The 72089-nt window shown below is 43.5% G+C and overlaps 3 protein-coding genes across 5 annotated transcripts in view; all 3 read left to right on the top strand.

Moving 5' to 3' along the window:
• Positions 1 to 20899, top strand: part of dner (delta/notch-like EGF repeat containing) — a 55198-nt gene extending 34299 nt beyond the window's left edge. For both annotated transcript variants that reach the window (XM_086215648.1, XM_086215649.1), the window contains exons 5-13: positions 157 to 305; positions 2426 to 2579; positions 3609 to 3722; positions 11656 to 11889; positions 16789 to 16911; positions 17046 to 17159; positions 17781 to 17912; positions 18062 to 18308; positions 19549 to 20899. In XM_086215648.1, the coding sequence (XP_086071774.1) occupies positions 157 to 305; positions 2426 to 2579; positions 3609 to 3722; positions 11656 to 11889; positions 16789 to 16911; positions 17046 to 17159; positions 17781 to 17912; positions 18062 to 18308; positions 19549 to 19660 (1379 nt within the window). In that variant the 3' untranslated portion in view covers positions 19661 to 20899. The remainder of the gene's footprint in view (positions 1 to 156; positions 306 to 2425; positions 2580 to 3608; positions 3723 to 11655; positions 11890 to 16788; positions 16912 to 17045; positions 17160 to 17780; positions 17913 to 18061; positions 18309 to 19548) is intronic.
• Positions 20900 to 24636: 3737 nt separating this feature from the next.
• pid1 (phosphotyrosine interaction domain containing 1) lies at positions 24637 to 54861 on the top strand. Its single transcript, XM_086215647.1, has 3 exons — positions 24637 to 24815; positions 35772 to 35918; positions 52060 to 54861. Exons 1-3 carry the CDS (start codon positions 24786 to 24788, stop codon positions 52558 to 52560), a joined length of 678 nt encoding a protein of 225 aa, XP_086071773.1. The 5' UTR covers positions 24637 to 24785; the 3' UTR covers positions 52561 to 54861.
• Positions 54862 to 62724: 7863 nt separating this feature from the next.
• sphkap (SPHK1 interactor, AKAP domain containing) overlaps positions 62725 to 72089 on the top strand; it is a 123349-nt gene continuing 113984 nt past the window's right edge. The window contains exon 1 of one of the 2 annotated variants that reach the window (XM_086215629.1): positions 62725 to 63123. Coding sequence is in view for 1 of the 2 variants with exons in the window: in XM_086215633.1 (XP_086071759.1) it covers positions 63032 to 63123 (92 nt within the window). In the remaining variant the exon portion in view is untranslated. The remainder of the gene's footprint in view (positions 63124 to 72089) is intronic. The other variant, XM_086215633.1, reaches the window with a different exon arrangement.

Below are 72089 nucleotides of genomic sequence, written 5' to 3'. Positions count from 1 at the left end.
TGTAAATCGGACACATTTTTTGGCAAAAGATTGTCATAAGCCTTTTAAAACCCCAAATGTATCTTCCCTTCATCAAGTTTCCATAATGCCTCTTGTAGTACCTGCCAGTGCCATCAATGCATGTAATAGTAATCATTTATAACTCCTCTGTGGTAGGTGTGATGCACGTTGGCGCCCCCACAGCCCCGGAGGTCACCCTGCGTCTCAACCTGACAGTGAAAGCCAGCAGCTGTGTGGAGCCGGGCAGCAGCTTCAGTGACCCTCAGTGCTCCGGCAAAGGAAAATGCATCACACAGCCCTCTGAGGTAAGAGATCCAGGATTTTAAACCATCAAAAATCAAGGTGTTTTCTCGTATCTTGATGACATTTCAGATTTATTTTTATGAATAAAGCCGCAATATCAGTTTACGCCTAAAAAAGAAACAGGCCAAACAAAGTAGTAAGGAAACATATCTGATCCAGATAACTCGGATTACGGATTTCCAAATAGTTTTTAAATTGCCTGAAGTTTGAAAAAGTATATTAACAATACATTACAACTTCTTACCATAATAAGAATGTTGCAAAATAAGCAAAAACAAAGGTTCCACATTGTTACAATCTAACATTGTTGTTGGAGCTGCAGAAGTGCATCCAGTGGGGCAAATGTCCTTTCATAATTAACAGGAAAAACAAACTTGGCAGAGCTGCAGACAAAACAACACTACAAAGAGCTGCCACTAATTACAAGAGAGCAACACTTTCACTTATGCCATATTTCACATGAATTAAAACGTGAAATGTCGGTTCACTGATTTGTGAAGCTCATGGGTCAGCTTGAAAATGAGTTAATTTGTATTTCTGGAGACAGAAAAGACAGTACAGAGGGATTTGTTTGACACCCATCAACCCCCTCTTCACCGCACTGCGCAGTCGAGGAATAGTGACTCTAATTGGAAGAGGTGGTAGACGAGGAGGCGTCGCAGACCCATTCACAGTTCGTTTCTTAATATCTCATTTTCATTTTCTTCACTAGATCAGAAAATCAAGCTGTGCCTCTGCTGCTTTTTATTGCGTTGCAATGTTGCTGAATAATTTTACACTCTGTACGCTCATTAGTTCTGTTTCACAAGTTTGTTTTTTTTATTAATTTTTCACACCCACCTCCCATTGTTTCACCTTGTCACTTTGACTGGCAGTGAGGCATGAGACTGAGGTGATATGCAAATCCACAAACATGGTCTTTATTAACATCCATGTAAACATCACGTGACCAACCACCCAACCCCTCTGAGAGCAACTTGCTGCCTTTTAATATTCTCTCTGCAGCAGGTAATTAGCTAGGAGAACCTGCATGTGGCTGCACATGAGATAACTATTTACACTTAGCAACACCATATAAATACAACTCCAAGGATACATACAAAGATAGATTCTTTACACACGTCAATGCTGCCCCTTGTTACGATGCTGAGGAGAGGAAATGGTCATTGAAGGTTTAAATCCCCCCCCCCCCCCCCCCCAATTTTTTGATGAGTTTTGATTGCAGGAACCAAAAATCTAAATTTAGTTCTGGGGAATTCAATCTCCCCCCAGAAAAGTCCCTCCTCTGAGGTAGCTCACCATTTCTCATCTGGCTTTGTGACTGTTTTTTCTGCAGTTTTGCGTTGCGTTGGATAATCATGAACTTCTACGGTGGAAACCCAGATAAAAGTGGGCCACAGGAACATTTTTGTTCCCTAAGAGGAGAAACTTTTGGTCGAAATGCACCTTAAGTACAAGACAGATATTTCACACTCATCCTTCTTGTACTCCGACCATCAAGTCTAAATAGTCTTTGTAGTAATTCCTTTATTATCCAGGAAAATAAATGCTCTGATGAATTCACTCCCTCCGAGAATGTTGCTTCTGAAAGAAAAAAGACCTTAGTGACAAAAACAAGCACTTTTAGTGGACAGACTTGGACAGTTGCCCAATATGGCAGCTGTTTGACTGTTTTTGTCTTCTTACTGACTGTTGGTTAATTTAAATTGATTTTAATCCCAATCCATCATTTGCACACATTGGAAAATATGTACAGGTTGAAAAATACTGGAATTCCCTTGAAGCCTTCCACACTGCTGAGGAGGAAAGGAGGAAGAGATGAGTGCGTCATTATCCTCTCATATAGCAGGGCATAATTATAATTGCTTCCAGAATTACAGTAAATAGACACTTGAATTGGGAACTGACAGTCCTGATTAAGATTTCTTTGTTATGCAGGAAGGACGGCCAGTCAGCCTCCTCATCTGCAATTTACAACAAAAATCCCTCAATTGTGCAAATACTCAACCGTCTTCACAATTGTAGTTTTAACTATGCAGTTCCGAACGTGAAATTGCTACTAACTGCATAACCCTGGTCACCTTTTCTTGTTCATTAATTTTGATGTGTAATTTCTCTGCAGAGTACTTTCTTTTGCGAATGTGAGGACGGTTACACCGGAATCTTCTGCGAGGAATTCGATGCCTGCCACCACCGTCCCTGTCGCAACAACGGCACCTGCGCTGATGTCAGACAGGGGGGCGAAGGACGCAACTTCACATGCACCTGCCTGACAGGTGAGTGCTTCCATTAGCACATCATGCCTTTCTGTGCGGTTTTATTCTAGGCTGTTTGTGATTCTCTGTTTCTCTGCATATGTGTGTGAGCTCTTGAGGACGAGATTAAGAGCCCCCGTTTTTGTCCGACAAAATGACAAGATCCAGACAAAAGACCAGAGTGTATTGAACCTTTTAGCTTTCCACATTTATTCTGGGACAGAGACTCAAAGCAAGGGTCTCTCAGGAAGAAATATGCCCATCACTTCTCATCAAAAAAAATTGTAGTAAGAAGCTATTATGTGTAAGTGGTTCGGGAAAAATGTGAGAGGAGAAAACAAACTGTGGATCTTCTTCATGCTTCCCCAGGCTACTTTTTTACAAGATATCTCAAAACTAATGGATGGAGTTTGATGAAATTTGGTGTGAAAACTGGTAATGTGACAAGCGATTAAGGATTAGAGGTTTTCTGGAACAAATTGTAGATCCTGGATTCATATTAGTGGTGTGTTTCTGCTGGGTGAAGTTGTGTTTTCTCTGATGCTGTCTAGCTGATTATCTTCTCTGTAGTTGGGTGTCCGTCAGCGTTCATGATGCACCTTCACAAAGTATTGTTATAAAAAGAGAAACTGCAAAATAAAAAAAAATTTAAAAAAAATCCCCTGATTTCAGAAAACACTTTTATAATTTTTTCAAAAAAAGTAGACACATGAAACAGGACATACATTTTGAAATAAGCTATGACTTAGCAAATCTTTAACTCACCTGATTGACCATTTGTTTCTGCTGCCATTGTTTTCTTGGCTGTATAAACCGCCATCACTTTTTTTTATCTTGTGCTGGGAATCCCTGGTTTCAGTCATGAAGCTTCAAGTACATTTATGGAGAATAACATTGCTGATGTGTTTATTCTATCACCTGTCTCAGGTCTGATGAGTCAAGCAGGGCAGGAAGTAGAGGGTTTTTTTTCTGGGACTTTAAACATGTAGTTTTCATCTGCCTGTAGATGTAATAAAACAAGTTATGAAGACTGTGTGTGCGTGTGTTCAGGTTATGAAGGGGAACGCTGCCAGTTGCTGGTGGACCACTGCCTCTCCCAGCCCTGCAAGAATGGAGCCACCTGCTTCAGCAGCCTGGCTGGGCCCAGGTGCTACTGTCCCGAAGGTATGAGATGCCAGTCACTGTATGTTGGAAGTGTTTCTGAGTGACATGCCGTGTGTGCCACACATCCTGTGTTCCTGCTTAGGATAAAGCAGTGCATTCAGTGTTTTGTCAAGAAAATTCTGGCTTTTGTTTTGAATCAAGAGGGTAGTTCAGCATGCATGAGGACATGAATGAAAAGGAGCGTCTAGTAAGTCTGCATAACAGTGTTCCAGACATGCTGTTTCAAGTTATTATTCACTCTGTCTGTGTGTGTGCGTGCGTGCTGCGTTTTTAAAAGTATCTGTGCCACAGAGATGCTTAATTTAAACCTTCCTCCTCAATTCTAATTAGTCCTCATAGCCTCAGCGACCTGCATCAGCCTCTCAGAGGAAATCTGTGACCGCGAAACTTCTGCCGAAACAGCGTTTCTCAGTCAGAGCGGATAATGTGCACCATGTATAAACAGCAGGGTAAATGGTGTGTATTCACACACAGGCACATCTAGGAAATACGGAAGAGAGGGCTTTGCCGCCTAAATAAACAATAATAAACAATATCAATGAAAAGCTGGCAGGACATTTGTGTCATTGTTCTGGTTCCTCAATCACACTCCAACACCTGCCTGTAGTGTTAATCTGCAGCTGTCAAAAAAGAAGGTCTCCAGCAAGGAAAGGAATTCATAATTCACTGCTTGTTGGCCTTTTTTTCTCCATCATAGAAACAGCAATGGGAGACAACCGTGGAGGCACCTGGGTGTTAATGGAGCGCCTTGAAAATTTCAAAGGCTTAATTCTGAGTCTGACCGAGTTTTGGACTTTTAGACAAGCATGTTTAAATTTAGTTATGAGTGTAACTGCAGGTTAAATCAGCATCCAACAGCATATAAAACACACATCAAGCTGGTAACCGTGTACTTCCCAATGTTACGTCAGTTATTGTTAGTTTCTAGAAAGTGTGTGCACATTAATGCATATATACAGACTGTGTATACACAGTGTGTATACGTGCAGTGTATATATGCAGTTTACAGATACCATTTGTAACTAACTAAGCATGAAACTGCCAAATGGCACCAAGTAGTCTTGTTTTCTGCTGTAAAATGAGCAGCTGCAATGAGACATCCGGAGCAAAGAGGATCAGATGAAGTAGATCAGGATGGTGTTAAGACAAACGCACAGAACAAACTCAAGAAAGAGAAATGTACTAAACTACAAAAGCAAGTTTTTGTGGGTGTTCCACAGTGAACCACAAAGAGGAGGCAAGGTGTGCTCACAGATGTCTCACCGTGGTCGGGTCTTTGAATAAACAGCTGCTGGAAAAAAATAAATACTGAATAAAACGGCAGTGTAGCAAGTGTTTAAATCATAATAATACTTCAAAGATTCATTCTGTGGGCTCAAAGAGTGCATTATTCCCCAGTTGCGCCCCTCAATGTGTTTATCAGCACACATTTCTTCTCTGCCAAGATAATCCGTTTCCTGTGCAGGTCCTGAATATTAAGATGTTGATTACGGCATGATCTCAACACAGATGGTCCTGATGATGGCGTCAGCGAAAAGATTTGTGTCACAAATGTCATGAGTCGGCAGGGAAAGGGTGAGTCACATGCTCCAAGCAGGATTTTAAACTGGGCAAATTGCTGCAGTGGTAAATGATAATTTTTCAACAATAAGCCGCCTCAGAAGTCTGTTGAAAGTTTGGCACCCCAGGTAAGGGGTCTGAGCACAGGAAGATGTTTTTTTCCCCCTTACTCATCAGTTCTTCATGACTCCAGAATTCAGAGTGCTGATATTGAGCATCTGTGGGATGTTGTGGGCCATTCGGTGCGTTGGCGTGTTCGTTTCTCTGGGAACATCCAAGAAACCTACACAGCTCTTTGGAGAAGTGGAACGACATTTGTTGTCGTGTGAGACAAAGGACTAGAAGCCTTTGCTTTGTAGAACTTTTCAGGATGTAGAGCAGGAAGTGGTAGCGCCAGGAGGGGAAAGTAGAATGAAGAGTGTAGGAAATTACATCTGGTGTTCTGGCACTCTGCATCCTTTCCCTTTTGCTTCGACCGCAGGAGAATTGATGGTTTATTTTCCGTCTGCTGCTTGATCGTGGAATGACTGGAATACATTGGGATGCAGCATTGATGATAGAGACAAAGAGCTCCACAAGGAGGACTCCGTCATGTGCTGTACAAGCACCTTCACCCCTCTTAATGTCACCTTGGATCTTTGTTGCAGTTCATGCACGCTTGTCACGTCATGTCTCTTTCTTCACAGGAAGACATGACAACTGTCTTGTCTCATCATTAAATCAAACGCTCCCAGAAGTGTGCTAAATTTGTCTTTTCAATGAGTTGCTCCTGACCTTCCGCGCTCAAACGCTGGATAAGTAGGGAGTGTTTTCTTACATCCAGCAGATCAGACTCAGACATCATTAGTCGATCACGCTTGATTAATTGGTTAGCTTGCTGCAGCGATGGCCTAAAGGTTAGAGAAGCAAGTTTGTGGCAGGTTTGTGATGGGTGGGAAGGGTTTCCTGTTGTTCCTCAAGACTTCAGAAATCATTAGGACAGCGAAGCAGCAGTCCGCCCTCTTTATTGTAACATGTACTGTGCTGATGTCCAGCCAAACGTCAGCCCGCCATCTTGTCATATCTCGTTGGCACTGTTGTTTCTGTCCAATGAGTCTGGGTGTTGTTGCATCGAAATGATGAGCTTCTCATTGTCCAGATCAAACATGTTTCCTCTGAGGAGGGTCTGGACCTATGTAAAATCTGGTTATGAGACCATGGGGGAGGATAGCAAAAGTTTAAGGCAGTCTAACTTTGGATGGCAGCACTGTCCTGTTACCACCGCCGATATTCTTGGCCGGCCTAATTTAGCTGTATCATCCTGCTCTTGTCCGTTTGAAAGACATCCATTTTGTTGTCTACTGTCTGTCTGATTTCAACTGATTGATTCAATATTTTATTCCCATTTCTTTTTTCTGTCAGGCAGCATTATTCAGAAACTGACAGATTTTGATCAGAAATTTTGGCCAATAATTAAGAACTGACATGGAGGGTTGGGTGAAGAATCTTTTCAATGCTTGTTACAGACAGCTAAGCCCACGCAACGCCCCTCCAATGAAAATCTGTTTTTAAGCAAATAAGTAAATTTCCAAATTATCAGAAATTATCAGAAAGAGAGGTTGCATCATTTGTCTCAACTACAACACAAGTGTCTCACATATGTAATACTCCATATAGACTGTATTATTGACATTTTATCTTGTGGGGTCAAAGTCAACTTTAATGATTCTTTCTTCTTCTCTTGTGCTTGATAATGTATCACTTAAAAGAGAACTGAAATAAAAGCCAGCATCACTCTTCATCGTCGCACATTAGTATTTACTAGCCAATAGCTTTGCTTAAACAAAAAAAAAAAGTACACTCTCAGGGTCTCTTAAATGCCAAATGAAGACTCCTTTATGTAGATGTGGAGTTTTACACTGTCTTGACTTCTAGTGAAACCTGCGTTTATAAAAAATGTATGAGAGTGCTCTCTGACCCCTCAACAGAGACGAGCATATTAACTTTCTTTCGCTTACGCATGTACTTTACTCCCCTCACACACACACACACACACACACACACACACACACTGAAAGAAGAGAGTGTGAGTGTCAGTAGTGTGATGACTGCCTCCAGTCAGAACTAGCGAGCGGGGGGGTAGGGGGGAGAGAGTGGGCCAGCTATATTTAAACTCTTAACTCCCTTTAATGTTGGCAGGTTGGAATGCCAGCAGCAGGAATGAACAGACTCGTCTGTCAGCTTGCTCTCATGTCACAATGTGTGTGTTTGGTCCTTTTTTCCCCCCCTGTCATGTGATGTACACACAAACTGAAAAATAAATAGACAGAAAAACTTCAAGGTGTGGAGATTCTTTTACACAAAAAAAATCTCTGCATAAATTCAATTTGACGCTGAAAGTGGTTTAATCGCTTCCATGTTTGGTCTCTATGTGCAAACGCTTGTGTGAGGCTGTGTTTGCAAGTGAAACCGTGGTCAGAGAAACAAGAGCTTTAGGGGAGATTTCGTCTGACTGCTGCAGATTGCTCCTGTCTCTCTGCTACTGAATGATAAATGTCCTCCTCACACAGTGTAAAGTCATGTAGATCAATAGACGCAGGAGAGAGATGTCTCTTCATTAGCTCAATGGAGTATGGCCCGTGGAGCAGCCAGCGCAGGGCTTTACTTTGATGTCACCATAAATCAGAGAGCCCCCACAAACAGTATTGCATGTTCTTGTATAGTTAGAACACAGTGGTGTCTCATGGGAGTTGAAGACAGAGGAGGAGGGTGTGGAGGAGCAGGAGCAGGTTATTTTTAGAGGAGGAGGATAGGTGAAAGTGACAAAGGCTGCTACAAGACGAGGCTTTAACACGCGTCAGTGCACCAGCAAATAATACACTCACGCACATGGACGGACTTTAGAGGTAGAAACCCAATCATCATTTGTCCTCTACACAGGATCAACAAGGAACCTGCAGGATGAAGTAAAAGAGAGAGAGAGAGAATCTCTAGCTGGTAGCGGTTATCAAATTGTCTTTTGATAACTTCTGTCACTTGTCTTTTCTGTTTCTGTCCCTCTGTTTTCTGCTCTCCTTCACACCAACTGGAAGAGGCAGATGGCCGCCCACATAGAGCTTGATTCTTCACAGCTTGCTCACGGGGATACATTGGGATTTTCTGAATTAGACTGATTTACAGTGTGGTTCTAGACCTGCTATATTTGTAAGGTGGTGTTGTGATTTGGTGCTGTGTAACTGATATATAACTTCCTTTTTTGAACATTAAAGCTGGTAGTGGGTATAAACTAGCATGGCTCAGTCAACAGTTCATTCATCAGTTAGCATGCTAACATCATGAAGACTTGCATGCTGTACAGTATGTTGACCGTGGATGCAATAGACAGCTAGATGGAGCAGGTGTCACATCTCTGCAGATCCGCAATTTGATTGATCGTCTGATTTAAAGGTAACAACGTTTCAAAAATTAAAGGGACTGGGTTATGCTTAAGTTTCAGCTCAGTGAGAGTGAGACATTTACATTCGAAAGCCATTCTCCCCTGCACACGGAGCAGAGGTGAAGAGAAGATGAAGTGAATCAATTAGCCAGCTCGATATGTTACTGTAAGAGCAATCAATGTTGGACAGAGGTCGACCCCAAACATCCAAAAGTCAGCACAAAATGTCTGCCAACAAAAATTACCGAGGATGCTACAAACTCTGCAGCTAATGACTCCTAATGTGGAAGTTACATCCGTATCCAAACTTGTGTGGACAGCAGCATCCTGTCTGTGCTGTCTCATTAATTTCATCTTACTCATTAGCAGCTTTGTCTTTATAATTTATTTATTTTTGTCCCCTGGAGAGATGCAGGTGGGTTGAGAGAGAATAAAATTACAGAAAAATTACAGATCCACTCATGATGGTAAACAGTGAAAAGTATTTTTTTTTTTAAGTCAATTTTCGACTTAGAATCGTAACTGTGACACTCTTCAGGGTAAGCGTGATGACATCATGGCCCCACCCGTACACGCCGCCTCAGAGTGGCAGAACATGCAGTGACATAGTCTGGACAGCTGTCATACAAGAAGTAAAACAAATTATAGGAGTAAAATTATGGGCAGGAATTTGAACTTTGATAGTGATCCATACACCAAAGAACCAGTGGAACCACCGGTCCCTCACATTAAAGCATCAGATCCTGAGGACAGGAAAACACAAAGCAAAGCCTGGATGTTATGTTACTTGATGTAAGTGCAAATAATTCAAATTGCCTGTAGAAACTGAGCCTGAAGGTCTGGGGGGAAAAAAGATTATATTTGCTCATTTACATCAGGAGGTGATCCGAGTTGGCAGAGAAGTTAGTGCTGTTTCGTTCCAAGATTTCACAAATCGCACTGCAGCACCTCATTTACATAAACACAACTCCTGGGGCCAGATGTATAAACAAGGTGTTCACACAACAACCACACGGATGCTTTTCCCCACACGAACTGGCATTGATAAAGGAAGAATGGGTGCTGAGGATGTGTGTTCCTCACGCTTGCTTCGGGCCATGCCTACACATTTCTTTTGTTTTTCGTGAGCAAGTTGCTCCGATGGAATGGAAATGGAAAATAAGATGACAAGAAAGAGACTATTTCAGAGAGCATGCATTCCCTGTTATATTTTTCCCTGTTAACACACAAATGTTAATGTTAATATATATAATGTGCATTCACACAACTCAATGTTACGATCTTTAATGCTAACGTGGTTAATATGAATAGCTGCAGCTGTATTATTCATGTAGTCTCATTTGTTGACAAACCTCTTGCAGGCTCATTTGCTCTTAACTTTGAATGTTTCTTTTTCCATTCATTAGTTTTTGTTCTTTTTATGACTGAGACAATATCAAAATACATATTTCCTTTTCTACGCTTCTTGGATTTCACATTTGTTGTTTTCACCATCATGTCTGTGGTGCAAGCAGGATCTTTATAAGTAAATGAACAAGGGAGTGGCACCATGGCTGAGGAGGAATGGAAATCATGCAGGCTGTACCTAATAAGACTCAGGAGGACAATTCCTACGCACGTTTATAAAAATAGGAAGAATGCATTTGCACATTTCTGCCTTTGGGTTTTATGAGGTTTTTTTTTTTTAAGTTTTATGCCTCTTGGTCTTGCAGAGTCACTTTGTCGTAAGCGCAGACAGCATGAAAGAAGCTGACGATGTGAAGCCATCAATCCATTTTCTATACCGCTTATCTGCTGGGGGTCGGGGGGGCTGGAGCCTATTCCAGCTGACATTGGGCAAGTGGCGAGGTTCATCCTGGACAGGTCGCCAGTCCATTGCAGGGCCATCAGGAGCAATTAGGGGTTCAGTATCTTGCTCAAGGACACTTGGACATGGTCACCGGGGGAAGTGAGGATTGAACCAGCGACCCTTCAGTTGCTAAATGGCCACTCTACCTCTGAGCCATGCCACCCACCCTCTCAATGTGAAGCCAATGTTTAAATGTCTGCAATGGCCAGCATGGGGCAGCACAATGTTCATTTTGTTCATAAGGTTCCAATGCAGGGGGCGTCACGGGGGTGCAGTGGTCAGCACTGTTGCCTCACAGCAAGAAGGTTCTGGGTTCAAGCCCTGGCTGGAGCACGGGGTCTTTCTGGGTGAGTCTCCATGTTCTCCCTGTTCCTGCTGGGTTCTCTCTGGTACTCCAGCTTCCTCCCACAGTCCAAAGACATCAAGAGGGGACCAGGTTAATCCAGACTCTAAATTGACCATAGGCGTGGCTGTGAGAGCCAATGGTTGTCTGTCTGTATGTTTTGGCCCTGTCATGGACTGGGATAGGCTCCACCCCCCCACAACCCTGAACAGGATAAGAGGTAGAAAATGGGTGGATGGATGGATGGATGGATGGATGGAAGTTAAAGCTAAAGCCTGTTTGGAAAAATGTAAGGAAAATACAGAATGAAAAATGTGGTGAAAAATGAGTTCGGTTCAGTGATCACAGGTTTGGAATCGGGAAACAGGAACAGAATGATATAAGAAAAAAAATGAGTGAGCAAAATAATGAATCAACAATGGAGGCTCTCAAATCTGTAAGTTCTGCTCTCTGAGGCCCAAAGTGATTTTCTTATCTTGAGCCAGAGAATCAGAGCAGTGTGTTCTTGTCTTGTAGTCGCATCAGTACCAACAACAACAGCAGCAGTGCAGCTAGAGTTGTAGTACAACTTCCAAATGCCAAAATAATTAGTAAGAGTACATATAAATGTAGGTATTTGTGTGTCAACAGAAAAACTTGCACTGACCATTCTGCAGGTCATTGGAAGAGTTTCTCCCTAAACCGTCTGTGTTCCTCCTGGTATTTATTTCTCTTGGTTTCATTTTCTTTCTCTCCTCTTCTCTGTCCTGCTGTTTCCCTCCTGCAGGATATCAAGGCGCTGCTTGTGAACAGAAGGTGGATCCATGTGCCTCCAGCCCCTGTCACAACAACGGAACGTGCTACGCTCAGGGCCCCGGTCCCCTGGGGTTCGGTTGCAGCTGCACAGCTGGCTTCACTGGTCCTACATGTGCCCAGTTGGTGGACTTTTGTGCTCTGAACCCTTGCGCCCACGGTGTCTGCCGTAGTGTGGGCAACAGCTACAGGTGCCTGTGTGTCCCAGGTGAGACGTGGTTTGTGTTTCCAGTAAAGGCTGCTGCCTGCTATGGCGTCATGGTGCTGTGGGCATCAAGAGATAAATTTAGCCAAAGTTAGATAGAGGTGAGACAGCTTGGCTCATAGAGCATGAGAGCACAGATGAATATAAATGAATCTATGAATCACTGGAACTTAAAGCTATAGTGCATCATCTATTTACATAACAGAGTATTACTTACATTCAAGCCCTCATCAATGTCACTCAGTGCTCAATATGCTCATCGAGCATCTCCCTACATTTCACTGTAAATGACGTTTGTGTTGTACTGAGCATGCTCAGTGCAGAGGTGGCAATTTCTTTTTAGCCCTCCGCTAACTTGAATTATCTGACCTGATGGATCAAATTATGATTGTGAGTCATTAGGTGGAGGTTTATTGTGTGACACGTAAAACAATGTTTCAACCATTTTACAGCCGAAACGGTAGCGATGGCGCAGGCTATGGTGATGAGCATGTTGACATTTTTCTGTATTATCTGCTACTGCCACCAGATGGAGACAAAGTGCCGAATCAAATCTTTAACTGCAGTTTTTTGTTTTCCTCAAGATGCTGCAGGTGAGAGTCTTGCTTCCCCGTTCTTTTTCTTCTATTTTTCCTTTTCTCAAGGAAAGTGATTTGTAGCTGTGGTTCAGTCCTCTGAGTAGCAGTAAATATTGTCTGGCTGAATGATGAGTTATTTTTAGTCCAGAGGATAGTGACGCCGATGCTGGTGCTTCTGTGATGAAACCATTTGAATGAATGATTACTTGCCATTATCACTGTCTTGTAATTACCTTGCTGGAATGGTGAGATAGATGATTTTTCCAGTGGTGCATAAATGAAATTGACACTGTGCTCATGGTTAATACCATCTGTCAGTCAAACGCAGAGGCCAGTCACCATCTTGATCTCTTATTTCATCTCATTTTTCCTCCTGCCCTTGCTTGCTTTAATAGATGGATGCAAGAAAGGAAATATTCAAATACTTGAATCATTTTTTTTAATCTTGAAGACAGTTTGGGAATCATATTTTTTGATGCAAAATTATGCCAGGATATAAGAATTTCTACACGGCTGCTCTTTCCATTTCTGATTATGGAAAGATGTCTGAGCCATGAAATGTAGGAGAAACATTTGGGGGAACTGGTTTATGAATATTTGAACTTCTATTTATGGACTCTAAGCTTGCATTTGTATGTTTTCTTTTTACATTTTTGGTCATCTGAATTTTGTCCTCTGCTCGTCCTTTTGCCCTTCCTCATTTTTATCTTCTTGGCGTTTACCTCACCTCATTTTCGTGTCACTCTCAATTGTCTGGTTGCCATGGAGAAGCAGGTGCCGTGTGTGTGTGTGTGTGTGTGTGTGTGTGTGTGTGTGTGTGTGTGTGTGTGTGTGTGTTTGTGCGTGCGCACGGGCATCCATTGCCCGTGTCGGTGACTATATGCTGGTTGAGCAGATGCTGCCATCCAATCAAACAGCTCTGTCTAATGGGATGGTGAAATGGGTGATTTGTAATTGGCATCCTGGACAGCACAGCGTGAACACACACACACCCTCAGACACACACATACTCTGTGCCTCAGACACCAGCTGGCATTTTGATGAGGCCGGGAAAAGTTCATTTTTTGGCGCTTTGGTTCAACTTGTGTTTGTGACTCTGTATGTGTGTGTGTGTGTGTGTGTGTGTGTGTGTGTGTGTGGGCAGGAATACAGTAGTTGGTAGTACACAAGTGTGTAGGGGTTGTGTATATGCTTGAAAGAAGGCTGGTGGGGAGCTAATATGTAGAAGGATTCATCCTCCAGCTTCCTGTAATCCATGAGAGACTGCCAGAAGCAGAACGAGTCTTGGAAAGGCAATTGACATTTCACTGGCATTTCACAGAAAGAACCCAAGAGACTCTGACTGGGCTCCTCATTAATTCTCCCTCTCCCCCAAACATGTTAGCCATGACCCAGGGAGGGATTGATAAAACTAGAAGTCACAGTAGTTGTGTGCACATCCACCAAAACCTCAGAGGGATGGCGATGCATACAACAATCATTAAAACAGCAACACAAGGAGCAGCTGCACTCAAAATTAGAGCTCCCACTTTATTTTGTGTGTGATGTATCTTCCAGTGACAGGACTGACTCAGGCAACTGACCACAGGAAGATAAATCAATCGTATGTGTCAACACTTTCTCATCAGCTGGGAATTAAAACACAGATATTAAATGACACTGTTCTGGCTTTCAATCTGGAGATGAACTTGTTTTCCAAACGCTTAATCCACAGTGTATTATTTCACGCACTTGCAATGACGTGATGAAGATCTGTGGGGCAGGTCTGAGCCGGGTGAGTGTGTATTTACATACATGCAGTGCGTGTGATGAGATGGTTATCAAAAGGTTGGATGCATGCAATTGAAAAACAAAACCAAAAAACAAAAAGCAGATCTGATGAAGAAAAAAATTGCAGAAAATGTTATTGCCAAATTTCAAGCAATTCCCTTGAGGTGTCCAATTATGTGAGGTTGCAGTGACTTTGACCTTTGACACTGAAATCTTCTTGGTTCATTCTTGAGTCTCAACAGACATTTGTACAAAAGTCCAAGAATTTCCACGGACAACTTGAAAACAATCTGAGCTCTGACTCACGACTGTTGCCAGAACTCAGGCATAAAAACACTTTTGGTTATAATGAGGATTGAAGCTCTCCAGGGTGTTTTTCTTAATCGGAGTGTCACTGGGTCGGCTCGCAGCTGAGTGCAGATTGGCTGCAATGAGGATCAGCAACTTGGAATCGGAGGCCATGGTTCACAGCTGGAAAACCTGAAGTAGGGAATGAGTCCTTACCCCGTGAAGGAGTTCAAGTATCTCCGTGTCCTGATCTCGTATGAGGGGACTATGGAGTGTGAGACAAAAAGAGCTCTGAGTCAGCAGGCAATGGGACTTAAGAGAGCTGTGGGTACTTCTTATTGAACTTAACCAATTCAGGTGGTTCAGCATTTAGTTCTGGAGCCACCTGGGCGTCCAGCTGGGAGGAAGCCTCAGGGCAGACCCAGGTTTAGGTGAAAGGATTATATCTCCACGCTGACCTGAGAATGCCTCGGGATCCCCCTGTCAGAGCTGGTGGATGTGGGCAGGGAAAAGGAAGTTTTGGGATTCCCTGCGTGAGCTGCTACCTCCACGATCTGAATTCACATGGACAGGCAGGCAGGCAGAGAGATGGACTGACAGATGCACAGATGGCTGCCCTCATGGGTACCATGCCAGCAGTAGTGGTGCATTAGGAGATGCCACCATATCCTTCGACCAGTGTGAGCGGATGGGATGCACACACGCACTTGTCGTTCCTTTCCAGCGCTGCAGACAGACAGTTGGTTCTTGTGCTGGAAAAGTTATATGTTATCACAATACCTTAAATCTAAAAATGGTAGATCTAATGTTTGAAAGTTTGTTTGGAAGTGTGATAAGTGTCAAAGTGATCAGTGCCAGTGTTTCAGTGTAACTGATCTGAACTGTCAGGCTAATGGGGAGTATCTGCTGAAGCCCACAGGGGTCTGCTGGTGTGCGTTGCTCCCTCTCGTTACAGACTGATCTGCTCTTTTGTACGATTATTATATTACAATTTAGGTGAAACTTGTACACGACTGGGACCCACTTGAGAATTGCAGTCATGACTCCCATTAAGCTAATGAAAACAGATATGCAGTGCATAGATATACACATCATTTTCAGTGTAATTTAGATGGTTAATAGAGCCACATTTCATTACAGGGCACAACTTCCTTCAACAAACAAAAAAAACCTGTGTTTTATTGGTGCTGCCTCCTGGTACTGAATTTCCCTCTGGGATCATTAAAGTATCTATCATCTAGCTGTCATCTATCTGATCTTTCAATCTCCCGCTGTGTTCATAACAATACTTGTGCACATTTAGACCACGCAGTGGTGCAGAGCAGGTCAAACAGTTGCAATTAACTACAGAAATATTACTTAGCACATTGTACGCTTCCTGTTGCATTTGACCTTTAAGTTGGTGGCAAGTGAACAAACTGTTCATGTTTGCAGATGTTGGGTGGCTCATTCTGCCTCACAGCTGCCACCTCATGGAAAACACTGTGTACTGCATATTGTATGACCACTTGTCCAGTCTCAATGGAATCCCACTGTATTTACATTTGTATCAAAGCAGCAGTGAATCAAAACGCATGCTGCTTTATCCAACTCTGATTTTAACAGTTCTTTGAAGTGGATTAGAGGGGTAAAGGTACATCAAAGTAGACAGGGGGCTTCATGATGAGTGCGTATCAGTTCATACATGCTACTGAATAATTCCTTTTTAAAATGCAACACAAGATCAGGAACCACAAGAGAGTTGGACTTCCGCAGTGCAGTAGAACAAGTTGGTTCAATGGTTTAGAAATGCAAAGCAGCTATAGAGCAAGACAGTGAATGAAGAGGTGGGATGCTGGAGGTGAATTATGACGCATTTGAATATTACATGCAATATTCTGGTAATGTTTTTGGTATCAAGTTTTTAATTTGATCCCATCATGTTCTTCCGAGAGGTAAGATAACATTCTTTACATTAACATTCTGAGAAGACCTGACAACATCCCAAAGGCAATCTCAGAATGTTGCACTTAAAACATTCCGTCTTAGTAACCGTTTAACCTCAGAGAAACATTATTTAGAATTGCTTCACATCCTTAAAAATGTACTTTAGACATTAGAATAAAACAGCTTTTTTTTTTGGCATCATGAGAAATTGAGACTAATGTCAGTTAAAATACCCTGTTACTAGGTAAAAAATATAGGTGAAACATCCTGTGGCGGTACATCATCAGCGCTCTGCAATGGCTTTGACGTGTATATTACTGTGTTTCTGTGTCTCTCCAAGGCTACCACGGCTTGTACTGTGAGGAGGAGTACAACGAGTGTCTGTCTGCACCCTGCCAAAACTACGCCACCTGCAGGGATCTCATCAATGCCTACGAGTGTGTCTGCACACCACAGTTTGAAGGTTTGTGTTGATCATCTCTGAATAAATTTGTTTCAAAGATGAATACACCTCCTGTTTTTTGTTTGTTTTTGTTTCAGAGGACAAAGAGTGTGCCATGATACATTGATACAAATTCTGTGTTTGTCTCTACGCAGGCAGACACTGTGAGATCTACAAGGACCCATGCCTGAAGGTGCACTGCCAAAATGGAGGCCACTGTGAGAGTTCAGGACTCAACGCTTCCTGCGTCTGCCCACCTGGATACCTGGGTCAGTACTGCTACCATTTACTGGCATGAACATCTGCAGGCAAGGTTCCATTTAGCAGGATTTTAGTGGCAAGAAGGACATGTTGAAACCAGGGGAAGAGGAAGTCTGTACTTCAGTGATAATACAGTTTCCTTTTTACAGAGTAACTTCAATGAAAGTTCTCAGCATAGAAGTTACTGGAATCAAAGTTGTAAAGAATGACATGTTAAAGTACCACTAAATTCCTCTTTAAATATTGAAAATGCAATTTGATATGATGAAAGCACAATGAAAATCAGGAATCATCTCGTAATTTCTCATTTTTTAAGCTTTTTTTTCCCCAGAAGTTTAAGTTTCTCCCTTTTTAGTGTAGAAACTGAGTGAAGGATTTCAGTTTCAGACTTAAACTTTGTGATGTGACAGTCCTTCACTGCAATTGTAATGAAATAAAAGTAAAAAATAGAGAAACTATATATTTTTTTAGTAATACTCAAAACTGATACTTGAGAAACGTAACTTACTATTTCTCATCATTTGTTGTCTGCCATTGCAACTGTAATGAAAAGCCCCTCCCCCCAACAGTAAGTAGCTCCTGCCCCTTGTTGTAGTTGTTACTGAGCACCGTCATAACTGTCCCCCTAGGAGAGAAGTGTGAGGTCGACATTAACGAGTGTGAGAGCAGCCCTTGTCACCATGGAGGCACCTGTATTGACCAATCAAACGGTTTCACCTGTCACTGCCCACCTGGCTGGGTGGGGCCCAGCTGTGAGATCCGTAAGTCAACCTGTGTGTGTGTGTGTGAGAGAGAGAGAGAGAGAGAGAGAGAGGGGGGAAGAGGGTGAAGGGTGAAGGTTAGGGGTTATAAAGTGTGTGTGTGTGTGTGTGTGTGTGTGTGTGTGTGCGCGCGCGCGTGCGTGTGTCAGACTTGCAGTGGAAGCCAGCACGCTCTGAGGACACTCTGACCAACATGCCCCGCCACTCTCTCTACATCATAATTGGAGCGCTGTGTGTGGCCTTCGTCCTCATGCTCATCATCCTCATTGTGGGCATCTGTCGCATCAGCCGCATTGAGTACCAGGGCTCGTCACGCCACGCCTACCAAGAGTTCTACAACTGCCGTAGCATCGACAGCGAGTTCAGCAACGCCATTGCCTCCATCCGCCATGCCAGGTCAGTGGAGGGATTTCTCCGTCAACCTTTTCTAATTTGAGTCACACCTCTGATCTCGCAGCTGTCACTCGAGCAGCTGAGTGTGAAACAATTCACTAAACAGCTGCTCGTTGAGTGACATTTTCACCACATTAAATAAAGGTCAGTTTACTTGTCACAGGGAGTAAAAGTGTAAAATTTCTTCTGTGATTGTGGAACTCTGTTAATACAAAAATAACCCTGAGGATGTCAAAGTGATGTTATTGCGGTAATCTCACGTTTGTGTGGAAGACAGATTTGACTCCATTTTTAAATTTCCGCCCTAAGTGACACCACTCCAAGCCATTTATCAAACTGCTCAGCTCTCGCTGGAGACTCTGAAGGCTTGATACAACCTTAATCACATATGCAGCAGCAGACGATGGGCCTCAGGCATGGATGTTTTCTTATTTGTCTCATATATTTGTTCTTACACAAAGCAATAAGAGAAAATAAGGAAAATCCTACTTTGGATTCAGGAAGCGTGCACTGACAGCTGAATCTGTTCTCTCCCTCCTGCAGATTTGATGAATTGCGTGTGATCTTGTATAGGAATCCATATTTATCACCACGGTCTCCTGAGTTTTTTCTCCTGTATTTTTCCCATGAAATAAATGTCGTCATTATCAATATTCCACAGCGTAAAACACAATCAAGAGCTCTTCTACATTTTGGTATCACTGAAGGGAGGTGAGAAAATCGAGGGTGTCGTAGCAGTGAGAAAAGTGGGAGTGACTATCCAGGGCCCCAGTGGCAGAGAGCTCACAAAAATCCTGAAATACATGTTTGTTTGCTGTCTAGAGAGTTTGATGTGTCCTAAAAATGACATTTGCTGATGAGCTGCTAACAAGTCTACAAACGTCATCACACCAAAAATCTGAATAAGCACAAGGCGACGTTTGTGTTACTGAAGTCCTGCGTCTCAGTCCATGATGAAAAATGTGTGTAAGTCTCCTAAACTTTTGTTCGTCATGGGAGGGTTTTTTGTTATTGTTGTTTTTTGTTTTTTTTTGGCGCTAATTAAAAGTCCCATTGGCTTTGGGGACGTGTAAAGTCACTGGACTTCCCCTGTACTCCAGTCCAGTACAGTTCTCCAGTTTGTGTTTGGGACTGGGATCATATGACTTGTATTTTTAGTGCAAATAAAGATTTGGTTCCCCTGGAAATCTGTATTTGATGATGCAATACTGATGCATGGTTGATGTTTCTGCTTTATTATTAGGTTTGGAAAGAAGTCCCGGCCTGCCATGTATGACGCCACCCCCATCGCCTATGAAGATTACAGTCACGACGACAAGCCTTTGGTCACCCTCATCAAAACGAAGGATTTGTAAAACTCCCAACACATTAAGTATAACAAAGTCAGTATACATCTTTACGCATTTCTTAAGAAAAACAGCGAAACAAAATTATGAATGTAAAAAAAAAACAAACAAACCACAACAGAAAATTCAACACATTCTGTAGTTTAAATCTGGAATTTGATACATCTATTTTCCTGTTGAAGTCCATGTTAAGGCTTTATTGTAGCATAAGAGCATACGTCGCATTAGCCGAGTAATTGATGATGACCACTAGCAGTAACCTCTGCTTACGATAGAGTGATGTCTTTAGTCTGCACCAGACTGTCTGCAGGTGGGGCCTGCAACTCCGGAGCCCCGTCTCCATGCGTGAACTCAGCAGACAGTGCTGACAACAGTATTTACAGGTGTAGTAGACATAGCTGCACTCCTCCAGGTGCGCACACTGTATTCTTTTCTATATTCAAAAAATAAACAATCCTGCATTAGGTTGCCTTACTTCATGCATGATTAGATTCGATGTTCTCTCTCTCTCTCTCTCTCTCTCTCTCTCTCTCTCTCTCTCTCTCTCTCTCTCTCTCACTCTCTTATCTTTGTTCTTTTGAGATCTTTTGTTGTTGGTTGTTATTTTTTCATTGCAATTGTATTTCTCTGTCAACTGTGCCAAAAAAAAAAAAAAAAGTTTCATTGGGTAATTTTTTTGTGGTTGGTAGCTGAAAATACAGACACATATAAAATATTAGTCACGCAGGAGCTGAGGGAGGCTTATTATTTCCTCTTTTAAAAATACATATCGTCCTGTTTTTTACATGCAAGATTCTCAGTGGTGTATGAGTAGTAAAGAACGTGCATTTGCTGGAGTACTGTGATCTCACCATCTTACTGTATGTATTTCAGTGATATTTAGGGTAATAGGTATATTTCTCAATGCACAGACACATAGTCGGTTTACTCGGTGTACCTGTTTATGCCAGTGTCCAGACTCACCTCTAGTATCGACATTGCTGAATAGTTTGTCTGCTGGAAGGCCTCTAGAGTGAGAATAAAGAGGAGAAAGACCGTGATCGTTCGACTGCTCCAGCATATATGTGCTTCTGTATCTCGCCAATGGAAAAACTCTGTCTGTGCAGCTGTGATGTTCCTCTCTATAAGCAAACGTTTTTTGCCAGTAGGCTCAGCTTATCCTCAGATTTATTTTCTCTCATTTTAAACCAAGCAGTTACCTATTATCTATGTTGAATGATGTAAACAATAAAGATTGAAGTGAACTTACCCGGCGCAGTCATGCTCGTTGTTTGATCTTTATAGTTTCTCAAGCTGGGCCACAGTCCACAGGTGGACCGTGAGCGCCCTCAAACGGGCTGCAAAGTGCTTTCAAGTTGACCATCAGTTTTTGAAAGGGAAATATTGATCCAAACACTTGATGCAATGTTCAAGTTCAATAAAAGAGCAGGCAAACACACACCAACGCCCTTTGAGGTGCTAGTAACAAAAAGGAAAGGGGCTGCACACTCCGCTCCGTATCAGTTATTTTACTAACCAACGCTCCATCGGTTTGTTTCCCCCACAAACACTGACACTGATTAGCAACACATTACACATGATGCACATACCTGAACATGTGACCTGAACATGGTCACCTGCGTGGACCAATGCTCTTTGAACATCAGCGTGAATGTTTGAGCGACAACCTCAAAATTTTGGCACTTGAATGAACTGATATGGAGCTGAGCGTTCAAACCACAGAAAGTTAAAATGATTATTTGTTCCATAAAAATCCATCTTCAAATACACATCGTTGATTTGAGGTAAGCTGACCGCTAACGTCAGACTTTGGTGTGGCAAATAATGGAGCAGATCTTGAAGTGCACTCCCGTGATATTTTAAAGAACCTGGCTACTTGCTGTGAGGCGACAGGGCTGACCACTGCACCATCGTGCCTTATGTTGGCCCGATGGACTGGCAACCCTTCCAGGGTGAATCCCACCTCTCGTCCGTAGCCGCTTGGATAGGCTCCAGCCCCCCCGCGACCCTTTACAGGAATAAGCGGAAGAAAATGGATGGATGGATGGATGGATGGAATCTGCGCGTATGACAGGAAACGTCATTGTTGGATTTCAGTTGACTTAAAGTTTTATACATGTTGCACATGCAGTATAAACTATATTTTTAATGACATTTTATGAAATGTATACAAAGTTCATCATCCAGTGTTTTATAATAAAATAAATATTGACTATCAGAGTAATTACAGTAGATTATTATCGTACTGAGGTGGGCTCAGTGCGTGTTGGTGTATCTCCAGGGACCTGTGTCATGACGCCACTGAATTTAGATTTCCTTGCTTGTCACACAGACAACACACACCTGACAGGTACTCTGCTGAACGAAGGCCAATAAAAGGCTAAAAAAAACAAAACAATGAATCAATCACATGACCTTGTCTGACTTACTATTTAAATTTGAACAGAGAAACGATAAGGATTTATGACACTGGCCAGACCGTCACTGTTCGTCCTAGGCACTGTCACATTGTCATCTGTAACAAAAACAGAGTATAAAATCACTTTTTTGTTGATTCAGTTGAGCATCTGTTGGATTTTTAAAACGGTATCAAAAGACGGACACACTAAAATTTGTTTAATTTAATCAGATTGTGAGTTCTAATTAAAAATAACTGTACTAATTAATTGAAGGGAAATGTTGCCTCTCAGTTCTGAGGTCGTACCCACCGAGACGGAGCCGCTGGCCGTGGGAAAGGCCTTTCATGGAGTGTTGGTAATGTGAACACCCTCGGTGACCTCGGGGCTCGTCCAGATGTTCCTCGTGTAAACATCTCTAAATACAGACTGGAACGGAGGAGTCACGTCGCTCACAACACCTCAGTATATTGTGTGTGTATACTCACACACACACACACACACACACACACACACACGTTCACAGCATGATGTTGACGGCTCTCACCTTAGCTTATAGCCAAAGTCAAAGGCTTTGTTCATGACCTTTGACCTCTATATTCCCTGTGAGAGAGAGAGTTTGTGTGTGTGTGTGTGTGTGTTTTGCCTGACACATGTCTCCCTACTAATAAAGCCTTTCCCACTGAACAATAACACTTCAGTGGATTCTCAGACTTCATTTGTGGAACAACAAGGTCATTAACAGATCAATCTCAGTCAGGCCAGCTGCTTGTTTTTGTCACAGCTTGTTTTTGAGAAAATAAAGACGATTGACACGTGTGAGCGCAGCGGCCGCAATTCATGCAACTCTTTGTCCTTAGCTGCCGTTTTTCCACAGAAGATATGCGATTTCTTTTACTACGAAAGGGCTGGGTAAGTAATCGCGGTGAAATCCATCTCAGCAGAGATTACTGTACTTGAGATGGGACTGAATTTCATTGACATTTTTCTGATTTCCCAGCTTTTCCTCTACTAGAGGCAGAGTGTGTGTGTCAAAAAGTATTCAGGTGCTGCGGAGAACTCCCAACTAACCTCCTTAGAAAACGTCTCCGTCCGGGAGACACTGTTATCATTTCAGTACAGTTTCCAATCAAAATGTGAGTAATGACACCAGGATCAGGGTTCTGTTTAATACTGTGAATTGTTGTGCTCTTGTAATATCAGTCAGTTACCCAGAATTTATGATTACAAATGTGTCAAAACCAAACATTCAGAGCCTCACTGACTCTTGCTCATAATCTACAATAATAATAACTTTCCTTTTAATTGTTCAGTAGAACTGAATTTACATGAGAAATATTAGGACAGTGTAAAACAAAAGAAAAAGAAAAAAGAAAGGCGTATAAAATCATCAATAAAAGTTTGAAACAATCGTGATACTGGTTTGAAGTGATGTCCCTCAAGCCTGTACTATCACAGGATCCTTTTAAGGCATTCAACTGAACAATGATTCATTTTTTTTTTCCCAAGCTGAAATATTCATTCCAGACAGATTTTACATTATCAGCAGATTTATTAAAAAAAAAAAAAAAAAAAGTTTTCAATTTCCCAAAGATTAGAGGTCAGTTCTTAACTTCCAGACATCTACTTCCCCTCCCAAGGCATGTAAACAAGTAACCGCTGCGAGACGTCTCCTGCTTTACTAAAAACTCCAATGTTTGTGCACTCCAGACTTCAAGTTTCCTCGTCATTCTGGGAAAGGATTAGCCCAATTCCACACTTATTGTGAGTCCACAAATCCCGCTCATGCTCTTGGTACACAGCTTAAATTCAGATTTAAGGTTTCTACAGGGGAACTTTTTATTGAAGTAAATCAACAGTTTTGAACAGAACGGTTGTTTAAGTGTGAAAACGGTGTCATTGTTTGGGAATTTATCAGTTTGCCAGTCGGATTTTCTGCCTCGAACGATATCTTAATTCTTTCTTAATCTCACTTTCAAAACTTCATGAGGTCAAATGAACTTATTCAATATTTCACCTTTTCGTGGTAAAATATCAAAAACAACTGTGTTTTTGCTGAAGTGTTCACCGTGAACACAAAGTCGAGGTATAGTTACTTATTTTAGGGGACTTAGTACTTTTACTCAAAGCAAATATTGTGCTTTTTATTCCACTCCGCCTGAATCCAACTTTGAAGAATCATTGTGTACCTACAAAACTTGACTAAAACTAATGAAAATGAAATTCTTTCAGATTTCAGATTTGATGCTACAGGATGACGTAACCAGAGCTGAACAACTGGAGCACACAGCAACTTTAACATGACATTAAAGGTCAAAGGTTGAAGGACTGAATGCTGACACAGAAATACAGAAATAACATGTGCAGTAACTTTTACTTAAAACCAGTATCAAATACCTCTCTACTCTGAGTTTAGACCTTAACTTTTACCACCGAATCCACTCAAAACAACAAACACCGGCCCCTCAATCACAGCTGTCCAGTCTTTCGAACGATCAGATGTCCGACTGCCCCTGAAAGCATCAGCAGCAAACCCTCTACGGGAGTAGGAGCGCGGCGAACTCCACCTGCTGGCCGACGTAGCAAGCGCAGCCAGGCGGAGCAACACATCCTTCATTACCGAGCAGTCCAGATAGAAGAAGGAGGACAGAGCGGCGAGCTGGAAAAGCGAACAGATGTGAACCGGACTACGACAGAAGAAGCTGCAGCAAAGACGGAGACCCAGTGATTCTGCGAATATGTGGCAACCCGCGTCGGAGCGACTGCAGGTAGGGGACACGACGGCGGGAGAGCCGCGTCTTATCGACAGGGAGCGGTGAATAAACGGCTGGGGTCGTGTTTACAGTGAAAGCCTCAGTCCTGTGCGTGGCTCCTGTTTTGAGGGGGGGGGGGGGGGGGGACTTGCAACGCGTTTGTTAGGAGCCGTAAATGAACTGCAGCTGGTGCAACTCTCACTTCTGCTCTCCTCTCCATATCTTTTGTGTTTGGTGTTACGTTTAAATGCACCTTTTTTCTTTTCTTTTTCCCCCCGCTTCTCATTCCACGTTACGCAAGCTGAACGCCACACTGTGTAAGTTACCTCTGGCTGTGCTAGCTAAACCACCGCTGGAGATTTTCTCAGCATGTCAAAGACAAGTTTTTTAAAAGGCCTTATTGGCTAACGGGCCCGTTTCATCCGATGCCAATCTTAACACTAACCTAGTGAGAGCAAATATAGGCCTTCGGCTGCTGTCACTCTGTTTTTCTCACCACATCAGGATGCTGGATCTCCTCCACATTCCTGTGTGAAATAGCAGAAAAGCTGCCGTCTGTTACCTGTTTCCAAACGGGGGAAAGAAAAAAAACAACAAAAAAAAACAACCCTCGTTAATGACACGTAGTTTGATATCCAGGGGCAAGCCGTGCACCGAGCCTGGCTTCACGTCTCCTGCAGACATAATGCTCTCCAGATGTCGGCCTCTGGACTGCCTGCCAAGTGAACTTGCACAATCCCCTCTTCTGCCCAGACGTCAAGAAGATAGAAAGACGAATTATTAACAGTTCCGGTGTTTGTCCTCCAGTGTGATCTGGGAGATTTTTTTTATTTTATTTTATTTTACCCTGTAAATGACACCTTAAACGCATCATTTCCCTGACGCTTCACTTATTAATCCAAGCTGGACGACCACTAGGTGAGACTAGTGTCGCCTAGCAACCGTGTTCCTGAGCTGTCAATGGACAGCACCAATCAACTGTATCGATTATCGAACAGTTCTTGGGGATTTCCACGTGTCGAACTGGTTTTTGAGCACCGGTCTGCTGCTCAGACCATCTCACATGTTCGAGGTTTTAGTACATTTTGGCTGTGCATGTGTGCGGGAGAATTGTTGCTGTCAAACATTTGGCTATATACTACTTGCCACAAAAAACCAACAAAACAAAAGCCATATTGTGTAATTTTATTTGTGGTTAGGGTTTGAATCGTTTTCGGCGATGTTTTATTTTATTTTATTTCATTTTGTTATTGAAAAATGATTCTGCAACATCTGATTCTTTTCAGAATGCATTTAGGTTTTATAGCTGGAGGTCGGATTCATCATTATTTATGAATATGGGCTGAATGATGATAATAATAATAATAATAATAATAATAATGATGATGACTTTGGACATCATTGGTCGCTGGAGTCGAGAGGCAGATGTGGACGGACCCACAGGAAGTTTGTGCGAAGGTAAAATCCACCAGTTTTCATGCCCCGCTTGGTAGAGGAGGAATATTGGCTCGGGATTATCGGAACCTCGCAGATGTCGGAATAATGATGCTGATACACATTTTAATCCAGATTCCATTTCATAGATTAAGACGGACCATAAAAGAGACACATCACCGATTCGTACGGTTCAGATTAATTTCCCTGGAATACACACATTTTAATGTATTTGTGTATACTTTTATACTCCTTCTGAGAAGAAGGAGTATAAAAGTATACACAAATAGAAGAAGAGGTGCTGTGTGGTTTACTGCAGCTTCATGATGTGCCTTTTCAAACCCGGTGCCAAAAATTAATAATAATAATAATAATAATAATAATCAGATCGGTTGTGGTCGCCAGCAGCATCACGTGTGGGATTTCTTTCGCCTCCAATGGTTTCTGTGGAAAGTTACAAAACTTTGCTTCCTGTGCAGTCGAGTCTATTTACAGCTTCTTTTTTTTTTTTCCCAGTTTGAACTCAGCTGAAGCAGCGTTTGTCACGATGCTGAACACAGCGCTCGCTCGATTACTGATTCTGATTGTTTCCCTCAAAGTTACGGTTCCCTCTTTCTTTGACGTGACAATGACTAAAGGCGATTAATCACATGAAGACTGTGCCAATCACTGTGTTTTCGAGATGGTTCTGCTTCTTCTTCCTATTTATTTGCAGCTTGAAAAAAAAGCCTAGAGTTGATTTACCGCCCCCAAGTGGACTGGAGTCACTACACTGACGTTAAGCCTCATTATGTTTCACCTGTGAGTAGGGAGGGGAACCAAGAACCGGTCACTAATCCAGCCATCAGTATGTACGTCTCTGAACTTACTGGTTCCTCTAATCCATTCCGGGCTCACAGAAAAGGCTGCATTAAAAAAAAACCCACCAAAAAACCTGATCAGAAATCGGTAAGAGAATCAATATGGAATGGGGTCAATAATCTAAACTCTCTTGGAGTTGTGAGCAGCTGCAGCGAGACACCTGCATCGACCTGCCTAGATTCTCCCACGTTGTTTTTCTCGTCTGTGTGATGAAACATTACTCACTGTAGCGTCTGCACGTTTCCAGGTGGTGTCAAACCTGAGGAAAAGTTAACTGACACGGAGAGAAACCCCCCCCCCCCCCCCGTGACGATGTCATCAGGTTGTCTTGAGCTGGGCTCGGCGAAGAGCGTTTTTAGCAGAAAAGTTGGCTTCACTTGTTGGAGCGTGAGTGCAGGCAACAGTAAGCGATCAGGTTTGGCCTCAAGACTGTGAACTTGCGCTATGGGAAGTTTAAGAAGCTTTTTTTTCCCCCCCCAGAGCTTAAACGAAACAAGGAATCCAAATTCACAGTGTTTTGACCTCTGCTGCATTCACTCTTGCTTTAATCGGCTCATGTGACTCACAGGGAGCTCACGGGCAGAAAATGTGATCTATAATCTTGAATTTAGTGATGACTCATGCCTGTGGACAGAACTCAGCAATGAGGTGCTTTCAGACGTGTCAGTAGAAGGTTGTATTGGAAAGTAACAGCAAAAAAATAACCCTTACTGTTGACAATAGCTATAGAATGGTAACAATACCTGGCGGTTGGCTGCCGTGTATCCATGGCGACGGCCATCTTTTAGACCGTATCCTTCACCTCCTTTGAGTCAGGATTGATGGGGTTTTCTGGAGCCAAAGCTGTCAGGTAGCTGGCTGAGGTAGATTGTGCTTATTATCTTGTGTTTTGTTGTTTTCATTCATTATGGCATCCGTCGTCCATATTATTCGCACTAGTGCCGTCGTCTGTTGCCATAGCAACACCTGATGTCTTGCTGCTTTTGTGTCTCCAGCTCAGGCACGAAAAGGAGGCATAGATTTGTGAGAGTTTCGCAGTACTCGTTTTACAGTATATTGAAGTATTCTTGAAGGAAAGTGTGTGTTTCGGTGCTGTGTGTGTTGTTGCTTCTCTGTTCTCTCTCCCTCCTTTCGTTTTTCTTCTATTTCTCTGTCCCTCCTACCTCCCGCTCACCACATCCCTCTGTCAGTTCGGGGCTCTTCCTCCCAGGCACAGGCCACGTTAGTTCAGTGACGGATTGCACAATGGGCTCTGCGGTCTGGGCACTAATGCACAAACTCGCATATACACTCAACCAGCAGGTTAAGCATTCACACGCAGCATGCATCCATTCTGAATATCCCTGTGGCGCCTAAACCTGTTTTTTTCCTCCGTCAGCAGCTCTTTATTTAGCCTTGGTTTCCACGTTTGACACTGAAATGTGTGCGACAGTGCACAAACACAAGTGCACAGATGAAAAGATGTGGAGCAGAAATAGCTGACTGAGGTCGAACGCCGCCAGGAGCAGCCGCTGTGTTCGCATCTTGACTGCCGTCTTATCCGCTCGCATTTATTTGTTGTACGTCTGCCTCCTTGTCTGTCTGAGGTCTCTTCATGGTAACCGTTATGTTTTAAGACTTTGGCCTTGATGGGAAATGGAACTCACAAGCAGACTGGCACAAAAAACATTCATTGTACAAAAGTGCAATAATGACTTTAAAAAAAAAAAAAAATTACTGACTTCAAGTAGAGCAGGAAATGAGGTTTCTTTCCCACAACCAACTCTAAACACAATGAAACGCTTAAAATGAGTTCAAAATAAGTAACTCTTCTTCAGTTACAGTCAACTATTGCTGGAGTTGGCACAAATGCTGAGAGTCCAAAATAACTTTGTCTAACAGCGCCTCTGTGTGCATGTTTACATCCTTGTTGCTTGTGGACTTGAACTCGATGAAGTCGAGCAGCATTTGATCACATAGTCAATTAAATGCGAGCGCAAAAGCAAAGGAACTTTCATCCCAAACAGCAAAATAAACATTCGGAATGGTGTCTGCACTCTGTATGACTTCACTGCTCTGACTCATAATACAGGCCAGCAACCATCTAATTAATAGTTTCCATACAGCATCAAACATGCATCACACACGCCTGTTTGTCACGGATGTTTGTGTAACAGGTAGGTGTGTAACAGGCTGCTGCTGTGTACCCAGAGTCTCCGCCAAATGTCTTTGTTGTTCTGGCAGATGAGACATGGTTTCATTCATTTCTGCCTCCCTCTGGTGCAGTTGGGTCTTCATCCAACAGCGTGGATTTGGGCCGCGGTGCTCTGAGTGGTAGAGCGAAGTCATACCGCTGCACTTCCTACACCGCGTATCCTCCGGACCAAACCACAACTATCATGTATCATCATGTGTCATTTGTTTTTTTTTCCCCTGCGAAGTAACTGCCGTTCATTCACTCTTCTACCGACGGTGTTCAGCGTCTACATTAATTTGTTGATCTGATTGGTTGAGCTTTGCCTGATGAATAGAGGGTTCATCCAATCACCTGCCGAGTAGGTGTTGAGGAAGTGTCCACGGAGGACTTCCAGAGGATTTGGTGCTACAGACTATCTTGCATGTCAAGCTGTCAGCGCGATGCATTTGATGTCTACCTGGCAAGTCGGAAAAGCTCCACTGTGCTGCTTTGGTTTTTTCCAATCACATTCTGCCACTTTTTTTTTTTTCTCCTGGTTTTCAATCTGTTAATCAAAGGCAGAGCAGAGTAGCGTGGGTCTGTGCAAATTGCAGATCAGTAAAAAAACAACAACAACAAAACAAAGCTTCACATCTGAATCAGTGGACTGTGCAGGTCTGCTTGTCTCACCAGCAGCTAGCGAAGATTAGACGGGAATTCATCTAAAATGGAGTGTTCAGTACAAAACAATCAAATGAAAAGTCGACATTTCAGAGAGGAATGGACAGAAAAATATGCATTCATCCTCCTACGCACTCAGAGAGGTTTCTGCTGCCTTGATTCACAACTGCGCAGCTCCTCCAATGTCACTGTCAGAGATAAAACACAGACAAAACAACAACTAGAAGAGCTCTCGGAGAGCACAGCCCTCGCCAAGGTCACCAGCCCACTCCCCCTCTTACATTCAAATCTGCAATCCATCAAATGTCTGGTCATGTTCCCCAAACTTGTAGAATATTTGGCTAATTATAGCAATTTTCCATAAAGATCTATGTCATAGTTAAAAAAAAACAACACACATTTCATGAAGCAATTAAACTCTCACTTTTAGAATTGTAAACACGACTTTTTATTTTTGCTCATTTGTTGCGTTGTTGTTGTTGTTGTTGTTGTTGTTGTTGTTTTTGTCCAGATGTAAAAAAGATGGCTCCTCTGAATGTGTGCAGGACAGCCCGGGGAACGTAGGGAACGCAGTCCATTGATTCCACAAAATGAAGGTCTGATGCTTCATTTCACGTCATGATTTTGAAAAAATGTCACCCTGAAACAAGCTGCTGACCGCTCCAGGGTGAACCCCGCCTCTCACCCAATGTCAGCTGAGATAGGCTCCAGCCCCCCCCCCGGTGACCCTTGAACTGATAAGCGGTATAGAACCTGGATGGGTGGAAGGATGGATGGGATTTTGGGGGTTTCCTACTGTCAAACCCTCCGACTTCCTCATTCATCCCGAGCAGAGGTTTTCTCCTTTCGGTTGAACCTGTTTTCTGTTTCCTCTAGTAAACTGTCCCAGGATCAGAGGGCGAGCCTGTAAACACAGACGCAGCCTGGTCTTCTGCCACCTGGTGCAGGATCGCCGTTGTCCTCCCCTACCTGTGTATTCCTTCAGGAGGGCAGGATGGAGCTTGCTGGCGGTCCTAAAAGTCTCTGGTTGTTACCAGAGACGCCCCGAGTCAATCCCAAAGATTTGACCTGGAAATTGAACTTGACTTCATCAGATTCGGATGCTCGCTGGTAGCTGCTGTCTGTGTACGTCACAGGTACCACGGTGCAAACAGAAGTGCGTCTGAAGTTCTCACAGAATGATACTTCAGCCCTTGAGCACCTTTCCTTGTCAATTTAAGGGGGTGGATTTTGCGCTTTAAACTTCATACAAATCATTTCAGTCGTGTTAATCGTAATTAGTGGTCTTGGAACAGAAAATAATTCAGCCTGCCTAAAAATGATCGTACTAGAAGATTCGGATTGACTCACATTTGAAATTTAAGCACTGATACTTGGAATTTTGTCGCAGACTGTTTTTTTTTTCCCCCCTCTAATAACAAAAAATTCATTTCACTTGTAAAAAGTTGCATCTCCTCAGGTTGGATGTGGTGCCATCATCAACTTTGTAGATAGCCAGGCAAATGTTGCAGACCGCGCTATTTGCATAAAAGTTTTGACAAGGATTACCCAACTTTTGGCTCTGTTACCCTGAATGAGGGCAGTAACACTCAATCACTCTCCCTCCCATTTGTGTTTTCTTTAGTTTGAAAAAGTACTCGGTCAGTACCCTCACAAGTACAGAGTTAAGTAACCAGCCCTGATGAACATAGTTACCGGTGTTTATTTCTTTCTAATAGCAGCTGGTTATTTGACCTTTTTCGCGATCGTTGATTGTGACCCTGTAGTGTTTCTGAATCTGAAGGTAAAGCTGCAGGTCCAGTAACGGCGCCGTGGCGTCCTGCTCTCTGGCTGTCTGGCAGCACCACCGACAGACCTCCAACATCTGGTTCAGAGCTCTGCGAGCTCTTTCATCTGCGGGCCTACACGCTTGTTGCTGGATGTTTCTGAGACGGACTAATGTTGTTGACAAACTGGGTTGGTTTTGAGGTCTGGGTTTGGTGTGCATCTAGAATACAGGGGTGGGATTTGAGGATAAACCAGAAGCCTTTTAAGAGACTTAAGCTTTTTCTTAGACATGAAACCTCCATGCCGCCACACATTATTTACTGCTGCTGTGTCATCATGATCACTGTAATGCTTACATTGTATGCCAGAGTGGGCGTGTCAGAACCCTGTTTTTACCCTTTTTATATGCAGTTCCTTTACCATGAGGTCGACCCGGGAACCCCTTTCCTGTATAAACGCTCCCTCAGGGGGGCAAAAGTTAAACGTAGCATCTGTTACCTGTTAGACTCATCACTGCGGGGGGGGGGCAAGCGGCACAAGACCGGCGGATGTGATTAATTAAGATTCTCCTGGAATAAACAAGCAGTTTCCAGTTATTCAGTAGTTGAGAAGAGGAATAATCAGATGTGATGGCTTCGTAGTGGAGAATCAGCTGGAGGCTGTGTAGTGCTGGGATCCAGATTTGACCTTAGTCACTTGCTAAACTTTGTTATATCAGTTCCCTCAGGAAAGAAACCAAAAAATCACAACTAAATTTTGCTGAATAAAGTTCGTTGGCTGTACTGATGTTAAGCACAAATCTGTACAAGGATGGAGATTTATGAAATATGAACAACTGAATCACTGTTGAAGCCCCACTGAACTTGTTTTGGCTTGGTGAAGCTGACATCTTTTGTTTTTCCTTATTTGCACTATAAGTACATATTAAATTCTTATAAACAACACACCAAAACTCTTGTTTCTGTCCTTGCCAGTAATCGTCAGAATGGTTGGATTTTCTTGCGAGTGTGTGATTGCTTCACTGTGGCGGCTCTAATTTTTTCATGAAATGTGTGAATTTATTTGAATCTGGTGGCTTGGAATGGATTTCGTGTGCTTTGCATCGACAGTGATGAAAATCAATAACTGATATTCTTCAGACTGCTGCTTTACTGACTGATTGCTTTAAAATGTGCTCTTGTATCTGTCGATTTAAGAATCTGAAACACGTCACAGTCCAGCTGAGATTTATTTAAGGGGGTCAGCGAGTTTACCGGAGAGTTAGTAAAAGCTGCGGGCACGAATTTCTCGACAGTGTTGTGAAATATTTTTTAAAGACTGTTCCAGTAGACGTGTTTACTTTAGTGACCCTTCATCTCCTCGGTGAAAGCTTGCTGTGTTTGTTAGTCCAGGGACTTTAAAATGAGTTTGAGAGCGACAATCAGGTAAATAGTCACAAGGTTTTCTCTCGAGACAGATACGGTCGGATCAGAGATTGCACTTGAACATAAATCTCCAAACAAGGCTTTTGTGTTTTGAAACCCTGGCGGAGGTTTTTGAGGTTTTTCTCATAATGGCAGGCATTGTTTATTATAGAGTGCTGACAAGCCCCTGGTGTTGTAAGCAGCCCCACCAAGCCCACGCTGGCCTGAGTCAGAAATAGAATCAATAACTGCAGTAACTCGATGAGCAGACTTGTAAATGTAGTGAAAATATTATGAATAGAATTCCAGCGTCACGCCACAAGTGGCCCTCCGCTCAGGCCTTTTACTCCTGGTTGGAGGTGGAGGAGTCAGAGTCCCCCCCCCCCCTCCGTAGCGAGTCCAGCCGCAGGAATGCGAGCTGCTGTCAGGAAGCTGTAAAGTGCTGACGCGGAGGTCAGCAAGCGTTTACACACATGTGGCTTTACTTTCACAACTCCAGCTCGCTTTTTCTCTCTTTCTCCTTCATCTGCTCCTTGAGTTTCTCTTTCGTGCCTTATCTTCCTCTTTCCTGACAATGAATGTGACTCTTGGCCCCCGCGGTTCCTGCTCCACCGGGATGGAAGTTCTAGGGGCTCATCATTGGATTGGGCGTCTCACTCGGAGGCTCAGAATTGGCCTCCAGTTGTAAAGGAACATGCCCGAACATTCTTTTTGGTTTTATTGGCTGTGTTTTTTTTGAAATGCAAAAACTAGTCATCATCCTATCATATCAGTCACAATTACATGTCAAACCCACATGAATTCTGCTGCGTTTAAGGACGGTAGCGACGAGACATTGTGCAGGTGTAATGAGGAAAACGGTTCTGCAGCTATTTTGAGAAAAAGTTGATGAGGGGAACACGATCTTGACTTCAAGAGGATCCCAGCATGGAATAATTTGCACTGCTGGTCAGAGGTCAGAAGGTCACTCCTGTGGCCCCTTTGCAACCATGATGAGATAGCCAGGCCTCTGAGACATATTTAGATGATGGGGATGGTGATGATGATGTGAATACAGTGGTCTTACAAGCCATAACCAAAGCCATTCCTAGACATGTCGTCTTTGCCCGTCCCCGATGTGACTGGAAGTATATCCTGCTGACTTATGGTTCAAAAAAGTGTGTTGTGGCACCTGAAATGTCGTCCAAAGAAGCTGCAAAGAAACAGATAAGATAAAAAAAACTGCTGAGGAAAAAATCTGATCCACAACCCACCGGCGAATCGGACCCATCAAATGTTCAAAGCCCTGAATTTCTTTTTCACTTTGATGTATTCACTTTGATATATGGCCAGAGCTGTATGATGTTCATTAACTCAGGTTAGGCAGCGGACACGGCTCAGCAGAAATATTAGATGTCGTCCTTTTCCGTCATAGTCGTGAAAGCCCTGATTTCATTAGCTGCTCGGTTTTGTCTCAAGCATTTCGAGGAAACCCAGAAATTCCACAGGGTGCACGCCCGGGGCCACAGTGACCATGTGGCTCTGCTCGGCTTCAGCGAACACCGGCTGCAGTGGGATGAGAGGAGGCAGCTCGTCTGTCCTGTTTTGATGGAGGTCGCGAGGGCAGAGCTGCCTTCATCGCTCCTCACATTCCACTCTCAGCAGCAACAAGCCTCCTTTGCCATCACCCTGCTTTCTTCTTCTGACAAATACGAGCTCTCTGGTGTTGTTGGTTTTTTGGGGTTTTCCATCCCTCGTAGCACCATCACTGTTTTATGGAACGGCAGTTCTTCCTCCCCACGACGGTGGTGACAGCTGGAGACATGGGAGGGGGGTCGGGGCGCGTAGGGAGAGTTGAAGGAGCAGCTTGGTTTGATTAGCAGACCTTAGCATGGTTAGGAACTGACAGTGCAACAGTGTGCGAGGGGCACTGGTCCTCTTGCTAGCAGATGGTGGCATCAGTCTCCTCTTGTTGTTGTTGTTGTTGTTGTAAAATAAGATTTGGAGATTATTTTTTTTAAATTACAAACGTTATCATTATGACGCTGTGCAGTGAGCGTCAGTTTCCTGAGGCAAGAAAAAGCCACGTTGGGCCAGTAATAGAAGCTTTGCCCTGACACACAGTTGATGTTTGGGTTCATTAATTTATTTAAGATATTAAGCTTAAAATCCTCTGTTGTCATTTGATACAACGAACAAAGAATTTGCGCTGGTGCAACTTAAATTTGATTATTTCAAAATTTTACCTGCGTTCTGATTATTGCGGTCCCAAAAGTTCTCTGACAAGCTCCGTATTGTTTATACACTGAACTATTAAGAGGAAGTTATTGCCTGAATGAACCTGCATGAGCATGAGGCCATAACCATTTTCACTTTCTTATTCAGTGGTGAAAATATTGTTTTGATTTAAGGCTGAGAGTTTGTGGTGTTTTCAATAAAACTTCAGATTAATTATCATCCCTATTTTAGTGATGATATCCTATTAATCTCAGTTTTGATTCGTGTACATCTGAACCACTTGCTCAGCTGGATTAGTTGAAAACAAACAACAACAAAAAACGTTTATGTCGAACTAGGATGACAAAAACACGAACATGATGCTGTCGACATGAGGAAACCGTAAATGTTGCTGTGCAGGCTTGCACCCCTCTGGTAGGAGAGTGAGACTGAAGCATCCTCTCTGTGTTTCAGCACTTTCAGAGTATGCTGAAGACCAAGCTGAATGTGCTGACGCTGAGGAAGGAGCCGTTGCCCACGGTGATCTTTCACGAGCCCGAGGCCATCGAGCTGTGCTCCACCACACCTCTGACAAAGAGCAGGACCCATGCTGGATACAAGGTAAAATCACATGAAACTCATAATCCCTAAATCCTGAGGTCTTATTCTGTAATAGCATTACTACATAATCTAACTGTTTTCCCTTGTCTTATGGACACACTAGTTTTATTCATTTCCAGTGTGTGCACACCCTCACTAACCCCTGCAGTTTTTGAATTTTTCTGTCTGCCTCCCATTCTTGAATATTTGTATTGAATGTGTATATGTGGGCATGTGTGTGTGTGTTCTGGCATGGATGTGTTTGTTTTCCTCCTCTTCCTGGCTCTGCGAAGTGTCAAGATGTTGAGTTTGTTCCAGCGAGCTGTTTGTCTTTCTGCCTATTCTTGTTTTTCTATTCCCGAAACAGAAAACAAACACAACAGCAGATTAAAATAGCAGTTGTGTTCTATTATTGTACACAACACTTCCAACTAAGTAACTGAGTGTGTCTTTGTGTATCAGCCTGTCTTTGCCAGGTCTTTGTGTGTGTGTGTGTACATTACTGTTATTTTATTTGTGTGTTAAATGATGTTTTAGTCATTATTACTATTAACAAGCACGCCTCATGCTTTTCCAATTTTACCTAATTATGTGTCGCAACAAGAATAAACATTTCAAAGCTGCAGATGCTGAAAATGTTGAGGAAAATATTTCCCTCTTGAAGTGATTGCCAAAAAACACAGACGCTGAACACACAGGCCACATGGCTGATACTTGTCTGTTTGTTGGGTCACTGAAACGCACTCCAAAGTACACACGCCCTCCCATACGTGCAACGCACACATACACGTGACACAAAAACTTGTAATAACTTTCTGAGTTTAAAGGCCAAAAGTGCAGCCACCGCGGCAGCTTTTCTCAAAAGTTCCTGGAGTTCAAACATGAAGTGAAAGTCAGCATGACTGGTGGAGCAGACTGGTTTGGTCTGGCTTAGACACACACACACACACACACACACACACTCACACACACACACACATGGTGAGAGTGTGAAAAGGCATAGGCACAGATGAATAGAAGCAGGAGTAGATTTGGAAAAAATAATATTTTAATTGTTTACTGACACTGTTTTCACAACTATGAGAAGGAATAATCACTCGTGTCACATTTTAATTGAAAAACATACTGAAATGATCGTTTGTGGTTTTGCGGTGTTCTGTGTAAATGTTGTTTTCTTCAGTCTTGCACATCATAAATATTGCACTTGGCCATTTTTCAATTTTCCTAAAATTCATTTTAGCTGTTCATCGTAAGTGTGCACATCCTTCTACGTACATACAGACATGCATTTGTGCACACGAGGGCACATGTGTGCATACTGTATATATTTATGTGTACCTTTTTTGTTTCTTATTTTTCTCAGTACCAAAACCACTTTAGTTCTCTTGTATTTTTGAAAATTCCCAGAATGAGCAATGGAATCTGATGAAGAATCTCTCCTGAAAGTCGTGACTGTAAATAAAGTCTCAGCATTTCCTTTTTAGAGCTAAGCTGAGAGCTGACGACTTACAAAAACCCGTTTACTAATGTAAGTCTTGGCACAGCTGCACACAATTAGTACAATTTATTGTTTTTAAAGGCCCAGTTAATAACCTGTTCGCACCACCCGAAAGTGCATATTTCTAAAGGAATCATGTAATACCGTTTTGAGAGAGTCAGATTGATTCAGGGGCTTTGATCGGTGTATCCTACCGGCTTGCCTGTAGACTTCACATTTGGTTGACATCACACATGAAAAATGTCTTTAGGTTGAAGCGGTTCAGTGTCCTGCTGCAGCTGTGGGGCTGAGTCACCCGGGCCGCTCTCTCGGTCTCTGGCCTGGCAGTAGTCATAACACTGGTGCCTTTCAGCGTCACTCATTAATGACAACTCAACATGTGTGAGTGATGGGATGTTTAGTTGTGACATCCAGTTAAATCTGTAGATATATTTGATGTCACATGACATCTGCTCCAGCAGGAACTGCCTGTGCAGTAACAGCATAGATCAGCTAAAAACAAACATGCATTTATTATTTTGAACGTTACAGCACAGACGCGGCAGAAATTTTCCTGAGTCTTCAGGACATCGTCATCATAGCTCAGTGAGATACTGGTGTTACATGTATGAAACCTCCAGTGTCCGGTTCTGACCTGTTATTCATCCAGACCGCTCACATGTTTTGGGAATCAAGCTAGCAGCAACACAGCAGCCTATTGTATCGCACGGTTGGCATTGTAGAGGCTAAATATTGATATCTCACCTAGGTGAATAGTGAATGTCGCTGGCCTTTCTCCCTCTCTGTCCAGTGTGAATCCCAACATCTACATGCTGCCTCCTATTCTGTTGTACAGGGAATGCCAAGGCATGTTGCCATGGACACCACTACAGCTATTCAGCAGAGCACCAGCCACAAAAACAGAAAAAAAAAAGAAACCATCTGTCTGCTCCGTCCTTATAGTCAAGTCTGTCTGCCTGGCCGGCGGCAGCGTAACTTCCTGTCTGAGTCACTACCTGCCTGTCTGCATATCTGTCTGCCCATCTGCCTCAGCCGCTCGGCTTCCAGACATTTGCTCCTCAATGCTGAAACCGGAGAAAAGAGGAAAACGGAGGAAACAATACTCTCTTTGCGCTCCTCGCTGCTCCTCCTTCTTGGCCTTTTATATGCCACAATACAATATGTTACCATTTATTATTCTCATGGACTGTTTTATGTTCTGTCCTTTTCATTTCATGTCCTGTCCTCCTTCCACTGGGTTCGCTCACAACCCTTGAGCTGTGTTCCCAGTCTGCAAACAGGCAGGGAGGCTGGCCGGGGACTGCTGTTGCCCTGCCAAAGCTAACAGCTAGCATGGATGAAAGGCCACCTCTTATTGCCCTGCCTGGCCGGCTGCTGTCAATGCAGGCCACTTCAGATCCATTGAGAAAATGTGTTCATTGATCTTCACAGTTACGTCAGCTCCACTGTTCAACTCTGTGCCCAGGTGGAATCAGTCTGCTGGACATACATGAGCATTGACTTGGCCTTCAGATACGCTAAACTAGATCCTAATTATAAATGAAGGTTTTAGTATTTCTGCATACTTGCCTGTGCATGGAAAAGAACAGAAACAATTTCCTATTATGGTCCATCGTATAGTGTGTGACGCATGCCTCTGTGTCAAACACACACACACACACACCTATTGCAATAAACATGCCAGATATCAAAACCAGAATTGTGTGCATTACTCAGGAGTGAAAGAGGTCCACTGTGTACATGTGTGATACTCCGATAGCTTGCCAACCTCTGGCAAAAGACAGCCATTTGTCAGGGTACCAGTACTTCAAATCAGTACTGCTCCACTGCTTCATTCCTCTGTTTGTTAGGTGTCTAACAAGCAGTCCAACTTCCCTGCCGTCCAGCGACTCTACAAACTGAATAAACATCTCATTATTGTTAATTTGTAGCTAAATAAATTCGTCAGCTCCTGGGAATGCCATTAATGGCTGTTAACGTCTCCCACAGTGTTTCCTCGACTAACTTTTATGACAGTGTGAATTTAAAACCTGTGAACAGAGTTTTGTCACATCATGAAAGGAACCACCACTCTCACCTGGGCAGTCAGGTACGATGGTTTATCTTACTGGGACGGGTTGAGCCTCCCAGTTGGGAATAAGACAGACAAACAAACAAACCACTGGGAATGTCCAAAAATGTTTTTACCAGCTCACTCATGCTTGTTCGATTCAAGGATTCAATTTTAGAAGGTCTTTTGTTATATTATGTATTTCATCATTGTTCAATAAATAAGTCTATCTCCCCCCACTCACAGGGACTCTTAGATGGTATGAGTGACGCTTGAGTATTTTAGGTAGTGTAACATTACAAGAAGATAATAAAGCAGTTTTGCTGTCATGGACCGTGGCCATCAGCTCAGAGAGCGCTGGTCCTGTCGTATCTCATCTAATCTGCGAGCCAGAGAGGTGGTGTTGTCTCTCTGCATTGGTATTCTGATGTCAGTCAGCGTGCTGGACGTACCGTCGCTTCTTCTCCAGCGAACAGAGAACAGAACACTGATACATTTGAACGATTAGCGACCTCACGGCCGACTAGACCAGTGTTCCCACTTCCCCACTGAGTGTGGTTGTGTGTGTACGGTTGTTGCAGTGGACCGGTGTTTCTGTATTTGTGTGTTTGTGCGTAGAATAAGACGTGATAGCTGCTGTCATGCTAACAGTTAACAGTGGGTTCCTTCTTCTGCCTCCATGTTGCCAGATTTCTGTATGTTACATTGCACTGCTTGTAGCGGTATTATTCTTGTTGAAGGGCGTTGGTGGGAAGAGTACGATTTAGAAGTATTTGCGATGGAATCAGCGAGGTTCCTCATATTTTGCCACCTGTTTACTTTATTCCAGGTTCAACAGAAACTGTGAAAGGAGTGTCAGATGTTTTGTGTTCTTCCTGCTGTATTAGTCTTGGGAGGTGTAACATGGACTGGTTGATAGATGCTTTGTGTTCTGGAGAAACCTTTATCTCAGTTGCCGTCCCCTCTTGGTTACAGTTGCTATGTCAAACACCGCTATGTTTTACACCTGCCCCGTCACTCTTTTCAACAACATGTGTGAGGAATAGTCTAAAAGATACCACTCTGGAACAATAGTTCTGAATCTGACACATGACCATGAATTTGAGAGCTAAATTTACAATATAAGTCGTTGGCACAGGAATTTAATCGAAGAAATAAAGCTGTTAAAAGCTCCCGAGTCCAATAACAAGTTATCAGACCCCCCCCCCCCCCCCCCCCCCCCGCCCGATCTGGACACAAACTCAGACGGGAGTGTTATTTGCCCCGCCAGGTAAGCTGTTTGGTTGTGACACATTTAAGATTGTTTCAGCACATTTCTCAGAAAAACAAATTATATTGCTGCCATCCCCTTTTGATGCCTTGGTTGGATCTCAAAGTCTGGACGGGAGCCTGCTGGTGTGAAAGTGAAGGCTTCGCCCTCATCGATGGCCAGTTGTCGGCCACTGCACAGTGAGCTTCAAAAGTTTTCCAAAAGGTTCGGCTTCAGGTGCAGTTCTTATTCTTCGCAGCTAAAAGCTTGATTTTTTTTCACATTGTTCTTATAAAATGTTAATTTCAACAGTGTCTTGTGTCAATGACTTAGACACCAGAGGGATACTGCAGGTGTGTTTTAGACAAGATTACTCACATACCACCACATCAAAACAGCCTTCGACAGAGAGTGTTTCTAGTTTTCGTTCTTTTGAATTGGCAGTTGGAAGGAAGATGTGTTGAAATTCAGGCTGGAACCAGGTGTGTGTTGTCTCTGCTGGCATCGCCGCCGTCAGTGGAGGAGCCAGACTGGGCTACAGTTCAGGGCTTCCCTCCGATCCGCCGACTGGCCTTGACTCTTCCCAGTGAGAGTCCTTTCCCAGTATTTTCTGGATAGGCCAACCAAAAGCCTTCTCAAGGTTAGAAACATTTCTGTCTGCACCTTTCTAACTCTGGTGGTTGTACTGGCGCTTCACGCAGGCAGTACATTCCCATCACACACTTGGCATATTTTACATATGTTTTATGTAATAAAGTTAAGATGTGTGTCCAAATCTTAAAAGCTCAAATACTTCCAAGTATACATATTCAAGTTCACATGTGGCCTGGGCTGGCAAACATTTCTCTGGTTACTGTGGTGTTAGAACGGTGCAGAGGGTCTGATTATCCTGTGATAAACCTGATTTATGTGTGTAGTGATGAATTTTACAAAAAAAAAAGAAAAAAAAGAAAGCATATTCTTTGTTGGCCACAGTGTGTAACTGTAGGGGAAAAGGGCAGTTACATCCTTTTACATTGCACTGCAGCAAATTTGAGCGGAACCAAAAGGTTTTTGACCAAATTTTGTGATAAATGATCGATAGTTTTAAAAGAATAAAAAAGAAAATACTGAGTAAAAGGTATCACCCTCGTTTCCTCTGGTTCTAGTCATCTGTGTGGAAGCGGCTGTGGCCATGAAAGCTTTATTCATATACACTGAGGTGCTACTGTCTCCATATAGAATGAAACACTCGGACTCTGTTTCGCACTGACACACATGTACAAACACACACACACCACCTTCTCGCCATGTAACACAAACAAGCACACACACACACACATACACAGCACTTAAAAAAAAACAACAACCCCCATCCATCTTTGCAAGCCTCGGCATGTGGAGCCAGCTGTGCTGTGCTGATTCAATAAGTTTAGAGGAATGTTAACAACCTCCTCAAGAATGCTGCGTTCCCAAGCAGTGGGTTCCCAGTCATGTAGGGGGATCCAGACGCAGGGGCCTACGGTGGGAGGAGCCCACGGTGGGAGGAGGCCAGATAACCCCCAACTCTGACAGAGCAAGTTTGTGCTATAGCAAATGCTTAATTGGTTTTACTCTAGATGTGATAGATATTTGATATTAATGTGTGACAATATTCAAATTTGGATGTTAACTGGAGTTCATGTTAGTGTAATATTGGAAATTAAAATGATTGACTCTATGTTTTAGCTGAAAAGGGCGTGTCTTTACTACCTTTTTATTTCTTTTATATGTTATTATTTAAAGTTTTGGTCAGCTATCAGCAGACGTGCGCTCCAGTTGCCAGTTGGTGTAAAGTAGAAGACGACAATCCAGAAATCATCATTTCAGAAGGATCTGAATGTAGAGTTTCTATTGAATCTGTGTCAGTTGTTGCTAACTCTAATTCATGGAAATTGACAAAATATAGGGAACAGCTCTCAGATGAACCAGCTAGAGTACCCCAAATGAAGCCAATTAAAAGGCCATTAAATGATCATTTCCCAACAGAACTGCCTCCAAAGAAAAGGCTTTGTTTGGACTTTTTTCTTTTTGTTAGGCCCTTATTTTGACACAGCATATGAAATCCCGGGCAGCGCTGTGGGCCGAGGTTTGCAGCACAGCAACAAGGTTCTGAGTTTGAAGCTTTTCTGTCCTGGGTTTGGATGTTTTCCTCTGACTTTCTGGAGCTCAAGCTTTCTCCCATCAAAAACATGCAGCAAATTGATCCGTCTCCATGTATCAGCTCTGTGGTTGACTGGCAGCCTGTTAACTGGCTCCAGCTCTCTGCAGGATAAGAGGTATTGCAATGGGATGAATGGAAATCAGATCTTCCCTAAAGTAAAATATTGGCGTTCTATCACAGGCAGAACAGAGCGAGGTGGTCACACTGAGCTAGACTTTCGTGTTCCTATGAAAGCTTCCTTATTAGAGATGCACCAATTTTCTGTCTGACCTGCCGATTCTGATTTTCTTTCTTTCCACGCAATATATTCACCAGCATAAACAAACGTTTTGTTTTTTTTTCTGTAATGGAAAAGATTACAGGACCTTATTCTCTAACTCTTAGTCCAAATAAATGGCTCCTAAATTCCAGCTGAAAATGAATTGCATTGTATCCCATTTGATGTAAAACCAGTGAAAGCTGCTGCAGACGCTGCTGGCTGCCTCAGCTCCCTCGTTAGCTTTAGCTTCAGGCATTTTTCTGAGTTTGTCAGAAAACCACTGCCAGTTACCAACCTGATATATTATAAAATAGCCAGCTGTTGAAGTATGAACGAAAACAGAGGCTCACGTGTCCTCTCATGACATTTGGAAAAGGACACAACCTCCCAAAAAGTGGCTGTGGGGAAGAAAATAGTATACACAGATTGTGTATTTTGTCTGCATGTCCACCTGTTTGTTCTGGGACCAGTGTCTGGGAAAGTGGCTCATACTGGAAAACAAGATTCCGAGTTCGTACCTTCTGTTCCCAGACCTGATGCAACAGCTCAACAACTGCCCTCTTGTCTGCTCTCAGACCTTCTTCCCGCCGTCTCATTCCCTCTCTCCTTCTGTCTCTGTGTTCCCAAAACGTCTCCAGGTATCTCCTCACCGATTCCCATGAGTCTCTTTCTTCTCCTCCTACTTTTCCCAGACCTTTGCCTCTTTTCTTTTCATCCTCTCTGATTCTTCTTCTGCTGATAGCTGAACCATCTGTGCAGAGGTCGCCGCTGTCCAGCTCTACACTTGCGTGCGCGCGCACACACACACACACACACACACACACACACACACACACACACACACACACACACACACACACACACATGTACGTACACAAGCTCACTCAAACCAACACACACATAGACAATGTGTGTTGTGCATTAGTGGACCAGGATGTTGCAGATGTTGTTGTCTCCCCACTGGCGAGCTCACAGGCACGCAGATGTTGGTTTTTTTTTTACTCTTTTTTTTTTTTTTTTTTCCGTCTCCATCTGTGACCACCTGACTCTCTTGGTGATATAGAAAAAAAAAATCCTGATATTCAGAAGCCCTTTTTGTGATGTTGATATTCATCACAATTTTTGCTGAAGTGTCGAAGACGTCAGTCAGTAAAAATCCATATCCATCAAATGGTCCTGCATGGAATATGAGACGCACAACTGCAATTTTTAACTTTCATTTAAACATTTAATTGTTTATCTGACTTGCTATTTGCACATTAGCTCTGATTTAGAAGTGAAATTGTCAGTCATGCCCCAAGATACAATATTCAATATTCATTGCCCTGCCCTGCTTTCTACTGTCTCTTTGCCTCAAATCCTGCCTAGTTCTTATTTTTCATTCATAATTTTGTTTTATTGGGTTTGTACCCAGTGATCATCAGAAGAAGAAAAAATATCAGTGTGATTATCAGTCGCTGCAATCACACGCACATGCTTCGCTATCGCTGGTGTAAGAAGTAAGTACTGAGCCTTACCTGTAAACCTGTGTATCCTCTAGAAACCTTTTGATTCCCAAACCTTTGGGCATCATAAAGCCAGAGAAGTATTTATTTAGTTAAGTGGTTTAAAATTACTGTCCTCCCTTATCTCTAAATTTGACCTACATCTTTTTGGTAATATTATGTAATTTCTTTTACTGTCAGTTCTTGCTTCCATGATTCCATTTGCACCCGTGAGTGAATGATTCTCTTTTGGTTGCGGGTGCTGCAAATTACAGTCAGAAGACATTCAGTGTAAAATAAAAAAGCACGGCATGAACTTCATGGCGTTCTCTCATCCCTGAAATGATTTAGTCTTTTCTGATTTATGTTGAAACTCCACGGATGGCCTCAGATGCAGGTTCAAAACCACTGAATTGAAAGTTTGAGATGTGTTGGTGCCAGCGTGTGTTAGGGCTAAAAAACCCAACCATAAAAAAAAAAAAATCTGAACTGTCCAATACAAAACCCAAGGTTCAATTTGCACATGTGAACTGCAATTTTTTGGTGCCACAAGGAAAGAAAAGTTATATTTGGTTGTGTATACCAGCTGAATGTGACTGTGTGTATTTATGTTACTTATTCATTTAATCTCAGTGAGTGAGCGTCTCTGCACTTTGCTCTCATTTGCTGGCCATGTTTCTCTTCTCCATAATGTACAAACTGAAGCTAAACCCCCACCTGAAGACTGAACGGTGGGTTTGCTGAACCGCTGCACCCCTGGGCTGTGAGAGCGTGTTTGACCACGCATTGGGTCACGTTAGGGATGTCATACCAAACCCAAAAGAGCGATCTTAAGCCTACAAGTCGAGTGGAACCCTTGATATTGAAGTGTTCCACCACTAACCCACTTGTATAGAGGGGAGAGGGAATAGAAAAGAGCGCCATCTTGCCTGTTTCTCAACACACATGCAAATGTTTAAGTGAGTTCCTCCGTTCTCTGCAAACAGCCTCACCGCCTTCTGTTCATTGTGTCTCATCTACAAAGCAGGTACTGAGGTTCTGAGGCCTCCTATTGTTTCGTTCATGCGATATTAAGTCGTTTCTGCTGCCATCCAGTGAATAGTTTAACTGCCAACTTGACATTAGTTTAGTTTTCCCAAACCTTGACTTTGCTTTCCTTGTCTCTCATAGTTTTCTCCAGCCTGTCTGTTTTTCTGTCAGTGTTTGCTCCATCTTTCATTCACATTCCTTCTTGGCAGCCCTCAAGGCCTTCATTCCTCTCACTGATCTTTATGTTTGTCTCCATATCACTTCACATGGAATCAATAATTTCAGTTTGACAGAATAAAATTGTGAACAATTAGCTGTAGAAGTAGGGAGTGCAGAAAAGTAGAGGGGATGTGAGGATAGAGGAGAGGTGAATGAGGGTGGCGGGGAGGGGGGGGAGTGGATGATGTGTGCAGGGAAGAGACTAGTGAAAGAGAGAGGAAGAGGAGACACCAGAGGAGAAACACATGGAAAGTTGAAACAAAGGGGAAGAACTCTGGAATGATTTAAGATGCCTGCCTGGCTTGGAAGCACTTAGACGACTGGTGATCAGGCAGCCAGACCTGAGGACAGCAGATGTGTGTTTTGGTCTGCAATAGATTGATTGATGTATTAATTCTTATCCAGAACTTCGGTGTAGAGGGCTTGAAGTCCAGCGGCATGGCGGTTCGCCTGGCTCACACACACAACACAAGCAACAGAGCAGCAGCACCACTTTGGCCAGAGGCTCAGAAAACATCTAATGAGCTGCCTGAATCATGTCTCCTCTCTATGGGCAGAATCAGTTCACTCACAGTCTCCTTATATTCTGATCAAATCCTATGATTTGCAACTTTGGAGAAGTTCCCGAAGCACTCGCACTCTCTCGTAGAAAGACACGGACACTGCAGCTGTTAGAAATTCATTTCTAAATTTACTTCCAAACACACACAATGTGCCAGAACCACTTGTGCATCTGTTACATTTGACTGCTCCAGAGCAGAAACCGTGGGGTCTCTACGAGGCTCCTGTCTAAAACCCTACGTTGAACTTTGATTTAAATTCATTTTTCATGTTTAAACTCTGGTAGAGGGAGGGATCCAGATGGTAACTGGGCCCACTGGGGGAGCATTATCCACCTGGCTGGGTTGTGTTGTATGTCTGAAAAGGAAAAAAACAAACAATTTGATCTGAAGCATGTTTCTTGTATTGAGTTCCCTGCTAATGTCATTAGCCAGGATTTTGCCAAAGTTCCATGTGTACCAAAAAACACCTATCCAGGCGGAGCGCACAACACAGCTCAACTCTGCTATACACAAACTAATCCGACTCCAAAGTCCGTTCCATGAACATTAGCCAGTGTGGATCAGCTTTTATCCTTGTGTGTGGTACCCTAGTGTGCTGGCTGCTCTCCAGCCAAAGACTTGGAGGTTGAGGCCGTTTTGGCAGCGAGCCAGATATCCTCTAGCTATGACCGTCACTGGTAAATGACAGATTTTATAAGATGTCCTTCTCTTAATGACAGCGACCTCCACACACTTACACCTATGCAGGATTCATGTATTGTCCTAAATTCCGGTGTATGGTTGCACCATGCTTGGGCAGTGAGTCTTAATTTGGACTCCCTGACTTGTGTGTGTCCCTTGGCTGCTGCTCATTCAGAACCAATCAAAAAATTGTCGTCAGTCATTCATAGATGAAGCCGCATGAATAAGACCAGTTGTGAATTGTTGCTGGTGTAGTAGTTATGTGTGGCGAAGTGCTGATTCCACTGCTGGCTTTAAGCACAAATATCACTGGGACCGTGGACTTAAGAGGGGGAACAGTCAGGTATTTCTGATGGTGATGTCCTGGAACGCTGACTTCTCCTGTGACACTGGCCACATTTTCCAACACTGACCATACACAGTCCAGACGCACGAGGGCTTGACCCAGTTGGGTTGAATTACTCGTGACTCTAATCAAAATACACATGTTCTCCATATGTATCCCTCCATTGGGACCATTTGTCTTCAACACCTTTGGCGGGGAAAAAAATGATTCCCTTTGATAAAGCGACATGCAACTGTTATTGATTACAGTAAGGTGAGCCTGATGGGTCACTGCCATTTTTTTATGACATTCCATTCATCTTGAGGATACAGTGCTGCTTCCTGGAGCAGTTGCTAGGATGAGCGAATGCTAGCGGTAGATCTTTTTGCTTTCCTCCACACAAATCTAATCTTAACTTTTAAATGTCAAGTTTTTCCGGCACTTTCTCACTGTTGTCTTCGCTGTAAGCATCATAATGACGTCACAGCCCCCTCCAGCCGCAGTGGCATTTGTGTCTCGTGATGCAAATCAAAGTAAATATCTACTTGTATCTGCTTTGCATTTCCTTTGGCTTTTGCTGGATTTGTTTCTGCGCATAAACCCCTGACTGCAGATTAATGGGCCCGCACTTTCATAAATGCATAGACATATAACTTCTCCCCCAAAAGATGCTCCATTCATCTAAATATCTCATTTCATAATGAGTATAAGTGGGTTTAGTGTCGTCTAGACACTGAGGGGAAAAATGCTGTTGCACTCCAGGTAATTCAAGATCAGCAGATCAAAAACGTCCGGAATTTTCATGGGTTCTGTTTGTGTTTTATGTTGTTTTGTTTTGTTTTTCTCAATATAATGAATTTTTCATCCCTTTGCTCCAGCAATGAATCAGTTTCCTCTTCAGCTGGACGTTGGGTTTTATTTGTTGAGTGTAGTGATCCTTTCATTTCACACATTCCTCAGCTAACCTGTCCACCTTGCGCACACACACGCACAAACACACACCTGCTGTCTCATACTTGAATGTCTGGTCTGAGTTTGTTGAGCTGCTGAGACACCGAAAAGCAGAGCAATCTGAAACTCTTGAACCACTGACTGAACGTGCGTTTGTGGGGCTACGTACTTCTGAATGCGCCAGTTGGCATCCCAGAGAAGTGAAGTAGACCTCGCACCTACGTGACATCAAGAGAAGATGACTTTTTGTGTAACTGGGCCAACTAATTGGCCCCTCTTTTTAAGAAACTGGCCTCACCCTGAGTTGGTAACAGTGAGTAATGAGGGCACATTAACTAGATCGCTTCCTGATTTCCGAGTTTGACAACAGCAGAGGCAAAGCATCAACAATGACATGGATGGAAGGAGAATATTAACGGCTTGTTTGGCTGTTAGAAAATGAAACCCAGCAGGGGAGTCTGCACTCATTCAATTAGCAAGAAGGCAATCAGAGCTTTAAACAAGAGGTTCAATAACAAAACTAGAGGTGCAGGCAGGTATTAATCGAGTCGGTGGTCTGACCTGCAAGCTTCTTTCAGAACTTAAACATTTTTTCAAGGATCAAAATTCTTTGTATGCGTTATTTTTTCATGAGGATTCACAGATTCCATGTGCAGATCACGCTTACATACTGGGAGAAACTGAAAAGAGAGGCTTTGGATTTTTCTTCCCACATCCAGTATCTAATACTGTACATTCAGTACATTTCCACTGGATTAGAAAAAGTTTATCATGTCAGCCCCACGAAAACTGGACTTTTAAGTTGTAGACAAACATGTTCGTTTGACTGAAACTGTAGCGAGTCGAATTTCTAAAAGTCGGATGAACACACTACTATCAGCCCGTCATTCTGCCCCTGCTCTGCAAGATCCACTGTGGTGTTTTAACCAGAAGATGAACAGCCAACAATGTGGGGGAAGATATGCATACATATACTTCCCGTCCGGACCGTGAACAGTGCCATCTAGCTGCCAATTAGAGCCAAAGTTTGCATAAATCCTTAGAGGGAGTTTCATGTTAATAAGACTCATAATTATTCCTCCCTCCAAAAAACAAAACAAAAAAAAAAACAGAAACAAAACAATTTTGAGTGATTGATGATGGGGTTCCAAGCAGCAGCGATACCAGGCTCTAACAAGAATAACTCCTTATTGCTTTTTGACATACAAATAACATGTTGTGGACGGTTGATGTATTTTGGAACAGCGTGTGTGACTGACGGCCTCCCGGCTGTAAGAGGCGGTCAGTGTGTTTAATGAGCACACGGACCTGCTTCGGGCTGCTCCTGCAGACCCGTGGTTCTCCGCTGAATGACGGAGGCGGTGCATGTGTGTCTCACTGTGCTGATGAAAACCAGGCGAGGAGGCAGCTGCTCTGGTTGACTACATGTCTTTCTGTTGCCTACAGAAAACTGGAAATCAATGTCACGTCAAGCTTCAATCACAGTATTTCAGGAACTTATCCACCATCGTGGTTGGATACTGGAGCTTGTTTATACGCTGAGCCAATCTACTTGACTGCTACATGCAGTATTATAAGATATGTTACCACATTGTTTCACCTTACAGAAAATTAGGAGTTACTGCTGTCTTTGGAGACGTATCACTTTTACCACTTTGTATTTACAGGCTGTCTATGCAGCGTGTTTCTCATTTCATGAATGGGCCTCATTTCCAGTTCATATTAGAAGCATCTCTAGATCTATCTTTAGATCATCTGCATTAATAAAATAAACAGTTCAACAAGTCCTCTGAGAGTGAGATGAGGGGACGATTGCACTCTTAAGACCTTTTTTATTGTTAGGAAGGGGAGGGGCTGAGGTTAGCATCGCCAGAGTCATTTACAAGTTGCCACTGTGCTCTAAACCACAGAGCATCCTTTATTTGAAATGTCTATCTGTGTTAATGAGGACACTTTACATGTGCTAATGAGTTTCTTTGCTGCTCATCTTAGATTTGAAAATTCAGTGTACTGCAATTTACAGTTTGTGTCTGTTTGCATTTGCGAGCTTCTTCTTTCTCTGTTATTAAAAGAACTTCTGCATGCACCATGCATGGACAGAGGAATTGGGCAAGGCAGCACATTTTTTTCCGAGCTAATGTTTGTGCCTCGATCAGTTTTCTCACTTTCTTAGCTTTTTGGGAACTGACGCACCTTTTCTACTGTACGCAAACTGCCCATTCAAGAGTCTGGCGAACTCAGACAGCTGGTCGATTGTTCACCGTGTCTCTCTGAAAGATCCCATTCAGTCAAAAATGATGGCAGTTATAGGGGGCAAGTAGACCTGACGGTGGCAGACTAAACAAAGCTTGTGAAAGAAGAGAAGCAGTCAGACCTTGTGATAAATAAAACAGCATGTGGGTGCCTGCACCCTGTCATATTCTGGTGCTCTGTGTTCGTCCGACACAGAAAAATCAAATTGAGAACATCTGATAAAATATTTCTTGAAGGAAAAATGATTAAGAGCACAGGCTGGCTTGGCATTGTAGTTTGTGCATTGGGTTCATTTTTAGAATTAAATAATTTAATGAAACTGATATCATTGATTGTGGATTTTAATCTTCATTACCTGCAGCCATGTGTCAAAAGTGTGTAGCATGCATGCAGCAGCTGCAATGAACTCTTCAGAGAGACAAGTATTCTCGTGCCCCAGTATAAACACAGACAGGAGTGGAAACTCTTTGAGTGTTTGAATCGTCACAGGCTTCTCTTTTGTGTATTTTTGTAAAGCCATAAAGAATGCCAAGTGCACAAGTCAGCCATTATTGCTGCACCGCTCTTAAATTTGGCTGCGTTCCCATCAAAAAACGTTCTCCCCTTATCCCTCTTTATCGCTCCAGTCTATCGCTCTCCTGTGTCATTACTATGGTATTCTGTGGTGCTTGTTGCAGCCAAAGCTCAACATACTGTGGTGTTGTTGCATTTGACTTTGGGGAGAAACACCAGAGAACCAGTATTGAATCAGCACACTTGCCACAGAAAATGAGAAAAGCCTTTATCACTGCTGCAGAGACTCCCCGAGGTTCACTGACCCCAAGCTGAACACTGCATATGACATTACAGGAAGTAGCCAACAGGGGGATTGGAATTTACATTTGGCTCTACATCATTTAGCTTTGTTTTTAAAGTAATATTTACTGTTAAAACCTTCCAAATGAAAAATTGGATCCTGCTTTGCTTTTAGTCTCAATTCCATTTTACCTCAGCTAAACGCTGCTTGGAAAAATACCACAGCAGGTGAAGTAGTGACATATCATCTACCTGATATCGTTGGGTATCAACTGAAATCAGTGACTCAGCAAGGAAGCTGTGGTATCCTGATGATAAAACCATAAAGTGGAAATACTAAAATGTGTAAAAGATCAAATCAGGGTGGCGTTGAAGAGGGAAACTGAGGAAGCTCAGATAACTACCAGGGAGAGCGTTAGAAGAGAACAGATGATCCCCTTCCCCAGCAGGTAGACATAGGACAGGGTGGCAGGGTTCGTCATGTCACGCTTTCTAAAGGAGTTTGGTTTTCTGGTGATTTGTAAAACATGTGTGATCTTTTGGCATCTTTGAAGTTTGTATTGATGGAAAATAAATAGATGAATAAGAGGCTAAGTTTCTCTATGTGTGTGTTGTTTCCTTCAGGTGAACTACCTGGGCAAGGTGACCATCTCCGGCACCCAGTTCCTGTCTGGTTGTACAGAGTCTGCTGTGGTGGGTCTGGTTGAGCACCGTGCCCTGGCCCAGCAGCAGGGCACCTGGCCTGCCAGCAGCTCTCTCCTGGAGATTCGTCCCTTCCAGGTGCGTCTTCACCATCTGGGTGAGCACGGCGAAGCCTCAGTAACCATGGACACCTACCAGGTGGCACGGATCGCATATTGCACAGCTGACCACAGCATTCGACCTAACGTATTTGCCTGGATCTACCGGGAGATCAACGACGACCTGTCCTTCCAGATGGACTGTCACGCTGTGGAGTGTGAGAGCAAGCTGGAGGCCAAGAAGCTGGCTCACTCAATGATGGAGGCTTTCCGCAAGACTTTCCACAGCATGCGCAGTGATGGCCGCATCCACAAGAGTGGCTCATCGGACGACTTCACCGAGGACTCATCCACTCCTGAAGATTCGACCCCAGACGACGGTTGAACTGACACCTCAACTCCTGATCCCCATCCTAAAAAAACAAGGGGGTGACTGGAAGGATCGACAGACGACCTGCTCTCTCTCATTCTCCCCGACTATCTTTTCCGTTATCAATTTGGAACATTAACTGACCCTGTGAACCAAGACACCCAGGATAAAGTAGCTTTGAAGAAAAGTGAAGGTAGCTGAAAAAAGGTAACAAAAATCTGCATTAAATACAGGGATAGTGACGTGGTATCACTTTGAATAAATGGCCCTTGAAGACCCACAGGGGTCTTTAACGCCCTGAAGAGATTGACCAGACATTTCTATTCTCCACCGCTGCCACTCCTGCATCCAGCAGAGACACTGTTTGTGGTTCTTAAGCTTTTTCAAGGGAACAACCAACAAGACCTAGTCCCTGTTCTCCAGACCCCAAACTCATGAAAGGCTATTGCTTCTCTTGCCATGTAGGGACCCAGCAGACACAGACCTGTGACCTATTTCGGGTCCCAAACCCTGAGTTTATGAGACTGTTGGAGCACATAAATTCTTCATATGTCAAGCAGTGTGGATCTCTGTTACAATGCCTTTGACCTTGATAATAGTAAATGAGGATACGAAAGAAAAGCTAAGCCTTTAAGCGCTACGACATCTTCGTGGTACCTTCTCTCAGTTGATTCCGAAAATAATTTTGCCGGCAAGGCTTTACTCATGTGAACGACGGAGCCAGAACTTCTACCCCCGTCTCCGTTTAATAGGTACTTCCGTATTCAAATCACATGTAAGGCACCCGGGAGAATATAGATGCTGAATAGATGTTACATTTAAAAGGTTCTTGTAAGGTTGAAAGCCTGTCTGTGACACCTTAATCATCGGATTTCTGTGTTGAGTATACCAAAATTCAGGCTGTATTTGGCCTGTCAGATTACGTGCCTCACTTATCTCTCACATTAGTTTGGTCTCTCACCCACGTCCCGTGTGTGTGTGTGTGTGTGTGTGTGTGTGTGTGTGTGTGTGTGTGTGTGTGTGCGTATGTATGTGTGTGTGTGCGGCCATGTGAGTGTGCCAACCTTTTGTTTTTTTGTTTTTAATCTACAGTACACGTAAGTGTAATAACTTACTTTGTGTGTATGAATTGGGACGAGTGCTTGCGTCTGTGTGAAAGAGGAAAAGGGGAAGAGCCGTGCTTATGGAGGCATTTTAACGTCAACAAGGTACTTTGACCATTTCCCACGTTTTCTTACTTTTATCTTGTTTAAAATGGGAACAAAGGCTACAAGAGAGTGAATGTGCCGCAGAGGCTTTTAGGATCGTAAATCACAGCCTTCCAAGACACCGACTGACACCTCCTGGCCTCTGCTGAATGTATGACGAGTCCAACTTGCTGGGAGCGTTTCACACCATCTCCAGTCACCTCAGTGTCCTATAATCTCCTCGTGCTATCACAGACAGGCGTGAGGGAGCGACTCTGCATCACTGCTCGTCACAACTGAGAGGCCATCGTGGGGCGAAGAGTGCGTCGTAGCTCCACGCCATTTTATCTTCTTTTCTAACTGGACTGTATTGAACAGACTGCAGGTGGAAACGGTCTCTGATCATTGACCAACTCATACATACACACACACACACACACACACACACACACACACACACACACACACACACTCTAATATAGAGACCTGCGTATAAATCTACATACTGTACTATTTGAATCTCGCTTAATAAGCTTATGTAAATATGAAATGTATCACTTTCAAAATATTACAGCATAAATGTTGATAGCTATTTTAAATAAAAGAAAGAAACATCATACAGAAACAGTGTTATAAAGCCTACTGTGAATAATAAGTGGAGAGTTTGATAGTGGTGTGCATATGAGTGTGTGTTTGGATGGGTGGGAGATGCGGTGTGAATGCACAAAACAGAAAGTGTGTATGTGTGTGTGTGTGCTGCGGGTGGGGAGGGGAGAATGATTATAAAGCTGTAGATTACTCCTGTCATGTCTGTCTGAACGCTCAGACGCGCTTTAAATGTTTGAATAAATGTTACCTACGTGTTTTCTATACAGTGATTGCAAAGATCAAGAAACAATTGCATATAAAGTATTTACCAAGACTCAGTGGTGTGATGGTGTGGTGTTTTGTTTCGAATTGTCTTTAAACTCCACTTGATTGGAACTTCGCTGCTGCGGTTCTGTGTGGGAGGATAAACACAAAGCATGTTCAGTTTCAGAGCAAACAGAATGGGTAACCAGATTATGTTCTGTCAGGATGCCAAGACAAATGTAAAGCGCAACGACCCGGATTACCCACTGTGCACACACATGTTGCAAACTGGAGTGTGATTTACAAGAAACTCCTCCAGGTACTTTTGTGAAATGTTGCAACCTATAAGCTCCTCTTTGTTTTCATGGGCTTATGAATGAAATGTAAATATTTGAAATGATTTTCAGGTTTGAATTGTGATTATTTCAACACTGGAGAGCGTGATCACGTCTCGAGTGTGTGTGGTCTGAGCAAGTCAACCTACTTCCAAGCATGTTTCGGTTTTAAGTGTGACACAGCCTCAGTTTCTCCATCCTCTGAAGGTTTTACTCCCCCATTCCTGGCATTCCATCTTCCTTTTATTGTGTTGTTGTGCTGTCGTGTCCTCGTCTGCTAGAATGTGGCAGCCCCCCTTCTTCTCTTCAAAGTGGCCACATCAATAACTGAATAACTGCTGCTGCCTCTATGGCTGGCGATCATTTTGCAGCTTAAGAGCTTGCAGAGAATTGGAAGCAAAATGGATGCTGTGAAGAATGTTAATGTGTGTCGAATGGGAACACTGCCTCCCTCTGGCAATTACTGCAACATCCTCAGCTTTGAACATTCTCTCAACTGCTCACGATGATAACATGTGACAGGAGGAAGACAGATTGTTTGATTAATACATCATTAGCTCATCAGGCAGCCAAATCTTATCCACCGAATGAAGGTTTATGAGTGCAGAGCAGCTTTGATCCTTGTTTCACTCTGTGAGAGGTGGTTTACATTAAAACAGATGCAAACCATTGTTCTGTTATTGAATACATTGTTGAGTCTTGCACAGTCGACCACAATCACAGAGGAATGTTTGACCACACTCGCACTATGTCAACAAAGCCCTCTGCCACTGTCTCCTCCAGCTCACCGTACACAAGCGCCCCCTGTTTAGATGTGGCTTTGTCTTGGAGCTCTGGTGAGCGCACACTCCACCATCGCTCTCTGTTCTGCTCTTGTGTCTGTCTGACCCACTTCCAGGAGTGCATCAGCACAGAGGGGCCCTGTAGGCCCCAGAAAGAGGCCACCCCGGCAGCCTGCGTATATCTGCTCCACTGAAGCGTCAGTCAGCTCACAATACCACTCTGTTACTGCTCCAGCTGGCTGCTCTTCCTCCTCCAAGTCCCAGAAACACGTCTGTCCACTCGCCAAGGGCCCACACTCTTGAGGGTCCGGCTGTGGCTTCTGATCAGGCTCTTATTATTCACTCGCTATCTCTCGTTGCTCTCTCTCTCTCTCAAGGCTTGAGCAGGGGCCCGAACCTCGGAGAGAGAGCGAGGGCTGGATTACTGTAAACATATGTGTTAAACATATGTGTGAAGTGGACCGGCAAGTGTACACATTCTTTCTCCCTCTGGCTTCACTGATAAAGCAGACTTTAAAATTCATAATATGCAAATAGCTGTGTGGTTTTAACTTTCAATTCAAAAATGTGGCATTTGGTGGAGGCGGCAAGTGGACGTTTTACAGAGCAAGGATATTGTGGTCCAAAATAAGCCGTACTGATTTGGCGCTGGTTGTATTTTAAATATACTCAAGACATTTTGAGTTCACCCTTGGTTGAGATAGTTTGGCTGAGGTCATTTAAATCTCCTTTTACCAGGACTTGAGGAGCCGTTTCTACGTTGAATCCCACTCCCACTTGGTAAAAGACCCAAATTCGTCAAGCTTAGACACAAAGGAATGTTATCAAAGCTGCTCTTCCTCCTCACATACAAGTATGTTTCAATCCTTTGTCAAACGCATTTTCTCTTAGCCTGCGGTTCTTTCCCCAGATATGTCAGATGTCCAAGAAATGTGTAAAAGAGGAAAAGATGGCAAAAGAAAGGGACATTTATTTGCAGGGTTTGGATCCTCTGAGCTTTCATCTGGCTACTTCCCCTGGCAAGTAACCTCACTGACTGGTTTAACAGCGACGAGTCAACCTCAAGTCAACACTCATCATAGAAACAACCCCACAGATCACTTTCACCAGCCAAAGATCAGACATTAACTGCTTTATACTGCACATTATATTCTTTCAGATCCATTCCTAACTCTGCTGGTGCATATTCAACTCCCCTTACGCAGCTACTGGCCAATGTTAAATATGTGCACTGTGTTCCCGTGTCAATTAAATGAGATTGTTCCAGAAGAAGCTTGATTAAGTAAAGTTGCACATTAAGAAAACAGGATTAGGGTGAGCTTACCACTGTCAACGTTTAACAACTTCATGACTTAAAGCATCTAAACTGCACATATTTGACTCTGCTGTTCACATGAGTCACAAATGAAGCTACATCTGTTGTTTGAATGTTGCTCAGCTGCGTGTGTCGTTTTCAGGAACGTGTACAGTCTTTAGTGTAAGGTCAAACAAGTGGCCCTGATACTGGATCTGAATTTCATGAACCCTCACGCAACATAAACTAGGTTAAACGTGTTTCAAATGCGTCCAGAATGTTTCAAACGCACAGAGTTCCATTTTAATGACATCGAAGCGGGGGGGGGGGGGGGGGATAGAGCAATAAAATTAAAAAAAGTTGCTTGTTTCAAATCAAAAGTATTTAGGGTCATAAAAAAAGAATGAAGAGAAGGCGAATCCATCTTCCAGAGCTGAAGATGGATGGATGGATGATGAAGAGGACAGGCTTAGTTTCTTGCTTTCTGACACACAAAAGCATTTCCTCTGATCATGAGCAGATCCCCACTCATCCTTCCTGTTGGATCGCTCCGCCAAGTCTTCATAAGATTTAGGATTCCTGTCATAATGAAATGGACTGGAATGAAGGGGGGCGCCTGCCTGTCATGACCACAAGCCTCCAAACTCTGTCATCCCTGTTAACTTAAGCCCTGAGGATTCAGTGCACATTGCTATTGTAATATACTTCCAGTCACATACAGATGGATGCTGCTCTGAATCCCTGGGGGACAGGAAACGTCTGGACTGAGATCCAGGAGCTGTTTGTCAGGAACAAGGAGGATTTAGGAGATCTGGAGGAATGTCAGAGGCTCCTGTCTGTAAAGTCCTCCTGCGCAACATTTTGACGTTATACTCAGAGTTGTGTGTCATGTTAGTACTCATCGTAAAAAGCAACGTCACTCGTGAAATCAGCACCTTGCAAATGACATGCGTGTTCTGAAACCTTCCAAACCTTTTGAATAATGTTCTTTGTCTACTACGTTCACCCAAAATTATTAGATGGGTTGATAAATTGCATGCACCTGGATTACATTAATGCATATTTTAGCATACATTTAGCATAGTTTAGCATGCTGACATGGTAAACTTTCACAAGGAAATTTTGTAGCGTAAAACAAGACAAGCGTGTGAAAGCGAAGGCCAAGGTGTTCTTCAGTTTTCACTTTGGCACCTTTTCTGTTCGTCCAATATCACACAGGCTATGCTAGTCCAAGAATATACAACATGCAGTTTCCCCCTGCCAACTAGTTGAAATTATTCTTATCTTCGTGTGTTTTATGTCAACTCTTTGCTGTAAGCAGCAGAGCTTTCATGGAGAAGAGGGGATGCTTTTCTCAGCAACAGTAACAAGCACATCATTTATATTTATCGACCGTAAGGAGCAGTTTCCAGCATCTCTGTATTAACAGATGCCAGTTACATGTGCAACAGTTCAGTTGTTCCAATCTGAAGTATAACAGAAATTATAACGAAGCAGGTGAAGGGTTACAGATTATGTTCACATCACATGTCAACATTTAGTTGCGGTTCAACAAATTAAAAAAAAAAATCTCTTACTGTTATGCAGACATGAGAAAAAGTGAAAAAATCATAGTGTTTGTAAATAGAAATTTCCAAATTGTGGTTCAAAAAGTAGTTTCTGACATGCAACTGAGATGATTCATGCATCATTAGTGAAAGTGTTCCGCTCTCCCTTGGCCTCTGTTATCAATGTGTCTGTCCCATCATGAGACCTCAAACAGATTTGAACAAGACACAGGGAGACGGAGGAAGCTGTCGGGGGCTGTCGAGAGACCAACGTATGCGGAGAGAGGAATGAAAAGACAGTGAGAAGGTGACAGGAGCAAAGACACAGCTCATCTGGCCGGGCAGCTTGCATCCAGATGTTGCCGGAAGAGTTGGGTAATGCAGCTCTACCATATTCTGCTGGCTGGGCTCAAAAAATAAACACCTGTCATCAGTCGAGAATGAGATCATGGACAATAATAGAAAGACGTCAGGAAAAAAAAACATTATAACACTGTTTCCTCCACAGTATGAAAGGAGGTTTGAGGACTGAACTACACACAGCTGATGTTGGATATTTTGACCACTTGATGTCATCATCGCTCAGCTTTTAGCAGCAGAGCTGCGAGGAAGGAGGCACTGCCCTCTAGGAGAGACTGACCCATCCTCTTTGTTCTAATCCCTCAGTGTAGAAGCATGTAAAGGTTGCAGTTATTTACTGACTAATGTTGCAAACATGATCCCAGGTAAACATTTAAAATGGGAATATTTGAGAAACGTCTGTGCCTCTCTTCCCACAAGTCAAAGTCTTTGAGAGGTGCCAGTGGATGAGATCACCGAGCACTGAACGCATGTCATAATAATGCAGTTGATCCAGTACTTAGTCCAGAATACAGCGGCAACCTAAATATAAAGACGTAAAATTATGATTACAGCATCGAGAGTGTTCTATTAGTGAAATTTATTAAAAGTCAGTGTCTTAAATTTGCATCATAGCTTCTGTTTCATCCCTGACATTTTGTTGAAGTGTCTGAAGCAGCAGGCTACAAGAAGCTGCACAGATTATTGGGAAGGGAGGAAATGGAGATTCTATCCCATCCTCAGTACTTCTCTGAACACAGAACAGATTTCACAGTACCGCGTTATCATCTCATCTGTTTGGGTGTTAGTGTGTGTGTGTGTGTGTGTGTGTGTGTGTGTGTGTGTGTGTGTGTGTGTGTGTGTGTGTGTGTGCGTATGAGAGAGAGATGGTTGTCTGTTTGGGTGAAAGGGATTCCTAACCTTAATCTGAGACGGGAAAATGGCTTTCAGTGATAGGACGGACACATTTAATTCGTAGATACCAAGTACAGTAGGACACGCTCCCTCTTTCAAGGAAAGCAAAGCTTAGTCAAGTCCATGTCATTCATTTAGCTCAAGTCTGTGCACCATGCAGCTTAAAATTGAAATTTCTGACACAGATCAGGAAATGGAAGAAACTTCAAAAGGAACAAGAGGGAGCCAGCGATTTATGTTCTCAACATGTACTTACAGTTAGAAAACGACAGTAAGGACAAACAGGATCAGAGATTATAAATGAAGAATATGACATGGATGTTTAGTAGGGACCTTCAGACAACACACACACACACACACACACACACACACACTCATGTCACACAGTTGAGGAACCCAAAGTGAGAGATAAAGGCGTCATTGACACAAGGGAGGGAGACCCATGGGTGAGGCTGAATCTCCAAGAAACATCTGGAAGGGAGAGAAAGCGGGGTCCCTAGACAACAGATGGTCCAGTACAGAGGCCTGAGAGAAAAAAAAACAACAGGAAAAAAGATGGAGGGAACGATGAGAGAGAAGTAGAACAGAGATCGCATGTTTGTGGTGCAACAAAGACATAAATGATGTTTTAAACTGAGACTAAAATGAATCACTAAAGGATAACCGGGCCAGGGTCTGAAGCAGGCGAAAGCAAAAAGAGTTAAAGTCCTCAGTGGGGTCACACTGTCTGATGTCAGCAGGAAGGTTATTTCACAAAAAGGGGCTTTGATTGGAAAAAGGCTTTGCTGCCTTCTTTGTATAATGGCCTCATCAGATCACACAAATTCAGCCTCCAGCGCCAACCACCGTCCAACACTGGGCTTGAATATAAATGTCTGGGATGAAAAACACTGTAGAAGTATTGATATAATCACCACTGCATCCAGGATATCCCACAATCCCGACTCGACAGGACTAATAAGTCAGAATATTTTTCAAAGGAGTCCCCTAGCAGCTCAGGGATGGTAGTTGGACCATTGACATCAGGGGCCATGAAGAAGACTCTTCAGAACTGGACCACTAGACCGGTGGTGGTGGTGGTGGTGGGGGGGGGCTTGCATATTCACTACAAGCAGGCTTGGGCTTGATACCGGGAAGCGAGGACTGATGCTGAGTTCTAGCAGACCAGGATGAAGGCTGAGGGACAGCTTTCTAGCGGTCAGAGAAGGGTATTTATCTTTTTGTCTGGTTCTGGGGAGAATTCAAGTGAGTTCTGATGAGTCTTCTTCTAACCCCCCCCCCCCCCCCCCACACACACACACACACACACAAAACAACAACCCTCAAACAAGCATGAAAATGTTTGTGGAATTGTGCACATTCTTTAAAATGCTTGCTGCCGTTTCCAAACACAAGTAGCATGAAAGGCACAACACCAGGACGTGTCAAACTCCCCATCCTGTCATTCTACACCCATGGAAGGTTGTGGAGTTGCGATTCAGTGCTTTCAGCATTACCATCATCAATTCTCTTTTGAGAAAAGTGTTCATCCCTCCAGTGGGGTTCAAAAGAGTCTTTGCAAAGAAGCACTTTGATTTAAAAAAACCTCGTCCTTTCATCCTGGTTGATGTAGCCCAGTGTAAACAGTCTGACGCACTCTTCATGTTTCTCACTGCCAGCATAACATTAAATATGATTATGGTACATGAGCTGACCATGAAGTCTCAGAAATGATATTTACCCAAGATGGCTCTGAGGAGGGTGGTACGTGGTGCAGTGGTCAGCACTGTCGCCTCACAGCAAGAAGGTTCCGGGTTCGAGCCCCGGCTGGAGCACGGGGTCTTTCTGTGCGGAGTCTGCATGTTCTCCCTGTGCCTGCATGGGTTGTCTGTTTATATGTGTTGGCCCTGCCATGAACTGGTGACCTGTCCAGGGTGAACCCCGCCTCTCGCCCGAAAACTGATGGGATAGGCTCCCATCAGTTTTGGATGGATGGATGTCTCTGAGGAGGGACAGCACGTTATCCCAAACCGGTTCATTGTTGACACCGTCCTGAACCATCTCCGCTGTGTCTGAGGATTGTGCCTGATTCCCTCAAAGAAGCTTAAGCGGCTCTTTCACATTGCAGGTGATTGGTCAGATTATCTCCCAGTGAGCTCCCGGGAGAATCCTGACGACAGAAGACATACTCATTGCGGACATGGAAGTCCACGAGGACTCCTGTGTGGGAACGTCACGGCCAATCATGTTACAGCCGTCTGGTCAGGGTGACTCCCGAATCAACCAGGGCATGACAAAATAAGCTCTGACTCCTCCGTAATCATGAACAGGGTGTCTGTTGTCAACACACCGCCAAGCATCATCGGGCTGTCAGATGTAATAAGGTTACCCATCGTCTGTCTGCACACTTTATTGAGAATAATCACCTTATCGCCTGTCTTTACAGAGACTGTAAAGATCAAAGGTCACTCTTTCTCTCTCCAGATGAGCAAAACTGACTTAAAAGCACAATGGATTAACTTTCATGCCTCTCTTAGTCTTTTAATGCAATGTGCAACCTGGTCTCTGCTGCAGCTCTTTGTTACACCACACAGGCGGTACGACATGTCCCCTCATTTACGTGGTCGAGCAAAAATGCGTAAAGACTTGTAAATGTAAAAAAGAAAAAAAAAACAGAAATAAATACATTTTGGGAAATGAAATTTTATTTTGAAAAATAATTAAAAACTTCAGGAGAGTTGAGTGCAGTGGGCCTCCCTCACAAACGTTTCCCACATACCAGTTGTTCTTGGCCACCACATGACTTTGTTGCTCTCTCTTTCTTCTTTTAAAGAATAAACACCCCCCCCCCCCCCCCCATCAGGGTTTCCAGCCTCTGATTGGGTGGGCAGCCGAAAGCCCGCCTCCACCTGGCTCACCTACTCTCCCTCGGGTGGTCAGGTGATCACCGATGTGTCCATGTGAGCTGGATTAAAAATGTAAGATATGGGCGCCTCAGTTGAGAAGTGTGTTGATATTTGTACAGACATATGTTTGTTTCATTTACAGCATCCACGTACTGCGGCTATCCTGTCTTGCTTTCTGTCCTCCTCTCCGTCCCGCCTACCGACGCTTTCTCGATAACTCAAAACAAGCGAACCCCCCGCGCTCCTGTTTCTGCTCTTCATTCATTTCCTCGAAAGTTGGTTTAAAATTAGAAGACGTGACGCCAGCAAATGTTCAAGAGCTGCGAGGACAGATTAAGTTTGGGGATGAAATGAAAGATGGAAGACGACGCAGTGATGAAGAGCAGTGGCATTCATCCAGACACCCCCGGAGTCACCACACCTGCAGCTGCAAACATTTAAGGTAGCGTGGGCCTCCTCCTCTTCCTCCTCCTCACGGTCAGCTTCTGAAACCGCAACACACCTCACATGGAACAGAGAAGGAACCTGTTGAACCTTTACTTATCCAGGGGAACTTGACGAGAGTCATACTGTCTTTTGCAGGAACACCTGATCTCATTCACACCTGGAATATTCTCCCATCAGCCTGTTGAATATAAGACAACAGGCCTGCAGGGGATCCTCCCCTCCATGAGCTGTATAAGGTTCTTAGCAAATCTTTTTAGGGAGGAGTTGTTTTACTTGGACTCTCTTTGAAAGGTGTATTTTGTGGAGCGCTGATACTGAGAGCTGTTCTTAGGTCTTATTAAAGCGGTGGATAAAGTATTGGCTGCATCAGTAAAGCAGAGTCTAGTTCTGATATTTTTTGCTCTGTGTGAACGCTGACTCTGTCAATAAGGCGCAGCATCACCTGGCACAGCGATGCAGCAGGGAAAAGCCACAGGAAGCGCTGGTAGCGGAGCGGAGGCTCATGTTACTGCAGTCCATCTGGCTCTGAGGGATGCAGCTCACAGCTTCAGGGATTAAACGTCAGTGATAAACAGTCGATGGTTATTTGTCTGTCTACATTTGTTTAAAAAAATAATCCAGTGTGCTCAGACAGGCGAGTAGTTTGATGGGTACTCAGGCATTGGACTCAGTTTGACCCCAGATATTTAATTCCTTAGAGAATTATTGTTTAGAGTAATGTCAGGAAAACCAGTTTCAAGTACTTTTATTTGTTTAGGTTGTTGGTTTGCTGAGTAACGTCATCCGCTCGATGAGGCAACAGCTCCCAAGTGCACCCAGACATTCATCCTCAGCCTGAAGCGTAATAAGTGGTCACTCGTCTCATTCATCCCACAGGCCGTGAGGGTGACACGCTCTCGTCGCTCCTGCCTTGTCATCAAAGTGTAGGAGCCAGGAGAAAACCAGCTCTGCAAATACTGTCCTTCTCCTGCTCAATCCCAGTGATTTACCAGTGCTTTGTTGTTGCTGTTTTTACCTGAAACCTCACTGAGAGAAAACCTCGGAGGTCATTTTCAATGGAGAGCGAGCGTAAAGACGCTCACAGAGCTCACCCGTGGCTCTCGCGCCGCTGCACGTAAGGTTGTCAAGGTGAAGATGCGGATATTTGTGGTTTAAGTTTTTATTCATGAAGCCCACAAAGTTGTATAGTGATGTCATCATCATCAACCAAAACCAATCCCTCTGAAGCCTGTTCAAGGTCCATTGCTGCTTTATTCCCAGTAAACAGGTTGTTATTGGGGGTTACAGAGGGTCGAGTGACCTCCTCTGATGGTTGCTAGATAAATAGCGATGAGATGCTACTGTAGGTACCTTGCAGCCCTCCAGCATCAGTGCATAAATGTTGGTGTTAATTGGTGATTGAGTTGAAATTATAAGCTGCTTTGGGTGTTGTTAAACTGGGATGGTGCATTTACAGTCGGAGACAAGTCTTCGTGAGTGGCGTTCAATGGCATCATTTTATTCAAATGAGTGCTTTTTTACTCGCTGGAGGCTAAAAGAATACTGTAGTCATGACACTGATTAATTCCATTCATTTGTTACTGGTCAACGTATTGATTTTCTGTCTTCATTAGTTCCCGCTGTTGTTCTCCCTGGAGGAACGCTGAAATTACACTGGTTGAATTTTTACAGAGAGCGTCGACACATTAAATGCCATTTTCACTGTCCAACGATAAATATTTAATGAAGTTTGTAATTCTAATTAAAGGAGTTTGCTCCTAGTTTACCGCCTCATTCATCAATGCAGGTCCATGTTTTAAACCTTGAGGGCAAAGTATGATTAACTACGCTGGAGTTTCCTTCAACTTTAAACTAGATCAGTGCCAGTCTGAGGGTGACTCTGTGTGTTCATGAGTCAACGCCATCAGCCTCCGGGAACCAAATAAGCCTCATTTAGGACTCGTCATTACAAGCCTATGACCTCGATAATGACTCAAGGTTTGTAAAATGCTCAACTGTCAAACTTTAGTTAGAAAAGCTTGAGGGCAGACGTTCTTAAACTTTTATCATTAAAGGTCCACAAATTTTGTAAAAAGTCAAAGGCGACCTCACACACTTCTTCCTTGTCGTCACTGTCACAGCAAACAAAGATCCATGGTGGAGGATTGTCAGATTATCCAGGGACGTGCTTTTTTGGCATCGTGTGTCAGTGGTGTCACCAGGTGTCAACTGAGTTCAGTTCTCCTGGCTGCAGTAGAGTTTGTTAAGGACACGTCTCTTGTTTCTCCTCAAAAAGGCCTCAGTTACTTCACGTTACTCCTTCCCTGCGACTGCATCAGTAAAAGGTGCAGAGTGCTTCCTAGAGAGTGCGTCCCACAGAGTGAAGCTTTGTTTGCTCTCTTGGGCCGTCATAGATCTGGCAAGTAGTCTATTTGTGGCTTGAAATGAAGTTTTCACCTAAGGTTTGCTGTCCTCACCTCTGACTTCTGGCGGCTGCTTCAATCAGTGCCGTATCACGTTTCCACTCTTGATGATGTCACTGTTGGAGTGCGGATGCGTATTTATCTCTCCATTCCTCTCACTCTCATTTTTCTTGGGCAGATCTTCTTTATTTAGTGAAGTTTGAGAAGAGCGCCATGCTAGTGTTACCTGGCTGACTGCCACCAGTGCTTGCGTTGCCATGTTGTTATATCTCCATTAGCGTCAAGCTACATTTCATGGCTGGCTCTGTCTGCATTCTGGATGCAGAAGAGAGAGGCAACTATTTGTGAGTACTTCAAAGGCAAAATGTCCTTTTTGTGTGAGTAGTAGTACAGTAGAGTTTTCACTCGAGAGGACAGTCTGCTGGTTTGGAACCAGTGACCTTGTCAGTTGCCTTTATCCTTTACTCAAGGACGTCAGTGTGTGTCTGTGTGTATTTCTACATCATTGTCATTCCTGGACCACCCCCTCTGGCTTATCTAGACATTCCTGTCAAAATGTCACATCCAACCTCAGAGCTGTTCTTAGAAAGGCAGCGCTGCTGATGCACAAGAGTTCAGAGGTGTGTGTGTGTGTGTGTGTGTGTGTGTGTGTGTGTGTGTGTGCGCGCGCGCGTGCGTGCAGGCATTTGTGCTTGTATGACGGCGGAATTCTAACGAAACGTTTGACAATAATGAACCGAATCTAGAAGTTTGTATACGTTCAAATCCAAGCCTGTCATTTACAAGTCAAGTCAGCTGCTGAGTCGAGGCAGCTGCTCCAGGAGCTGCTGCTCCCTGACCTGCTGTGTCAGGTCCTCATGTAACTACAAACACATGTACAAATACAAATACTCCATTTCACGCCCATTACATCCCTGTCATGGATCACCAGAGTGTGTTGTTGGACTTTCGCCCGAAATTGTTGCTAACCTTGAGGAGCTGTAGTTGTTCCTCTTGATGTTATTAATGAGACTTTGTCCTTGGACTCATCTCCAGGTGTCACAGCTCGCTCAACACATGAATAAATAAGACAGGAAAACCACTTCGGGGGCAGGAGACACTGACAGAAATAAATAAAGTAAAGGTAGCACTTGAGACAAATTCATGAATAATAATATGTTCCTGTGGATAATTTAAGACATACAGACAGAGACAAATCTCCCCTCAAACAGGTAGAGCTGCTTCACCTCTAGCGATAATGAGAGCAGCTTCAAGGGACGCTAATCTAGACTGCTACAGAGGGGGGGGGGGGCAATTTGACATTATAGACCGAACATACATGCATTATTTAGCTTTAGTAGCGTGAAGAGGAAATGACATGATACTGCAATCGTGGTGGTAGGTGTGACAGCTACAGTTGGAGTCCCGGTGGCCCCCAGGTCTCCTCCTGCTGCTACACGCTTGTTAGTACCCAGCAGCCTAAATTATAGGTTCCAGTTAATTACAATCAGAAACGTTTGTTTTAACTTGCCAGAACTGGTGTTCTACATTCAACTGGGTCTCAATATGTGTGTGATTGGCTCCTTACTTTGATCCTGTTTGGCGGCCAATCTCCGGCCCTCGCTCTCACTGTTCTTATTTAACAGTATCGGATTGCTCTCATTCCTCCCACCGTCCTCCTGACCTTTCACTGCTATTACATCACCATTCCCCATCAGTGCTCTGACATTTCCTTGCCTGCCCTCTGGGTTCATGACAGGCCTCGTGGGAACAAACACCAAGGCCAGGAAGGTCAGAGGTCAAAGCGGGCGGTTGGCCTGCATTTGAGTGGCGACGGCTGCCTTGATAGGAGAATCTTTCGGATGTCCTTGTCCTCAGCGGTCTGGAGAACGCAGGATGACACAAGTTGTCCAGAGAACAGGTTGATGTTAGCAAGCAGTCCTGAGGGGAAGGGGGGGGGGGCAGTAACAGAGTAATACAACACATTTCTAATTAGGAATATTATTACAGATAGTGTATCCAGTAACGTCCATCAAAAGGAGTAAATAGACGTTGTGTTATTTGTTCCATACAATTGTTTTGCAGTGGAAGGACTCGTGTCCTCAGGCTGGCCACTGCTCTGTGTTCAGAATGAGAAGAAACAAGCAGCAGCAAATCTGAAGTAATAATACTCATCGTTTCAATAAGGAACCATGAAGTCCTAACAGCATTATTACTATTTTACAGCGCTCACTTGCACAGATGGATTTATTGTAAGAACCTAATATATAGTGGCTTGATTGATTTTTCTTGTTGTTTGTTTTGTGTTTTTGCCGATTGTCGGACTCATAATGAGCTTGTGTGACTGATTGATTGGAGGAAGAAACCTGAATGGAAGTATACAAAGAAGGTCTGATAGCTGAGAAAGGAAAGGGGGCTCTTTTTTCCTCCATTTGACCTCTGTGTCAGTGTCATTAGCTGCAGGCTATTGTGAAGCTGGAGTGTTAAATTTTTAAGTGGGGATGTAAAATACTACAGCTGTTTGAATTATTACTCATCCAGGGAACTCCATCAGGGAGGTGCTGTGTGTACTGAGGACCGTGTACCAAAGACGGCAACATATTGAGCCACTCAAGGTCAGTTTGACCGTGTAAACCACCAAAACACCACATGAAGATGATGAATTGGGTAGGGTTTGACAGTGGCGATGAAGAGGTGAAGGTGTAAAACCTTGCTGTGTTTTGAGAGAAGGATGGAAAGTTTTGCAGTCATTATTACCCTAAATAAAAACTGGAGTGCACCAGTGATCACCTACCTCATTGGTGGGAAAAACCCAGAAATGCTTTCTTCTCGAGAACATTGTGTGCCATGTTGGGTTGATGATGTTTTGCGGAAGGTTTTCAATTGTTCCCCGAAGGCTCCTCCTAAAGGTAGGATAACATTGTCTCAGAATGTTGGTGGAGGCAACAGATTTTTGATCACTACTTCACCAATATCCCTAAAACCCCCCAAAGCAGTCAACACTTTGCCTTAGGACAAAATAGTTCAATCACAGTGAATATTAATGGATATCACAACCTCCTCAATATGATTAATCTTCAGCGTGTTCCTGAATGCTGTTCTCAGCGTTACACCTCTCATGCATTTGGATTATATGAAAAACTTCCCCTGCTTATTTGAAATGGTGCATTAATATGTCATTTCAAAGCTAGACGTATATATTACACCCTATATGGTCCTGATAAGGGCAGAGACATAGTGCCGCTGATGGGATCTGAAGCTGCCAGAGAAAAACTCATCTCCATGCTGTCTCAATCCTCTCTCACACACACTCCTGCAAATTCAAAATGCACACACTTGAGCATAGTCGTGCACTCTGGAGAAAGTCAGGCTCTAAAGTTCCTGATTCGCCTCCAGTCTTCAGTGTCTGGTGTCAAGGATCACTCACTTATCCTCCGTGATAGAGCTGAAAGCAATCATGCATAGCTGCTGGCTTCTAATGAAAAGATATGGGCTTGATGAAACTGAGGAGATACTGAAAAAAGCCAAGAGCATAATGTTGGTGTTCATAAAACGTGAGATAAGAGGTGTTTCCCAGATGAGCCTGGATGAGAACATCAGGAAACGAGCTTCTATGACTGTCTTTTAAAACAATTGGAATGACAGATTGATGGAAATGTCGCAATTTAACAAAACAAACCCAAATATTTTCAGTTTTGTGGGGGGAAAAAATGTGTGCCTGTTTTTATATAGAAATGAAGGCCCTTTGTGTTAGACGGAGCTCCTCAGAGTCGCATTCACATCCACACACTGATTCTGGTCTGACCTGAGAGTGACTAACTGCTGTTCAAAGGAGTGACAAATGACAGGGTTAATTTTATCAAGTCCTTGAGTAATCAACTACCTTCCAAACAGGATTTGATTCTAATTGTAAGTCTGATCCTTCTGGACCTCCAAGCTTTGATAGCAGAACCAGCACGTCTGGTACTGTAAGAGGGTGGAGAGACAGGAACCCAGCACTGGGCTCAATGAACCAACTCCTAATATTTCTATAGTATAGAAACAACATGAAGGTGTTGAGATATTGATGTTTGTATATAACAGTGGGAAAAAAAAGAAAAGTTGATTATGTTGCCTGAGATAAATCCTGGCCCGGCTGTGCACTTGAATATTGTACTTTCGTATTTGTTGGAGCATTTAAGGACAGTGAAATGGACTTTACATTGCTTCGGGATTCTGTCAGTTGGGGATGTAGAAAGATTCTTAGTGTCTCACCCTCCATTGCAAACACCACATGCAACGCTGTTCATTTTCCAGTTGAGTGGTGCAGTTAGCATCCTGACAGGCGGGTCATCGAGCGAGGGGAAGAGCTAGAGAGAGTCAGAGAGGTGGAGTGAGACCTGCGCTGAAGGGTAAACGAAGTCCAGCTATCCCAGAGGGCAGGATTGTCATCTCTTAAGGAGCTCGCTTCATCACGTCCACCATCCCATCCATCACCACCACCCTTCTCCTGCCGGCTCTCGAGCCAACCAGACACGGCTGATTGTTGTGGACACCCGCACAAGTAAAATCTGTCAGTGTTTTCTGCAAACTCCGCATTCATAAATCTGGTAACTCAAAGAACTGCTAGCGGGGCATTAGCCTGCAAGACAACAAGCCACAACCCAGAATACACGTGTGTTGGTGTCATGTACTGACTGGTGAGTCTGCTCACATATGGTCTGTAAGGTGTGACAGGTACAGTAAAACTGTGCCTTCTTATGGTTTTATAGGTGATAGATTTCTATAAATTTGATAGATGTACTCGACTCAAATGCTTTTGCAGCAAATTCAGTTTGTTTTTTTGCACTGCTGCAGTCCGAATGAGTTTGTGTAATACAGAGCACATCAAATATTGAGGCTGGGTTGACAGAGAAGCTACATAACCTGGATTCAAGTTTGTTTGCCAGGCATGTGCTTATAAGGAGAGACATGACTTCTTCCCTTACAAGGATGGGAAGTCTTCAGAGGCACGATAGGAAGAAATGTAGAAAACTGGCTTAATTTTCACAACGCTGCATATACTTACTGGGGCTGTCACTTTAACGCACTAATTAGATTCATTAAATTAACACGTTATAAAAATTAATGCAAGATTAATTATAGCACACTTGAGTGGCAATTCAATGCCAATTTTACCTGGACATGAGCATTTTAAACTTGGCCCATGGAAGGACCCGTACTTGGCAATGGCTCATGACGTCACACATGCATCACTAGTCAAAGTGCCTTTTTAGCCCCTTTCACACCAAAAATGCAGGTGAACACAGGTGTTTGGGCACTCTGAAAGGGTCGGCTTGGCATTTTGACCCACATCCATCAGTCCTCTAAGCGACCTGGGTGTTTAGCGGCTCTGCTTGGCTCTGCTTGGCTTGCCTGCAGTGTAAAAAAGGCAACCCGCGTTGTCTCAGGTTTCCCGCGACCTTCCTGTCACATTCTGGTTTTGTCGCTGTGCCGCCTGTCAGGCTGTCATTGTGGAAGCTCCAGAAAAAAAACAAAATTTAAAAGAAAAATTGGGCTGGGCTGCAAGTGCTGCTCATTCATCTCTCAATAAAGTTTTGGCCTGGTAAATGGGCTGCAGTTAGTGCTCTCCTTGTCACTCAAACACACTTAACGCATGAACACACACACACTGCTACACCCTTTTGTGTGTTAATTCAAAGATCTATTCCTGATCTATAGACAAAACTGTAGATGGCCATTAATGCTGCTATACAGACAGTAGCGGCGCTGCGGTTTGTCAAGTCAGTTTTATTTGTATAGCCCCAAATCACAACAGAAGTTACACTTCACAAATAGAGGACGTCCAGTACCACACTCCTTCAATGTATTTACACCCAACAATTCTCCATCAGCAAGCACATCTTGCAACAGTGGTGACAAAAACCTTCCTTTCAACAGGCAGGAACATTGAGCAGATCCAGGATCAGTAGGAACGCACGTCTGCTTTGACCGATTGGGAGGAAAGAGAGCAGGTGAGCAGGGCAGAGACAAAGATGGATAATGGAGGAAGACAGATACAGAAGGAAAGAGAGGGCAGAGATACTAAAGAGGGAGATACTGATGGACTGACAGGGATGTAAACAGGTGGTGCTAAGGGTGGCAGATTGAACCTCTTCAGGTCTGTAGCCTCCTCCAGCAGCAGCAGCATCACTCAGGGATCTGGGAAGTGGGGAAGCACAAAGGCTCCAGAGAAGATGATTTAGTAACACAAGTACAGTCGGACAGAGAGGAGGTGAGAGAAGCCCAGCCTAGCCTAAGACAGCCCTAACTATAAGCTTTATCAAAAAGGAAGGTCTGAAGTCTGCTCTTAAATGTAGAGAAGGGGTGACTGAAACTGGAAGACGGTTCTTGTGACTGTAGCAATACCCCTCATTTAAAAAGGACCTAAAAGACAAAAAGAGCAGGACCAATCTGGCCCTCCCTAATGTGGGCACCAGCAGTTTGACTGAGCTGATGTCATCAAACTTCATTAGGTTGGCCCTTCTGAGACCCAAGTGGGCTCGTTGTGAAAAAGCCTGCAGAAGTGCAGTCTCAAATGGAAAACAGCAAGGTTATGAAA

Source organism: Aulostomus chinensis, chromosome 10 (assembly GCF_037954235.1).
Source record: "Aulostomus chinensis isolate RoL2024-O1b breed Wild chromosome 10, RoL_Achi_v1.0, whole genome shotgun sequence".
In the NCBI taxonomy this organism is placed as follows: Eukaryota; Metazoa; Chordata; class Actinopteri; order Syngnathiformes; family Aulostomidae; genus Aulostomus; species Aulostomus chinensis.
Note: the sequence above shows the minus strand (reverse complement) of the source record. Positions and strands in the feature narration are given on the sequence as shown.

Coding starts and splice junctions, on each gene's coding strand:
- pid1 (XM_086215647.1), top strand. CDS start 24,786: ATGTGGCAACCCGCGTCGGAGCGACTGCAG. Junction 24,816..35,771: donor CCGCGTCGGAGCGACTGCAG/GTAGGGGACACG, acceptor TCTGTGTTTCAG/CACTTTCAGAGTATGCTGAA. Junction 35,919..52,059: donor GGACCCATGCTGGATACAAG/GTAAAATCACAT, acceptor TGTTTCCTTCAG/GTGAACTACCTGGGCAAGGT.